The sequence below is a fragment of the Lissotriton vulgaris genome, chromosome 3_1, assembly GCF_964263255.1.
Source record: "Lissotriton vulgaris chromosome 3_1, aLisVul1.2, whole genome shotgun sequence".
NCBI lineage: Eukaryota > Metazoa > Chordata > Amphibia > Caudata > Salamandridae > Lissotriton > Lissotriton vulgaris.
This window is the reverse complement of record NC_141689.1, coordinates 1,333,886,928-1,333,948,739: the sequence shown is the minus strand read 5'-3', so window position 1 is coordinate 1,333,948,739 and position 61,812 is coordinate 1,333,886,928. Positions and strand designations below refer to the sequence as shown.

General features: G+C 48.7%; 1 pseudogene; it reads left to right on the top strand.

The window, feature by feature from the left end:
• The first annotated feature begins 30,649 nt into the window (after nt 1–30,649).
• Nucleotides 30,650–31,873, top strand: LOC147727836 (18S ribosomal RNA; annotated as a pseudogene).
• The last annotated feature ends 29,939 nt before the right edge of the window (nt 31,874–61,812 follow it).

Here is a 61,812-nt window from a genome sequence, read left to right as displayed (position 1 = left end):
AAAAGACTGTTGTTCTGCGACAAATTTGTCAAGGAGCTCGAAAAATACGTAGCTACCTTTTTGGCCCTTGACAAGGCCCAATCTTCACTCTAAAAAGTTTTCCACAGTGGGCTTTTTACCAGGGCCGGACGCTTCAGTGGTTGAATGACCGGCCGAGGATATAACCAGACGTCCAGAGGTTTCGAGGCCGTGGCGGCGCCACCCTCTCAAATTTCTGCCCCATCCGTAACAGAGGTGGCAGAGGCAAGCAAAACCAAGGTGGTTACAGAAGACCAAAAAATTCCAGCGACACCTTATTCAGGCTGGGGAGGGGTTGGTGGGAGGCCAAATTGGGTTGTTCCTTCACATGTGGGAGAGACCAACATAGGACCCTTGGTTTCCTCACAGTACGGAGCTTTTGAATAGAATTCTATTCCTTCCCACAGCAGAATCGCAGACCCCAACCTCTTTCTCTAACAGAGAGGTCTTTCATAAAGGAGGAAGGGAAGTCACTAATGGAATAAGGGGCATTTGTAGAGACTGTACCCCACCCTCACAATTTCGTCAGTACAATAATTTTGGTACCAAAGAAAAAACAGGGATTCTGACTAGCTTTGAATCTCAAGGAATTCAATTCCTGGGTGGTGGGAGAGATGGGTGAGACTCATCATTTATCTTGATGACGTTGCTCAGAGTGTGGAAACAGTCTTACTACTTTTAAAATAAATGAATGACCCAACTCCTGCAAGACTTGTGGTTTGTCATCAATTCGGACAAGTCCATACTGACCCCTGCCCAATCGATGGAATTTCTGGGGTTTCAGGTAGATTCAGTGCTGACACAGTTGTTGCTCCCACTAAAAAAGAGGATTTTGCTCTATAAAGAGTTGAGAAGGGCGCTTGCCTCTCCGAATATATCCTGAGGATTCTGGCTCGATTGGTGGGCCTGCTGGCTTCCTCTACTCAGACGATTTTCCCGTGTCCTCTCTACTACCGGGTACGTCAACGACTGAAGATCATGCATTTGCACAAGGACAGTGATATTCTGGTGGTTGGAACACATGGATGCGTGGAATGGCAAGGCCATTTTTGCGTCAGTCCCGGAGGTGGTAATAGAGTCAGATGCTAGGCGATGGGGCTGGGGAGCCTGGTTCGGTTCAGTGGAGACGGGGGGAAGATGGTCCGCGGAGGAACTGAAATTACACATTAATTGTCTGGAACTATTAGCGAGGTCCTTTGCTATCTGGACCCTTTCTCCACAAAAAGCGAGTTGTTGTATCCTTCTGTGGATAGACAATGTCTCAGCAGTGAGATACACCAACTGCCTGGGATGTACTAGGTTGCCACCGTTGGTGGAAATAGCCAAAGACTTTTAGCATTATTGCCTGCAACACCACATCTCAGTTACAGCGGAGTATATTTTGGGCAGCTCCAGTGTGGTGGCAGACTGGAACTCACAGGTATTTCTAGCGATTGGAGATTGCATCCCAGAGTGTTTCAGCAATTGAACCGGAAGTGGGGTCCATGCACAATAGATCTCTTTGCGTCCAGGCTGAACACTCAGCTTCCCCAGTTTTACAGTTGGCGACCGGACCCTCAAGCACTCAACTCGGACGCATTTCTTCAATCATAGACTAAGGGCACTCAATATGCCTTTCCCCCGTTCATCATGATCCAGAGAGTATTAGCACAGGCCACAGATAGAGTGCGGAATTAAAAATGATTTCCCCTTGCTGGAAAGCATAGGCATGGTTTCCGTTGGTGTTATTTTTGACGTGTGCTCCTCCAGTTCGGCTGCTCTCGTTCCAAGAGATACTTCTGGACCCGATGGGTCAACCTTATCCATTGGTAATTCGGGGTCATTATCCCTCATGGCATGGAGACTTTCAGGAGACGCTTACAAATGCCAGGAGTTTTGTGGGAGGCAATGTTTTTCCTGTCCCAGTCTTGGGCCCCTCTACCCACAAGCGATATGAGTCAGCTTGGCGTAGATGGGTTAGTTGGTGTTCTGAACGACAGGGGGATACAATGGGATCTGGTATACATTTGATTGTTAATTTCTTATCTGAAATTGCTAATCAAGGAATGGCTTACTGAACAGTTGATATTTTCCATTCCGCAATCTCGGCTGGTTATCCCCATGTGGATGGTAAACAAGTGGGGAAACACCCCTCTAATTCAGTGAGGTTGACAACAAAAGAGGTAGTCCCTTCCCATTGCAACCGCCGCCTGAAATGGCATAAGGTAGCTCATCAGGAGGACAAATTGAACAGTATAAGCGAGCTCATCGAGCAGAAGTCCAAAGAGCTAGAGTTAATCGGCGTCGCTGCAAGGGCTCTAGAGAACTCTCCCTTTCCTGAATTGTATCAGACGATGATAGACAAACTGGGAAAGTTTTTTACCATTCCGAACCCTAGCAATCAGAGTACCCAAAAAAAACAACTTCCCAGGCCTTCTAATCTGTGGTACTTAGACTTTTTCAGGGAACAGAGGCGTAGCCTTTCTGCGGCTCTACAAACTAATAACCCCCCTTTGGTTAGAATAGCGAGGAAAGAGTATGCAAGGCAGTAGAGCTAGCCAAGCGTAATTGGGAAGAACAACATTGTCAGGAACTTAAAGATGCTTCCCTTTTAAAAGATACTGCCGTGTTCTGGGAAATACTTAACAAAGGTATTCGGAAGGGTTCAGATCCGATCCCAAATCACATCACTGAACACGAATGGCACGCCCATTTTCTCGGTCTCTACTGTGACACTGGAAATAACTTGTTAGGTCACAGTGAAAATAATTCATTAACAACTGAGGGATTTAGAATAGATTACTCGCTAGAGGGCTCCAGCTCAGTTGAACCTTTTGAGTTAATTGAGGTCTCATCTGCAATAGCTGGACTAGCCGCAGGAAAGGCGGCTGGTCCCGACGGCCTCCCGGGTGATCTACTGTTACGGGATGTAAAACTGTGGGCTGATTTTATTTTGCTTGTAATGAATCTGGTAGCGAGAGGCCACCCCGTCCCTGACTCCTGGAAGGGCGCAGAGGTAGTTGCAATATATAACAAGCATTGGAAATGCAATAGGTCTCGCATTCGAAAAGTTGTAGCTATGGGTCTTGTAAATCCTAATAATTTTTTAAGTTATGTTTATGTTTTTATAATAGCAAATTTATTATTTTTGTTATTGTAAATGCCAATATTTATAGAATTTGCAAATGTGACACCTGTAGCATTATTTAACATTTTTTGGTGTCATTTGTAATAAAGCTTGAAACTTTGAGAGAACATATTTGAACAAGTGATGCTGTGGTTGCGCTGAGTGATGCTGTGGTTGCGCTGAGTGATGCTGTGGTTGCGCTGAGTGATGCTGTGGTTGCGCTGAGTGATGCTGTGGTTGCGCTGAGTGATGCTGTGGTTGCGCTGAGTGATGCTGTGGTTGCGCTGAGTGATGCTGTGGTTGCCCTGAGTGATGCTGTGGTTGCGCTGAGTGATGCTGTGGTTGCGCTGAGTGATGCTGTGGTTGCGCTGAGTGATGCTGTGGTTGCGCTGAGTGATGCTGTTGTTGCGCTGAGTGATGCTGTGGTTGCGCTGAGTGATGCTGTGGTTGCGCTGAGTGATGCTGTGGTTGCGCTGAGTGATGCTGTGGTTGCGCTGAGTGATGCTGAGTGGTGCTGTGGTGGCGCTGAGTGGTGCTGTGGTGGCGCTGAGTGGTGCTGTGGTGGCGCTGAGTGGTGCTGTGGTGGCGCTGAGTGGTGCTGTGGTGGCGCTGAGTGGTGCTGTGGTGGCGCTGAGTGGTGCTGTGGTGGCGCTGAGTGGTGCTGTGGTGGCGCTGAGTGGTGCTGTGGTAGTGCTGCGTGATGCTGTGGTGATGCTGAGTGATGCTGTGGTGATGCTGAGTGGGGCTGTGTGGGAGGGTAATTATCAGATGAAAAAAATACAGCATGAGGGCTGCAGGTGCCTGTGGAGGAAAAAGATGCTGGTATCGACAAGTTTTAGGTATGAGGTACGGCGAGCTAATGGCCAGGACTGGAGATAGGGCATTTAAAAAGAAGAGAAAAGGTGTGAGCTACTAGCCGGAGCGGGGTCTCTGATAAGCAATGCATACCAAGGGAAAAAACAATAAAAACCATATAAGGCTGCGGGTGTGAAAACCACCAGTGCACCAAGTACTCACGTAGGTATGAAGTTGTTGTCTCCATAGGCAGGTGTCCGGACCGGTACATGCAGTAAAGCATCCTGCAGTCTGTGTTAAATTGTTGCTGACCTGAAGGACACCAAGAGTGCTGGGAAATAAGGTCTAATCCCAAAGCGTGCTGGGAAAGGTAGTTCTGACACCCGGTGTGGTCAGAAACAGGTTACGGCTTGCCGAGGGCATGGAAGAAATACTGACCCTGTGAGCCCTGGAGACGTGAGTTTAGCTGCTGCCCGCAAACGGTGACCCATCAAATGATGGGAAGAGAACAGTGAAAAAATGCGAGACACGGTCGGCGGCCGTGAAAGAAGTGCCATGCCTGACGGAGGCCAACTAAGCCCGAGACCACGGTGCTGCCTTAGAGGGTAATTATCAGATGAAACAAGCAACACCATTTTCTGGTGGTCTATATAAGGTCATGTAAAAAAAGGGGCAGTTTGAATTGTATCTTAAGTTGTACAATATGCTAATAAGTGGAGGCCTGCTGTCTATATAAAACACTGGCATTGCTTTTCTTATATGGAACTGCTAACGCATACAATAAAAAGTAAAAAAACGTATACTGTTTCAAATCTGCAAACACGTGTATTTCACATGCACCCCAAAAAACTTGAAAAGCAGCACTGTGAAAGCGGCTGAAGGTAAGCCACCAAAACCAAGGAAGTGTAACTGTCTAGGTACACTTGCATGTTGATGGAACTTGCTTGTTAAAGTAAACAAGTAAAAAAAAAAAGTACACTGGGAGGGGGGAGGAGGAACGCGAGAGACGGCCTGGCGGCACTGGGAAGTAAAACAGAAAGGGAGAGAGTTGTACCGCGAGTGGAAACAAGGGAAACGGGGGTGAGAGAAGGGTAGGGAGAGACGGAGATAGGCAGTGAGATAGAAAATAGGAGAAGGATAGAATGGAAATCTCACCGGCTCCTCGGTTACTGCTAAATCCAGCATAAAAACAAAGAAAGGACACGGGAGGTAAGCAAGCAACCCCTGGAACATGGAAACAAAAAACAGACACACGTAGCTGTCCTACTATTAAAACAAACAAAAAAAAAAGACAGTTACGAGAAAAGTCTTGAATTAGCGCGGGGGGCGCACAGCAAAGAAGAAAGACGCACTTTGTAAACAACCAGAGGAGAGTGAAAACAAAAAAAAGTTTAAAACAAGTGTAACACCAGGCGAGGCTTTCAGAAGGGAAAGTTGCAAATGTGTTTTCAAGTAAACGCGAGACACGGCCTGGCGGCCGTGAAAGTACGGCCGGCCGTGAATAATTAGGGGAGGAGAAATGCCTGAGGCAGAGCGCACGCTGGGGGATGCCTGTGGGAGGGAGGCTGGTGGCTTTGATGCGTGCACCCGCTTTTCACGGGCACTGCATGAAATCGCCTGTTTGGTTAAGCTCTGGTTAAGCCCCTATATCTCTTGCCAGAAATGCGCAAGCGCATTAGCAGGCGAGACCTAAAAAGGGCAACAGGGAGGACCCTGCCAACTACAGGCCGAATAGTTTAATCAACGTAACACAAAAAGTGGTTGGCAGGGACCTCCTAATGAGGATAAGGTCATGGATGGATGACGAAAATGTCCTTTCGCACTTCCACGCTGGGTTTAGAAAGAAAGTAGGTACGATGGACCAAGTGTTTAGGTTTTGTATGCTACACTGGAAAGTAGTGACTATTGGGAAAGGTAGTTTATACCTGGCCTTTATAGACCTCAAGACCGCATTCGAGCTGATCCCACGAGCCAAGCTTTGGCAAGTACTGTCTGATCTGGGGATCCCACCGTTGATTCTCGATTTCACCAAATATCTCCATGAGGGGAATTATGCCAGAATCAGGTGGGGCAATCAAAGACAGTTAACTGAAAGGGTGGCGGTGAATAGGGGGGTTCGCCAGGGTTGTGTTTTGGCTCCGACTCTCTTCTCCCTCTTCGTTAACGGGGTGATAGACCATCTGAGAGAGGTTTCAGCAGATGCCCCAACCCTGGCTGGGGAGAAAACCCCCACCCTCCTATTCGCCAATGACACCCTATTGGTGTCAAAGACCCCCAGAGGCTTACAAAAGTTAATAGACAGGTTTAGTCAGTTTTGCGATCTAAGGGGTCTATCGATTTAATACCAGCAAAACGAAACTGATGACACTTTCTCCATCCAAACGTTTTAAGAATAGTATTAATCTAAATGGCGCCCCCTTGGAAGTCGTAAAGTCATTTGACTATTTGGGTATCAGGATGAACAATTTGATGAAATGGAATACCCATCTGGCCAAAATGCTTCTCAATCACAAGCGGGTGGCAGGAGCAATTTTAAGAGAGCAGCAGCGCTCAACTAGCAGACCAGTAGGCCCGGCCCTCTTGGTTCACGACGGTAAAGCACTGCCTCCAGCACTTTACGGGTTGGAAGTCTGGGGATTTGAGAATGTAAGCGACCTGGAAAGATCAGAGAATAAGTTCTATAGAGGGTTAGCCTCTCTCCCTCTTTCCACCCCCCTGATACCACTCCGCAAAGACCTTGGGAAGCACTCCATCACAAATATTGTAAGACTACGACGTTACTTTTCTGGGTGCGTTTAAGAAGGACCCCCGAACTGGCCAATTACGCTGCTGCACTGAGCGAGATCATTAGCCTAGACTCCGGGAACAAGATCAAATGGATCTGCAAATTAAGGCAGCTGGTTACGGAAATTGGGTTTGGAGAAACATGAGCAAGCCAGACCCCACCAGTCAAGCAAGTTGTAAAGAAGGCATACTGGGAATGGGTAAAAGGGGAGGAGGCCCAAAAATCCAACTGGGGGACCCTCACAGAACAGTTTCTAGAGCACAAGCCTAATGCTAAATTTGAACATTATCTCAATTACATACAATCTCCACGAGATAGAACGCTTTATATGAAGTTCAGGCTAGGAACTCTCCCCCTTAATGTGATGGTAGCGGGTTGGAGAAATCAGTGTTCAACCTCTGTGAGATGCCCTGGTTGCCAAGCGCCCTCAGAATCCATTCCCCACTTTCTCTTTGCGTGTCCCGCTTATAGGGCTGCCAGGAGGAAATGGCTGAAACCTACTTGCTTGAAAATGGGGTTTACGGATTACAGGGCAGCATTGCGTTCATTCAAAACGGACACTTCCTCCATTGGCACAACTTGTGCGGTAGCTAAATACTTGGCCTGGTGGACACGTACTAAGCTGCTAAAGGCCAGTATGAGCTAGTGTGCCAAAGGCCCAAAACGTTTACTATCTAACTTTCAGCTGATGATGTCTGTTTTTATTGTATATACTGTACTCTTTTTTTAGTGGATTTTTTTAGTCAATTTTTACATGCTCAATAGTTGTATGAAACAATGGACTTTTATTGTTAAATCCCCTTTGTTCATGCTTTTATGATATTTTTATATCGAATAAAGTACATACAACACCCCTTAATATGCAAAGCATTGAGAGGCATTAGATTGGTAAAGCCACCTAAACCCAGATTTTCCACTCTGTAGGACGTGGATGTGGTGCTTCACTTTATTAGGAACTTGCCAGCGAATGAGGGTCTTTCCTGCAAACAATTATCAGCAAAACTTACTCATGGATTTGGCAGGTAGAGTATTTACCCCTTTGAGGGTCTAGTTTACAGTTTCAAAAAGAACAAAGAATTACAGATGTGTGACATATACTGCTTTTCCACACCACAGCAAATTATGTGTGGTTCAATGTTTGAAGTGTTACGAAGATTGTACTTGTGAGTTTAGAAATTATGTAGCAGGACAATTGTTAATCGCATTGCAGAAACCTTTGCAGAAACCTTTCAGCCCAGACTCTTTAGTGACTTAAACCAGATGGATTACATGGTTGTTAAGTCAAGCTGGTGTTGATACATCTGTCTTTAGAACTCACTCTGTAAGGGAGCTATGGCTTCTAAAGCCCTTTTAACAGGTTCTCGATTGGAGGACATTATGACTGCGGCGTATTGGTCTTCTGATAAGACATTTAAAACGTTTTATCATAAACTAATTGTTGATGTAGCATCTCAGATAATTGCAAAACTTTAAACTAGCATAATCGGAAGCCTCCGTTTCCTGACATAGAATAAAACATTTTTTAGCTGACGCATCAAGAATTGCAGATTCTATTAAGGACACATAGGCGAGGATTATCCCACCCAGAGAAAGTTTACATACTAAATGTTAACGGTCATTAATGTTGATTTAATATTGTACAGTAAGATACCCTACCATTGTTGGAAATGTCTGGTTAGGCACAAGATATTATGGTTTGTGTTTCTTTCCGGGTACGGAGAACAAAACGACTTGAAGGATCCTAAATATAAAGATGTTTGAATGGTGTAAAGACGGGAGGTTTTACACTGTTGAAAGTTCTGGTGGCAAGGAACGGTTAGAAGAACAGAAGTTATGGAGTTCTAGTTCTGGTTATGAACTGTTCACAAAGAAAGAGGATGGACTTTGGTGTTATGATGTTATATACCCTGTGGGGGGGCTCTGTGATTGGTGCAGTGATATCATACTAGGCATCATGGGTTATGTAGTTTAAATTTTATTTGCTGCTGATTTGGTTTCAGTAAAGAAAGAGAAGTATAATCCTCGCCTCTGTGTCCTTAATAGAATTGAAAATTCTTGACACGTCAGCTAGATTTTTTAAAATTCAAACCGGGCTTTCCCTTACTAAAGTTGGCAGCTCTGGCAGTTACCCTTATCCTCTTGACGGCGCCCAGAATGCCATGTTGTATAGTGCATACGTGGGCCTGATGAGCTTATGCTGGTGGGCATTTGTGAGCTAAGTGAACCAATCCAAGAGTAAAAGCTGGAGGCTGATGTTGGTGTGTGTTAGGTGTGGATTACAGATTTCTTGGAATGTCTGAGAGAGTCTCACATTTTTAAGTTCTGCCTTAGTTTTGCAGAGCACTAAAAACATTTCTAGTTAACACGTCAAAAATGTTCAATTTTATTACCCAGGTCAAACTGGATGACTTTAAAAGCCATCTTTAAATCATCAGAGGATCATCTGTATTAGAATGTTCAGCATTATCGGACATCATTAACCTTTTGAAGTCATCGGCTGAGTTTAGAAACTCAGCTTGATGATTTCAGGATGACTTGAAAATGTTTGTCGGATTGCTTAACAGGATGTGATTGCTCTTGAGGATGATTTGAAAATGAGTATCTGATGATTTACAAGCACAGTTGTTTTCATTAAGATACAATTGTTCCTCATGAGTTACTAATTAGTTTAAGAGCATGCTCTTCATTCCTGTGCCATTTTCATCCAAAAGTTAAACCTGTTGTATGATTTTAGAATTATTTGCTCATTACTGTACAATGACACCATTTAAATATCACATTTAATTCTAATGTATGCAAATATGCACAAAAATTGTTTTAGAGATCCATCTGTAAAAAGAGTCACACGTGAATGTTTCTACTTTTCAGTATTTAAGTTTCTTGAAATGGGTAAAAGCAAGAATCCATTGTGATGAAGAGCAATACATAATATTAATAGTGGCCTAACGGCTAGGGCGGTCGACCTCGAAGGTGGGGAAGTGGGCTTGAGTCTTGGCAGGGACTCTCAACATCCTGGGATTCTGGGCAAATCACTTAATCTTCTCGTGCCTAACAAAAAAAAATTGAATGTGTACATGTGTAACGCAACTGGTGCTCACGGAAAATACTCTGATACCTTCCAGTCTAGCTCACGCTATATAAAACTTTAAAAAAAATTATGCAAATCTGGCACTAAAAGGAGGGATGCTGAAATTAAGCACCACTAGAGTAGCAACATTCGGTCTAAGTTATTCATCAGAGAAAGATGAATTATGGAACCATAAAAGATATGCTGCATAGCGTGGTTGCTGACCTGTTAACTAGTGAAATGTGAATTAGCAATTTTGGACAACCAAGCAAGTTTGGGGAAGAGTGATGCAAAAGCAGACTGGGAAAAGTGGTCCTTCATCACAGTTAGTAACAGTTGCAGATGCTATGAGGTTCTGTGGGTATAAGTGGAAGCTCTCCTTTGTCAGGGACCCTACCCCCCCACATCCCCTGATCAGACCCCAAATCCCACATCCTGCTCAGCAAAATTGCTTTCTCTGAGCCACCCACCCTCCTTATTACAGAGGTTGAGTCCCTATGTCACTCTATGCACAGACACCGACAATACCATGCACTGTCAAGGGTTGGGCATCCTGCAGCTCGGTGCAGGCTGCAGGGGGATTACACTCTCACTCTGCAAAGTAGGTTAAAGCCAGGTATTTTCACCCACTTTTCTGGAGGGGAATCTCTTAGGGCCAGATGTATCAAAGAATAGTTTTGAGATTCTCAAATACCGATTTTTAGAGAATCGCAATTGAGAATTCCAAAACTTTTCTTTACTTGGGTTGGAGCGCCATCTAGAGCATGTCGGTAGGGAAGTGTTAGACCTGGCACCATTAGCGTGGGTCTCCCTTCCATTTTTCGCTGTTGTCTCCTCTGTTTTTGTTGATATTAGATGCTCTGGGCGCTGTGCCACTGACGTTCAGTGCCACAGCACAAATGCTCCCTGTGTAAATATGGCTGTGAATTGGTATATCCCTGATTGGCTTATTTGGTTTACCTGTTAGTCCCTAGTAGTGTGGCCTGTGTGTGCCCGGGGCTGGTAAACCAAATGCTACTGGTGGGCCTGCAGCGTTGGCTTGTGCCACCCACAGAAGCAGCTTGTAAAGTGTTCCTCAAACCTGCCACTGCGGTGTCTGCGTGCAGTCCAGAACTGTCATCTTGGCTGTGAAGTGCCCACACTTACCAGCCCATGAACCTTCCCTTAGCATCATGTCAGTCTCCCCTATGGTAGGTGCATTGTGTGTGTGTAAGGTAGGACATGGCTTGATATGTGTAGCATGTCCTGGTAGTGAATCACCCCCCATTTTGTTCTTCACTGCTGCAAGGCTACCTGTTCTCCATAGGCTAGAATGGGCAGACTGGCTATTACATCTTATAGTCCTAACTGTCCCAAGGAACATAGTAGAAACTAGAGTGTTCAAAACAGGCCGTTCGCCTGAATACTTCAGCTAGGAATAATGGAATAGGACTCCGCTTCTAATCATTCTGCTTCAGTAATACTCAGACACTGAACTAGGTTTTGTACGCGTGCCAGATTGAATTGCTAGTACTGATTTGCTAGTACGCATAGAACTGCTAAATTGTGTTGAGCGCGCTGCCTGAATGAGTTGAGATTCAGAGTAGCATGCATCTATTTTAAAATATTGTTACCTGATGTGTTTTTAACTGCGCACAATTTTTGGGCTGTTGGTATCATCCCCCGCACAGTCGCCGCTTTGCTCCCCGGTCCACCACAGCTGGTGGTGTTTGCGTGGAGGGTGACAGCGCGGCACATAGGAAGCGAGTATCCTCACTTCCAGGGGCACATCACACGCGGCCACCTTGGCGGAGGTTGGCGGTCTAGTCTTGTACTAGGACCGAGCCTAGCCTACTACTTAGAGGGCTTCTGGCAACGACGCGAGCAGAATCATTCTGCTTCGGTAATACTCAGACACTGAACTAGGTTTTGTATGTGTGCCAGATTGAATTGCTAGTACTGATTTGCTAGTACGCATAGAACTGCTAAATTGTGTTGAGCGTGCTGCCTGAATGAGTTAAGATTCAGCGTAGCATGCGTCTATTTTAAAATATTGTTACCTGATGTGTTTTTAACTGCGCACAATTTTTAGGCTGTTGGTATCATCCACTGCACAGTCGCCGCTTTGCTCCCAGGTCCACCGCAGCTGGTGCGGTTTGTGTGGAGGGAGACAGTGCGGCACATAGGGAGCGAGTATCCTCACTTCCGGGGGCACATCACACGCGGCTATCTTGGCTGAGGTTGACGGTCTAGTCGTGTACTAGGACCGAGTCCAGCCTACTACTTAAAGCACCTATGGCGACGACGCGCAGCGGGCGCACCGATGGCGCGCCGAAGGTGCGCCAAAGGTAAGCCCGTCTGCGCCCATCCGGGCCTAGGGCCAGAGATGATGTCCGTTTGCAATCAACCATCCAATATTGCAGGGACTCTTCACTATCATGACATACCAACTCCTGTGCATGTCCTCACCTACTAGATTTATTATCTTGTGAGGGCCCAGTCAGCTGCCTGGACTGTAAAAAAATTATTTCCCTACGTGCAAATATCATCAATTACAGTCTCTAGTAGAGGGCTGCGTTGGGGACTCATAAATGCAAGATCAATGTCCAAACACGCGTTTCACATCTTTGATCTGATAACTGAAAGTGACCTGGACCTTCTCTTTATTACAGAGACTTGGCTTAAGTCATGGAGTAATCCAGATATAGTGCACGCCTTGCCCCCAGGTTATCTTATGCAAAGAGTGGACAGAATGGAACAACAGGGTGGAGGCCTGGCGATTATCCACCGTGATACCTGGAAATGCTCTATAAATGAGCTCCAAGAAATCAATGGCGCAGAATGCGCTGGTTTTTGCATTAAGGTCAATGACTCCTTTACATTTGCAGGAGCCCTGGTTTATCGCCCTCCAGGCATTCAGTACCTTGGCCCTTAGATTTTCCAATTTAACTCTACTAGGGTATTTTAATCTTCACTTGGACTCTCCTAAAGACCCAGCAACTATCTTGTTTAAAGATACAATGAGTTTATTAAGTCTATCAGTGCTTACACTGAACACAATGCATGGGGCAGGACACATCTTAGACTGCATTTGCTCTAACCTGGCTACGCTTGAAGTATATCACCCTATTGTCCAGACATGGTCGGATCACTTATTGGTCCCTTTTAACTTCTCACCAGACCGGGGAGCCGCGAGCAAACACTTAAGGAAAGTGTTGCACTCTAGAAATGGGGGTTGGAAATCGATCATTGGACATCCCGATCGATTACGATATCTAGTGAATGTAGACCTTCAATGACAGGAGATACTGTAACTGATAATAATCGCTTTGGGAAGTGGATGGCTACTCTTAAGGACAAAATTGGTCATGTTAATGACAGAAATAGGTCAAGTCTAAAAAGAGTATCTTCCCCCTGGTTTAATCACACACTAAAAGAAAAACAAGGAGAGGTGCGAGTATTTGAACGTAGGTGGCGAAGTAACTATCAAGATGGGGAACGCTGCAGATCTAAATTAGTACGAAAACAATATCATGCACTGTTAAGGAGGCCGAAACTAATTTTGATACGGCAGCGATAGAAGCGGCTAATAATAAACAAAGATCGATCTTTAAGATCGTGAATGGCTTTAATAACTCAAAAATATTGCTGCAGGAAATTCCCCCGTCTGAAAAACTCTGCATTACCATAGCGGACTTTTTCGAACAAAAAGTACAGGTACTTATCAGAGACTTTGACACCCCCGACATACTGACAACAGAAGAAGGAAGTGTGATAAGTTTACACTCGAACAGTATGGAGACCTTCCGACTTATTAGTCTGGAGGAAACTCGCCAGGCTATACTGACGATTAATTCAGGATCGCCGTTTGACCCGTGTCCCCCTACTCTCCTTCAAGCTCTGGTAGATACTGTTAACCCTGTTATGTTATGTTATGTTAAAAAATCTTTTATAGCGCAACTAACACCTTAAGGTTTCTTGGCGCTTATGCTGAGGGAACAGTGAAAAGAGCGTGAGGGCAGAGCTAATTGTAGGCCTCGGTGAACAGGAAAGTTTTAAGGAGGGATCTAAACCTGGTGTATGGGGAAGACAGCCTTAAAGGGAGGGGGAGTGCATTCCAGAAGGAGAGGGCTAAGAATGAGAACCTGAGATCACCATGTTTCTTCCTCTTGAATCTCGGAACTGATAGCAAAGCCATCTGAGACGAACGAAGATTGCGAAGAGGAACATATGGGTGAAGAAGGGAAGAAATGAAGGAGGGACCGTCACCTGCAAGGGATTTAAAGATGATGCAACCTAGCTTGAACTTACAACGTGCAGAGACTGGAAGCCAATGGAGACTTTTTAGAAGAGGACGAACATGTTGGTTTCTAGGTTGGTGGAAAATCAGGCGGGTGGCCTGATTTTGGATCAGCTGGAGTCTCTTAGTTTGGTAGTCAGGGATGCCTACATACAACGCATTTGCGTAGTCGAGTCTGGAAATGACTAACGCTAGCAGGGCCAGGGTAAGAGCCTCGGTGGTGAGTAGGCGGGAGATTTTGCGAATTTTCCTGAGCTGGAAATGGCTGGAGGACACTACCGCACTAATCTGGGGTGTCATAGAAAGATCACTACTAATTATAACCCCCAGACTTTTGGCTGAGTTCACTGGGCGAGGGGGGCTGCCCAAACTTGCCGGCCAAAAGGAAGGTTGCCAAGGGTTAGAGGACCCCCCGACAAGAACCAGCTCGGTCTTGTCGGGGTTGAGCTTCAGATGGTTTGAACTCATCCAGTTGCTGATGAAGCAGAGCGTGGTTTGAAAGGTGGAGATTGATTCGTCCGAGGGGTCGATGGTAAAGACCAGTTGAATGTCATCCGCGTAATTAAACGCGGTGACATTCAACCCACGGAGAGAACGAATCAGGGGGACCAGATATAAATTAAAAAGGAGGGGGGACAAAGAGGAACCCTGCGGGACACCACAGGTCAGCCCGACCTGGTCGGCAGAGAACTGGGACAGTCTGACTGCTTGTTGGCGTTTAGCCCTGGATGCCGGCCTCTCCAACACGGTCGACCAGAATACCATGGTCGACCGTGTCAAAGGCGGCCGACGAATCCAGGAGCACCAGGGCCTGACAGATGTTAGCGTCGGCCCCTCTGCGCAGTTCTTCCATCACAGAGAGAATGACCGCCTCTGTGGAGTGCGCAGGTCTGAACCCAGCCTGCTGAGAGTCCAAAAAACACGATTCCTCAATAAAAGAACTAAGAGTTTGGGTGACATGTGACTCCAAAACCTTACTGAGCAAAGGGAGAAGGGATATGGGGCGAAAGTTGCTCATGATGGAGGGGTCTGCCGAGGGTTTCTTTAAGATGGCAACCACCTCTGCCTGCTTAAAAAAGCAAGGAACCTCCCCCGTGGTGAGAGAGTTGTTCAGAAGGGCCAGGGGGGGTTCAGGGCAGACGGTGAAAGCTTCACGGAGAACTGAGGGAGGGCAACAGTCGCTAGGTGAACCAGAGGAGACTTTGTGCAGGAGGGCAAGAAAGCCTTCCTTCGAAATAGGGGGGATCTGGGTTAAGGTGTGAGTGTTGGGTGGAAAGCAAGAAGCAACGGACGGAGGAGGGACAGGCGTTGTTGTTGTTAATGGTGAGCTGGGAGATAAGGTCACCAAACTGGGCCGAGAAGCTGGGCATAGGTTGGGGGGGACGGTAAACCAGGGCACCTATAAGGGACGACCCTGGCTGCTCCAGTCTGAGCACCAGGCAGTCAGTCATAGGAATACTAGTAGTGACCACTGGGGAAAAACGGATTGGGTGCCTAATGATGGCTGCGACACCACCACCAACTTTACCAGAGGGGCGATTTGCCTGCAATGTATAGTAGCCCGGGGGGATAGCCGCCAGAATATCGGGGGATGAGTCATCCGTAAGCCAAGTCTCAGTGAGAAATAGGATGTCCGGCTGCTCAGACCCCAGAAGATGGAAAATATCTAACTGATGGCTAACCAGGGAACGAGTATTAAGGTATATCACTGATAATGTAGATTTGTGGGCCCTTACCGACGGGGGTGTGCAGGACTTGGGGCCCAAGGCTGGCGGCCTGGCAGCAACCGGAAAAGGTATAATCTCAGGAAAGGTTTTCCTGGCCGTAAGCAAGCCCAGTGAGGAGAGCCTGGATGAAGACTCAGGGCGAGGGAGCGCGTGGTCATGAAAGTTAATAAGGGAGGAACAGGAATATGTTAGGAAAGAGGCAGAGTGGCGTGCCCCGTGCCCCGGCCAGCCGCGGACGGGCGCAGACGGGCTTAACTCAGGCGCAACTCTGGCGCGCCTACGTCGCGCCCGCTGCGCTCGTCCGCTGCACTGACACATAATAGCCGTTTAAATAGAGGAGGGACGAGGGGGGTGTGCCAAGATCCTAATCGCCGGTCAACCCGACCCAAAATTGTGCCCGCGGCTGCTGAGAGCCCGCCCCAGCGATCAGCCCTCAGCCGGCTGCCGTGTGCCCCTGTAAAGAAAAGCAAGTAAGGACCTGTTAACTTTGAAATTAAGTTAGTTGCAGCGTGATATTAGGCATTTTAAAATTACAATGTCGATGAGCCGCCACTGCTCGCAATCAGCAGGGGGAGAAATAAAAGCAAACACTGCTCCTCAGCGAATGCGCGCTAGCCCACTGCCACCGGGTAGCGTCGCAATCGCTGGAATGAAGGGATGCACACTCCTAAATAGAGGAGGGACGAGGGGGGTGTGCCAAGATCCTAATCGCCGGTCAACCCGACCCAAAATGGCTCCCGCGGCTGCTGAGAGCCCGCCCCAGCGATCAGCCCTCAGCCGGCCGCCGTGTGCCCCTGTAAAGAAAAGCAAGTAAGGACCTGTTAACTTTGAAATGAAGTTAGTTGCAGCGTGATATTAGGCAGTTTAAAATTACAATCTCGATGAGCCGCCACTGCTCGCAATCAGCAGGGGGGAGAAATAAAAGCAAACACTGCTCCTCAGCTAATGCGCGCTAGCCCACTGCCACCGGGCAGCGTCGCAACCCTGTTATTAATAACATTGTAAATGCATCATTGGCCACTGCAACTATCCCTTTGGAATGGAAACTTGCAGCGATTAAGCCTTTGCAGAAAAAACGACTAGCAGATCCCACCACTTTGTCTAATCTCCGACCCATCTCACTACTTCCCGTGTTATGTAAACTAACAGAAACCTTTGTGAATAAACAACTCACAAAGTTTCTTGAGGAAAACGACGCCTGGCACCCGAATCAATCAGGTTTTAGAGCCCAACACTCCACAGAGTCAGCCCTCCTGTTTACCACTGATACTATTCGAACAGCTATGGATCAGGGTAAGAAGGCTGTCGGCAGCCTTCGACACGGTCTCACACACCATCTTGATTGACTGGCTAGTAACATCTGGCATAGCAGGAGACGTATTGGAGTGGATTAAGAACTTTATGAGTGACAGGCGGCAAGTGGTTACCCTCAGCGATTTCTGCTCGAGGGAGAAAACACTCACGTCAGGAGTTCCTCATGGATCTAGCCTGAGTCTGACGCTCTTTAATGTTTACACTACCCCCCTGATCAGGTTGATATCGTCCTTTAGAAAGGATGTTATTGCGTATACAGACGATACGCAGCTTATCCTAGTCCTGGATAAAGATACCAAGGACTGGGAAGAAAATCTGAAATGCTGCTTGACGGCCACTTTTGATTGGATGGGAAAGAATCATTTGAAGTGCAACACGGGAATAACGGAAATCCTGCCGCTGGGCCCGCAAAATGACTTCATTCCTAAATTACGGTGGCCTGACGATGCGAAGGTACCACCAAACACAACTAACGCGGCACGTAACTTAGGCATCAAGTTTGATGCCGATTTGTCGTTCAAACAACAGGCGCTGTCAGTAGCTGGTACCTGCTTCAATGTCATCAAAAGTCTAAGAAAATTCTTTGACCTACTCCCCTTATCAGCCAGGAAAATGGTAGCGGTCGCCCTTGTAACATCGAGACTTGACTATTGTAATAGTCTATATGCGGGAACCAACAAGATGGTTACTCATAAGTTGCAAATGGTGCCAGGCTGGTTCTGAAATGGCCAAAGAAATCCTCAGCATCTACTGCATTGAACACTCTTCACTGGCTACCAGTGATCAAACAAGTGTTGTTTAAAGTCCTAGTAATCACCTTCAGGGCCTTCCATTCTCAAGGACCAAAGCACATACAAAAAAGTTCACCCGATATTGTCCATGGCGCACCCTGAGATTCTCCAATGCCAACTTGTTCGCTATTCTGACTTTTAGACTCATGTCAAGAGGTGGTAAATCTCTGTAAGTCCTAGGATCCAAGGCATGGAACAAACTTCCCCCACATCTCCTTGCTACGGAACGGGAATATGAGTTCAGAAAGGCACTGAAGTCCTGGATCTTTAGTCTCCCTGACACGTGTGCACGAGCACTAGTATTGAGGTGCCGGGTTTTTAGGAACACGGTGGTGCCAGGGGATAACACCCAAAGACCTCTGAGTTCTCCCTGTTCCGGACCACAGAAACACGGAGTCTTCTAGGTGAAGTCAAAGATCGAGTTTTATTGGCTGCAACCAAGTAACAAGCGTCCTAGAAGTACAACAGCACGGTTTGTAAGTTCTCAGGAGACTGTTCGTTTTTACAGAACCAGCCTTCTCCTTTTATACAAAAATAACAGCTGCAGGCAAGTATTCTTCAGTTTACAATACAGTCATATACATATTTCCACAATAAAGCAAAAAGCAAAGTCATGTCGGCCAACCCATATTTTAGATGTCCAGTTTGTGATAGATGGCCCAGCCCGGCCCAGAACTACCATCAGATATCGATGAAACCCCAATAAAATCGGGCACCTCCTCATCGTAAAACCGTCCATAAACAAGAAACATGGACAGGTGTATGTGTGTGGATAACATGGTTTGTATGTAGTGAATGGTTTATGGCATGTTGTGCCTTGATGCTATCTCACTCGGCCACTGGGCGAGGAGCTGCCCAAACAGGTTTGGCTGGAGGCAGTGGAGTCAGCTCGGCCAGGTCATGGAGAAGTCAGCGAAAGGTGGACGTGTCCTTTGGATCAAATTCGGCCTTTAATCAATTGACTATATGAGGGCAAGCCATAAGATGGATGCCGTTCACAAAATGGAGTCCGAGGGTTCAGAACGGAAACCATGATTTAAGGGTGATAGCATCACTCAATCACAACGCAAATGCATGGGGATAATGTCCTAATCATTACCGGTCTGCCGATACCAAATTTGTCATGGTACGATGATATTTTGTGACATGAGTGTCGGGCCTCGGTACCATATTACAGCAGGGTCCCGAATTTCAGAACCACAGACCCTCCTTTTGCCCTCATATTAGGCAATAACTCATGCTAATCTGAGTCCAAATCTGTATTCATGAAGTCATGGAGATGCTGCTGTAGCATCATTCTGTTGCTCAATTCGTCCCTTGACACAGGCTTCCTTACACATGAAGTAGCGCAGAGGCCACATATTGCAGGAGCGCACTGCACGAACAGGCAGAACATAAACAGAATGGCTAAGATCATCCCAATGAATATCAGAGTTTTCCATCCCCAGGCAGATATCAGTTCCCAGAACCACCCTAGCAAGGACCAATCCCCTTTATCCACGTGAAGGGCGTTGGAGATTTTGTGCAGTTTGGAGATGGCCTGGTACACTGTCGGAGCATTATCAGGGATGAAAATGCAACAACTGGATTGGATCACTCTACATACACCACCACGGTCTGCAAGTATGACGTCTAGGGCAACCCTGTTCTGAAGAGTCATAAGGCGGTCAGCCTGGAGCTCAGCAGTCAAGTTACTAAGGGCACCAGCCGTCTCAATCACGGCGGATTCAACTACCCTTGTCAATTGGCGAATGTTCCTGCTGTTCACCATAGGCCCCCAAAATGGAAGAAAACCCTTTGCGAAGTCTCCAAACTCCTGTTCCGCAGTGTCGTCTTTACTCACGACACCCCTAACTGTCCTTGTCCGATGGTAATCTGCCTCGGCCGTGTAGGTGGGTGGCAGCAGAAACGAGGTAAAACATGTGCCCGAGAAGTCAGGGGGCAACCATGTATATGCTCGATCAATGCAGACGAAATATGTACCCTTGGCTGCTAAGAACGGGGGGAAAGTTTGAGATGCAAACACATATGTTTCCGTGCAGACACTCGTCCCCAACCGTGCTCTGGGATCCCTGCCAATACCTTGCAGACATAGGTGACCTCGGTGGGGTACTATCCAAACCGGGGAGGATTTCTTTGTTTTCTGGCTCTCACTCAAGGAAATCCCATACTTAGTGATGTTCCATCTACTGTACGGGGTAAACTCATCTTTGGGAATCGTTCGATACGTGTCGATATCCCTGCTCATATTCCTTATTCCTGCCACTAGTGCCTTGTTGCTGGAATTGCTTCCTATGGGACGCAGGGAATATGGTTCTATGGCAAACAGGAACATTGTCTGGAAAGCCCACAGAGAACCATAGTAACTGAATGGCAGGACGAAGTAAGGGATGCCCTTATCTGTTGTGTGCGGCATAAGTCCACATATCCAACAGTTCGATGTGTTCATTATAGACTGGTGCTGATGTAGGAGCTGGATGAATGTGTTATTTACAAATTCTACTCTTCTGGCAGACTCGTGTTCTGGTAGGGGGTGAAAGGAGTGCTGGGAAACAGTGGGCTGAGTGTTATTTACAAAGGTAGCTCGAAATGTGAATAAAGTATAGCCAATCAAGAACATCATTATGCTACACAACATTAAAATACATATTATCAAAAATCTTTTTCTGGCCATCACAGTGCATATTTTCTTTTTAAAGTTTGTGGATCTAGCAGGTCTCTCTACCCTTGGAAACTCCATCCTGTAGTTGCTGCCCGCGGTGGGAGATTGATTCTGCCAAGGAGTGCTTTCCGTTCAGCCCAAGGTGATTTCCCTTAGACCAACCAGAACCGTCGACCTAAGCGTCTCCAGCTGCACCCCCCAGACTGTCAACCGCGACCCTAGCAGCAGAACCGGATGGCGGTTCGAAAATCAAAAATGAGCAAGTTCCCTGGGCAAGAGAGCTGCACAATCAAAAATAGTTCTTGGGGGGAAAGAAGGACTTTATTAGATCGTTTTTACTAGTTCGTTTTTCTTGGCCTCAGATTATACCGTTGTTTTCCAGGTATGGCGTGATCTTCAAACAAGATTTCAGGTTCGGTAGTGTCCAACTGCATTGACGGTGGCACAGATCCTTGCAAGATATGGTCACTCTCCTTTTCTGTACCAGTTCCTTTCAAACGCGCATCACTGAAAGGCATAAAACGAGGCACGGATTCAGTTTCTGAGTCGGCGACACCCTCCTGGACCCACTGGTCATAGTGCAGAGGCAGAGGGATCCGTTTACAATGGATCCCGTGGATCCAGTTCTTCTTTCCTTCCACCCGAACGGCTGATCTCGTGGAAAGAAGGACGAGGTATGGGCCGGTCCACCTGGGCTGTTCGCTCTTTGTTCTCTGAAAGTTTTTCACCAATACCCAGGTGCCAGGTTCAATTGCGTGACCTAGATCATCAGATGCTGGCGGAGAGGAACTGTGAACCTGTTGGTGTAAAACACGCAATTTAGTTGTCAATTCGTGCAAATAGTCAAGCAGTTCAGGGTGCTCTATCTCGCTTAGTTTCTTGGGCCTTGGCACTCCCCATATGTTTGCTGGGCGCCCGCACACGATTTCGTGGGGGCTAAGTCCCAGTCTAGAATGGACAGTCATTCTGGTAGATAGGAGTGCTAAAGGCAAGGCGTCAGGTCATTTAAGACCTGTGCTGGCTTGTATATTGGCCAATTTTAACTTTAACGTGCTGTTGTAGCACTCTACTAATCCCGCTGATTGGGGGTGATTTGCAGCGTGGAACTTCTGGCGTATGCCTAGACATTCGCACACTCTCTTCATCACTCGTCCCACGAATTCACTTACATTATCACTCCAGACCATTCTAGGCATACCGAATCTAGGGAAGAATTCTTTGACAAGGGCTTTGGCTGTTTGGCAGGGCAGTATTGTCCTTAAGGGGATATGCTTCCACCCACCTGGAGAAGGCGCAAACAACAACAAGCACGTATTTCAGATTGTTGCACCTCTCCATGTGGATGAAATCTAGCTGCAAAACCTCGAACGGATACGTTGGAGGCGCAAAATGACCAGCTGGAGTTGGGGTTCCCCTACCGGGATTGTACTTTAAACACACCATACAGTTCCTGACCAAGTTCTCTGCACATTTTGGGATGCCATTGTTCTGCCATACTGGGGCCAACAACTTACAGATTCCTTTCGCACTAATGTGAGCCATTCCATGAGCCATTGTCACCACTGCAAACACATATGCATCGGGTAACAGCCATCTTTGATGCTCTGACAATTCGACCCAACAACCATTCGCATCCAATCTACCCTTGCTTTCTCTCCATTCATTCACCTCTTTTTCAGTGGCATCAGATTGTATAGACTTCACACTTTCAATAGTGTCCTCACACATACCCACATCAGCAATCCATCTTGCAGGACCTACAACATACATTCGACTCGTGTTCCTTGCAGTCTCTTTCGCAACTTCATCTGCAAATGCATTCCCACGACCAACATCATCTTGAATCTTTCTGTGTGCACTGCATTTCACAATCGCGACTTGTAGTGGCAAGGTCAGTGACTCGAGAAGCTCGTTCACTAGCTGACCATGTTGGATTCTTGCACCATGTGACGTCAGGAACCCACGTTCACGCCACAATCTTCCAAAACTGTGAGCCACGCCGAAGGCGTATTGGCTATCTGTATACACATTCACTCGCTTTCATTTTGCCAACACACATGCTCTTGTAAGTGCAACTGACTCTGCTGCTTGCGCAGAATTGTGCGGTATACGTGCAGTCTCTACAATTGTGTGCAATGTTGTTACAGCGTATGCTGCAGTCGTATCACCATTTGGCAACTTGAAGCATGAACCATCAACCCATAAAGTATCGTTACATTCAGGAAGGGGAGTGTCCTGCAAGTCTACTCTCCCTTTTGTCTCTTCTTCTGTCCTAAAGCAGCAATCATGTTTTTCAACCTCATCTGTCTCTGCCTGAATGGGCAATAACGTGGCTGGGTTGAGTGTATCGCACCTCTTTATGTGTATGTGACTCGCTAATAGTGTCAGCTCATAACTGGACAGTCGAGCACTAGTTAAATGCTGTGTCTTCGTTCTGTTTAGTAAAATGTCTACTGCATGTGGGACCATAACGATCAATGTGTTATTCATCACTAACCCAGCAGACTGTCGAATACAGACAGCTGCTGCAGCAGTGGCCCTCAAGCAACTTGGTAATGCCTTAGCTACAGGATCTAGAGTCTCTGAGAAATACGCGCATGGGTGCTGTTTGTCCCCAAAGTATTGTGTCAGGACTGATAATGCGCAACCTTCCTTCTCATGGACATATAATGTAAAAGGCTTACTGTAGTCGGGGTTGCCCAACACAGGAGCCGAACACAATGCATCACGCAACTCGTGGAAACTTGTCTGACAATCTTCAGACCAAGGCATAGGATCGGGTGTGTCTTTACAGATTAGTGCCAGCAAAGGTTTAGCGAACAGTGAAAAATTTGGTTTCCATTGTCTACAGTACGATGTAATGCCCAAGAAAGCACGCACTTCTCTTTGTGTCTTTGGGACACTCAATCCTGCAATTGCCTGTATTCTCTCTGGGGTCAGTTTCCTTCCCTCCTTCGATAAGATGTGACCTAAGTAGGTCACTTCTTGTCGACAAAATTGCAATTTAGAAAGAGAGACTTTGTGCTTCATGTCACATAAATGACGCAACAATGACAATGTGGCTTCCTTGCAAATCTTTTCAGCATCTGCTGCGATCAGCAGATCGTCTACATACTGAATCAGAGTCGCACCATCATGTAGAACAATCGTGTCAAGTTGTGATTTCAGAGCTTGACTGAATATAGATGGACTTTCACAGTAGCCCTGAGGAGCGCGTTTGAAGCGGAAGCTTCGTCCTCCTAAATTGAAGCCAAAAATATCTCTGCTCTCCTCAGCAATCGGGATGCTGAAGAAAGCATTCTTCAAGTCAATCACCGAGAACCAGGTGGCTGAAGCTGGAACCATAGTCAATAAGGCAGTAATATCAGGAACAACTGGAAACTGCGGCACAACAATCTTATTCACTTCTCTGAGATTAATCACAAATCTGTACACAGGGGGCTGTGAAGGATCAGTACGCTTTAAGACTGGCAAAACAGGACTGTTACAAATGTTGCCTGTTGTCTCTTCAATGACGTCTTTCTCAATCAGATCATAAATGATCGCTAAAAACGCCTTTTCACATTCGCTGGAGATCTTGTATTGGGGAATACGTGGCAACCTAACATTGGCTTTCAATGTTATGACATACGGGGCTATCTCCAAAAGACCCACATCATTAGAACCAGTAGCCCAAAGTACATCTGGAAGAGATGACAATTCTGTTGGAATATTTTCCCTTGACAGATACATCGGAGAAACCACTTTCTTACCAAGGGTAAGTTGTACTCCTGAAGGAGAACAGTACAAAGTCGCATATAGTCTCTTTAACAAATCCAAACCTAACAAGTTTTCACCACAACCTGTTGTAAGAATGAGGGGTGCTTCTAATTCACATGGCCCAACAGAGAGGGGCATAGGACTAGAAATCGGGGTTCTAACAGGGGCGCCAGAAAAACCTACTGAAACATTCATTTCGCCAGACAAAGGTGCGCCAGGAAGTTTTGAGTGCATAATAGAACTTTTCGTAGCACCAGTATCCAGAAGAAAAGGTTCTGACACTCCCGATGTAATCACCTCAACATAAGGTCCATTCTGATCTACTGGAACTGAAACAACTCCCTCTCTTTGTCCATGGCTGTCCTAGCAATCATTACCCTCATTCTCGTTCTCTGCATAGTAGTCATCAGTATAGTACTGAGCTGTCCTAGAAGACGCATTATTCTGTTGGTCAAAGCTGTTCATGGAATTCTGAGGTGGAAAAGAAGTAGTATTCTGGGGGAAATTTCCGCGGCCCCTACCCCTAGGAGCCTGTTGAACACCTCTACCTCTTGTACCAGAAACGCCATTTAAACGTCGCAATAAAGCTGGACAATTATTCTTGAAATGACCCTCTTCCTTGCAATACGCACACTGATTCGGACCATACGGTAAACGCTGATGAGAAAACTCGTTTCCTTGCGAGTTTCTCGAATACTGCTGTGGTTGCTGATAATTGGGCTGACTAGCAGTGCGAGGCAGAAAGGCCTGCTGGAGAAGGACTCTAGTTTTCAAATCTTTAGTCTTTTTGTCTACCTTATCTAACTCGTCTTTGCGCCTATTTTCGTAGTACTGGGCTGTGGCTAAAATCTGCTCTGACGTGGAAACAGCCCAAGCACTCTCTGAATCTTTCAATTTATTACACAGTTCGGGAAGCAGATTATGTACGAACTTATCTACAAACAATCTTTGGCCACCCTCGGTAGCCATATCCTGACCACTGTGGTCGACGAAAGTCTCTTCAAACCTTGTGAAAAAGTCAGACACATTCTCATCTTTCTTTTGCTTGCACGCAGACAACTTGTCCCAATTCACACGCAATTCAGGCATTAAAGTCTTCATATATGTTATAATTCTACCAGGAAGATCCGCTACCAAAGGCTCGGTTTAGAGCCACCAACTTGTCTAGCATCAGCAGCAGTAATATTAGCCCATGTGTCACCCAATTCTTGATCATGATCTGTATGACGAATCTTACTCCATAAGGGCTGTGGAACAACATTCCCAAACAACATGTCTACATCTGCTAAATTAATTATACATGAGCTGGCAGTCTGTGATAACTCTTTATAATACCCTGCAGGATTTTTATGAGGATCAGGTAATGTCTGCTTGAGTGCTAAAACTTCAGATCTTTTGCAGGGGACATTTACCCATACACGCTGGAAATGTGTCAGAATTGCTGGATTCGCATTTGCGTCACCTTCCCTCCAAACTGGAGGAACTTCTCTCATGGGGTACTGTTGCGCCTTTTTCCTACCTGACATGTCATCCTCATATTGTGATCTGGAAACGTTTCCCTTACTCCTATAAGATAACAACAAATCTATTGCTCGTTCAACATCGGCACCTACAATCATGCCTTCATAAAATTTGAATCGCATACGGAATAATTCCTGCATTTTGCGTTTAGGATCATTCGTCTCCAAATCTTCGCAAAGATATACACACATCTCTTCGAATACATATCTCTGAGTGGGTGCATCCCACTGTCGGAAGACTTCCATAACAGACTGAACATCGTATCTTACAGTATCAGTAACCCATTTGCGTGCTAACTCATTCAGCACTTCTCTTTCCTCATAATCAGGCAGTTGACTACGCAACTGTCTACGTCCTGTTGTAGGGGTCATTTTAGGCGACCCAAAGAAAGGTGAGAACAGACCAGTGACAGTATTTGCCACTCTCCGTCGAAAGGAAAGAGAAGCTTGTGGAGAGGCAGATGCGCCAGAAAAGACAGGCTGATGTAAAGAGGAAGTCGAGGCAACAGCAGAGGAAGTCGAGGCAGTGGCAGAAGTAGTATCATGAGAAACAGTTGGAGCCGTAGGTAAAGTCGTAGGAACAGTAGAGGTAGTATGTAGCAAAGGCGGCTGCCCTTGAGAGGGCTGCGCCGGAGAAGTTGGAACCAGCGGAAGAGGAGCTGATGTTTGTGCAAGAGCTGCATTTCGCGCACCGGGGCGCGGTATAACAAAGCGCTTCGGGGGTGCAGTAGCATCTAGCGCATATGGAGGTGGGGAACTCAGTAAATGGGACATTAATGGATCTTTCTCAGATGTCCCCTTTGAACCTTGTCCTTCATGGGGCAACATTGGGTAGCATTTATCTACCGCTAATTTCTTGCTTCTGAGCATTTGTTCACTTTCTTGCTCTTCCTCATTATCCCTGTATGCAATGGCAGCTTGTACCATTGACATACCTCTTTTATTTTTCTTTGCTAATTTCATTTATTTCTGTTTGGCTTCTTTGCGCCATAAGCGAAAAGAGTCAAACATCGCCGGCCGGGCTTTCTTCTTAAACAGTTTAACCTCTAAATTATCTAGTATTTCTGCGTCAAAGCTACCATATTGGGGCCATTTTAAAACACCATCCTTGCGGGTGTATCTGATCCATATTTCATTATACGTGATAGGGCCTACTCTGTGCTTCACATAGAGTTCATATGTTGGAGTTCCAATCGGAAGAACCGGACACAAATCCTCTAATCAGGAGTCCTTACTACAACCAAGACAAAACAAGTTTCCAAGTCTGCTAAGACCAGGCATCTTTGCTCACTAGTCTAGCTTCAAACTTCAAGGGATTATCGAATTACGATATTCTCATGAATACACGAATCCCTCGGTTTTGGCGCTTGCAAGTTCCAAACAAGGTGTATCTCAAGGATACCAAAACTAAGAACCAAACTAAGGACTGGGAGACGCTCCACTTATACTTAACTGAAGTATTGATGATCGATGACGTCACTAGAAGACTCGTCTATCGTTTCGCTCTACCAAGGATCACTGGGTCCAAAACAGGGCGATAGTCAGGGCAGCAGTCCTTCGTAGCCGTCGGGACGCGGGGAACCTCGCAGCAAAGACCTTCGGAACCACGTCGACATACAGGGGTCGCTGAAGTGGCTGGCCGTCCTCTGGAATTTTCACACGAAGCTCCTCACGAACATCTGGCTTGGACCGTCACCGCTTGAAACCGCCCCGAGTTGGGTGCCAACTGAGGTGCCGGGTTTTTAGGAACCCGGTGGTGCCAGGGGATAACACCCAAAGACCTCTGAGTTCTCCCTGTTCCGGACCACAGAAACACGGAGTCTTCTAGGTGAAGTCAAAGATCGAGTTTTATTGGCTGCAACCAAGTAACAAGCGTCCTAGAAGTACAACAGCACGGTTTGTAAGTTCTCAGGAGACTGTTCGTTTTTACAGAACCAGCCTTCTCCTTTTATACAAAAATAACAGCTGCAGGCAAGAATTCTTCATTTTACAATACAGTCATATACATATTTCCACAATAAAGCAAAAAGCAAAGTCATGTCGGCCAACCCATATTTTAGATGTCCAGTTTGTGATAGATGGCCCAGCCGGGCCCAGAACTACCATCAGATATCGATGAAACCCCAATAAAATCGGGCACCTCCTCATCGTAAAACCGGCCATAAACAAGAAACATGGACAGGTGTATGTGTGTGGATAACATGGTTTGTATGTAGTGAATGGTTTATGGCATGTTGTGCCTTGATGCTATCTCACTCGGCCACTGGGCGAGGAGCTGCCCAAACAGGTTTGGCTGGAGGCAGTGGAGTCAGCTCGGCCAGGTCATGGAGAAGTCAGCGAAAGGTGGACGTGTCCTTTGGATCAAATTCGGCCTTTAATCAATTGACTATATGAGGGCAAGCCATAAGATGGATGCCGTTCACAAAATGGAGTCCGAGGGTTCAGAACGGAAACCATGATTTAAGGGTGATAGCATCACTCAATCACGACGCAAATGCATGGGGATAATGTCCTAATCATTACCGGTCTGCCGATACCAAATTTGTCATGGTACGATGATATTTTGTGACACGAGTGTCGGGCCTCGGTACCATATTACAATTAAACAACAAGGGGTGGTGATGGACAGGGTTTCTGAATTAAGCAGAATACTCTCACCCAGTCAAGAGATCAGGGCTAGATCCAACACCGTTTTTTAGCTCACTGCACCATCCCAGCTCAGAACCTGGCTATATGCAAATTAGTCTGTTCCTGTCCCAGTGCATGATGGGAACAGGGCAAACCAAACTACAAAGCCAATTCTTTCACTGGGAAGGAAACAAGCTTCCGGGGACCAGTTTCTGGCATTACAGCCGTCTTCGGCCCGGCTTGCTTGAATCCTGATGGTGCAATGAGCAAGGGACTCACATCTGAGTATACCCTTCCACGCTTATGGTGGACAAAATAATTAAACAACAAGGGGTGGTGATGGACAGGGTTTCTGAATTAAGCAGAATACTCTCACCCAGTCAAGAGATCAGGGCTAGATCCAACACCGTTTTTTAGCTCACTGCACCATCCCAGCTCAGAACCTGGCTTATGCAAATTAGTCTGTTCCTGTCCCAGTGCATGATGGGAACAGGGCAAACCAAACTACAAAGCCAATTCTGTCACTGGGAAGGAAACAAGCTTCCGGGGACCGGTTTCTGGCATTACAGCCGTCTTCGGCCCGGCTTGTTTGAATCCTGATGGTGCAATGAGCAAGGGACTCACATCTGAGTATACCCTTCCACGCTTATGGTGGACAAAATAATTAAACAACAAGGGGTGGTGATGGACAGGGTTTCTGAATTAAGCAGAATACTCTCACCCAGTCAAGAGGTCAGGGCTAGATCAACACCGTTTCTTAGCTCACTGCACCATCCCAGCTCAGAACCTGGCTATATGCAAATTAGTCTGTTCCTGTCCCAGTGCATGATGGGAACAGGGCAAACCAAACTACAAAGCCAATTCTTTCACTGGGAAGGAAACAAGCTTCCGGGGACCCCCTTTTCTGAATCGTTTTTGGCCACTATAGGTGTGGCAGGGTATACTCAGACATGAGTCCCTTTCTCACTGCTCCATCAGGATTCAAGCAAGCCGGGCCGAAGACGGCTGAAATGCCAGAAACCGGTCCCCGGTAGCTTGTCTCCTTTATGGTGAAGAATTGGCTTGGTAGTTTAGTCTGCCCTGTTCCCATGATGCACTGGGCCGGCGACAGACTGATTTGCATATAGCCAGGTTCTGAGCTGGGATGGGGCAGTGAGATAAATAACGGTGATGGATCAAGCCCTGATCTTTGGACGGGGTAAGAGTGGTCTGCTTAATTCAGACACTCTGTTCATCACCACCCCCTTTTCTGAATCGTTTTTGGCCACTATAGGTGTGGCAGGGTATACTCAGACATGAGTCCCTTTCTCACTGCTCCATCAGGATTCAAGCAAGCCGGGCCGAAGACGGCTGAAATGCCAGAAACCGGTCCCCGGTAGCTTGTCTCCTTTATGGTGAAGAATTGGCTTGGTAGTTTAGTCTGCCCTGTTCCCATGATGCACTGGGCCGGCGACAGACTGATTTGCATATAGCCAGGTTCTGAGCTGGGATGGGGCAGTGAGATAAATAACGGTGATGGATCAAGCCCTGATCTTTGGACGGGGTAAGAGTGGTCTGCTTAATTCAGACACTCTGTTCATCACCACCCCCTTTTCTGAATCGTTTTTGGCCACTATAGGTGTGGCAGGGTATACTCAGACATGAGTCCCTTTCTCACTGCTCCATCAGGATTCAAGCAAGCCGGGCCGAAGACGGCTGAAATGCCAGAAACCGGTCCCCGGTAGCTTGTCTCCTTTCTGGTGAAGAATTGGCTTGGTAATTTAGTCTGCCCTGTTCCCATGATGTGCTGTGCCAGGGACAGACTGATTTGCATATAGCCAGGTTCTGAGCTGGGATGGGGCAGTGAGATAAATAACGGTGATGGATCAAGCCCTGATCTTTGGACGGGGTAAGAGTGGTCTGCTTAATTCAGACACTCTGTTCATCACCACCCCCTTTTCTGAATCGTTTTTGGCCACTATAGGTGTGGCAGGGTATACTCAGACATGAGTCCCTTTCTCACTGCTCCATCAGGATTCAAGCAAGCCGGGCCGAAGACGGCTGAAATGCCAGAAACCGGTCCCCGGTAGCTTGTCTCCTTTCTGGTGAAGAATTGGCTTGGTAGTTTAGTCTGCCCTGTTCCCATGATGCACTGGGCCAGGGACAGACTGATTTGCATATAGCCAGGTTCTGAGCTGGGATGGGGCAGTGAGATAAATAACGGTGATGGATCAAGCCCTGATCTTTGGACGGGGTAAGAGTGGTCTGCTTAATTCAGACACTCTGTTCATCACCACCCCCTTTTCTGAATCGGTACCATATTACAGCAGGGTCCAGAATTTCAGAACACAGTATGAGTACCCTGGCCGTATTACTGAAAGCAGCCGGACCAGACTTTAGATCCGTCTGCTCTGTGTAGGCACCAAGGTGCTCCTTGGAGTGATAGTCGCGCGGTATAAATACCAATTTACATTACATTTTGTTGGTTTTCGGAACTGGGGCCATGATTAAGAGTGACGGCCTGGGGCATTCATATTGTGCCGCTAGAGGTGAAATTCTTGGACCGGCGCAAGACGAACCAAAGCGAAAGCATATGTCAAGAATGTTTTCATTAATCAAGAACGAAAGTCGGACGTTCAAAGACGATCAGATACCATTGTTGTTCCGACCATAAACGATGCCAATTAGCGATCCGGAGGCGTTATTTCCATGACCCGCTGAGCAGTTTCCGGGAAACCAAAGTCTTTGGGTTCCGGGGGGAGTATGGTTGCAAAGCTGAAACTTAAAGGAATTGACGGAAGGGCACCACCAGGAGTGGAGCCTGCAGCTTAATTTGACTCAACACAGGAAACCTTGCCTGGACACTGAAAGGATTGACAGATTGATAGCTCCTTCTCGATTCTGTGGGTGGTGGTGCATGGCCGTTCTTAGTTGGTGGAGCGATTTTTCTGGTTAATTCCGATAACGAACGAGACTCCTCCATGCTAAGTAGTTACGCGACCCCCAGCGGTTTGCGTCCAACTTCTCAGAGGGACAAGTGACGTTCAGCCAAATGAGATCGAGCAATAACAGGTCTGTGATGCCCTTAGATGTCCGGGGCTGCACACGCGCTACACTAAAGGGATCAGCGTGTGTCTACCCTTCGCCGACAGGTGCGGGTAACCCGCTGATCCCCCGTTCGTGATAGGGATTGGGAATTGCAATTATTTCCCATGAACGAGGAATTCCCAGTAAGTGCGGGTCATAAGCTTGCGTTGATTAAGTCCCTGCCTTTTGTACACACCGCCCGTCGCTACTACCGATTGGATGGTTTAGTGAGGTCCTCGGATCGCCCCGCCAGGGTCGGCAACGGCCCTGGCGGAGCACAGAGAAGACGATCAAACTTGACTTTACAGAGGAAGTAAAAGTCGTAACAAGGTTTCCGTAGGTGAACCTGCTGAAGGATCATTAACTGCTGAGTGGCCCGAGTGACTGACGGCGCCAGCCTGAAGCCCTCGGCCGCCTCCTGATAGCACACACCGTTACGCACAGGGCCTGGCCCTGCCCTGGCATGCCCCGGCCAGTGGAGATGACCTTGTACATACACCAAGATAGAGGCTCGCACATACGTATCCAGCCTTGAAGAAGAATGGGATGTTCTTCCAGTTTTCTCCAGAGAATAGCAGAGTGAGATTTACATATCATTTACTTTCCCATGCTAGCGTAGAGTGGGATAGAGTTCTTATTGTCTTTTATTTTGTTGTGTACAGAATACGAACACCTTATTCTACCCACCAGCAATGTCCCAAGGTTCAGACGATTAGTTGTGGTATGTGATGTTCGTATGTATATATATACATGGTGTTATTATCAAGTATATGATAGTAATATATTCCTTCCCTTACAGCCTGCCTTCTCACCAAGTGTCCACTCCGAAGTCCACTGCCAAGACCTATTGTTTTCCCCAACCATTCCTTGTTTTGTTTCCCTGTTTTCCCCTAGCGAGCCATTCGATACTCTAGAGTCTGATAGTCGAGAGGCTGTAGGGGAAGGCTGAGGATTATTCTCCGGATTCCTGACGCTCCTGCGGAACCAGCCTGGAAATCATTACACGGGTGACCAGATGGCCCTGCAGGCCGGGTGACCAGATGGCCCTGCGGGCCGGGTGACCAGATGGCCCTGCGGGCCGGGTGACCAGATGGCCCTGCGGGCCGGGTGACCAGATGGCCTTGCGGGCCGGGTGACCAGATGGCCTTGCGGGCCGGATGACCAGATGGCCCTGCGGGCTGGCGGCCGGGCTAACTCCAACTTTTGTCCTTCCCCAAAGTTCTGTAAGCCCCTAGTCGAGAAAAATGGGCTCCCCGGATGGGCCGGCGGGTAGAGGACTTGGCCTGGGCCCAGAACTTCCATCAGATATCGACGGACCCCCAATAAAAACGGACACCTCCTCCTCGTAAAGCAGGTCATAAAGAAGAAACGGGGACAGGTGTGTGTAAGATTAGGCATGGTTTGTGTGCGATGAATGGTTTATGACATGATGTGCCTTGATGCTAATCTCATTCGGCCACTGAGAAAGGAACTTGTCGAACAGGTTTGGCTCCGGGCAGTGGAGTCAGCTTGCCCAGGTCACAGAGGAGTCAGCAAAGGTGTACGTGTCCTTCAGATCGAATTCGGCCTTAGTCATTTGGGTATGTGAGGGCAATCACAAAATGGCTGCCGCTCACAAAATGGAACCCGAGGGTTCAAGACGAAAACTTCGATTTAAGGGTGATTTCGTCACTCGAACGTGACGAAAATGTTTATGCATAGTGTTTAAACCATTACCGGTCTGCTAGTACCAAAATCATCATGATACGACGATGTTTATGACACGAGTCCAGAATTTCGGTACCACAGACACCCGGGTCCAGAATTTTCAGTACCACAGACCCTCCTTTTGCCCTTACATAGGCAATAACCTATACTCACGCTAATCTGAGTCCAGGTCTGTATTCATAAAGTCATTGAGATGTTGCTGTAGCATCATCCTATTACTTAGTTTGTCTCTTGATACAGGTTTCCTTACACATGATGTAGCACAGAGGCCACATATTGCAGGAGCGCACTGTACACACAGACAAAACAGGAAAAGAATGGCTAAGATCATCCCAATTACTATTAGAATCTTCCATCCCCAGGCAGATATCAGTTCCCAGAACCACCCCATCAAGGACCAGTCTCCTTCATCCATGTGAATGGATTCAGAGATCTTATGCAGTTTGGAGATGGCCTGGTATACTGTCCGAGCGTTGTCTGGGATGAAAATACAGCAACTCGATTGGATCACTTTACATACACCACCTCGGTCTGCAAGTATGACATCTAACGCGACCCTGTTCTGAAGAGTCATAAGGCGATCCGACTGGAGCTCAGCAGTCAAATTACTAAGGGCACCGGCAGTTTCAACTACAGTGGATTCAACCACCCTTGTCAATTGCCTTATGTTCCTGCTGTTCACCATAGGCCCCCAAAACGGCAGAAAACCTTTTGCAAAATCTCCGAATTCTTGTCCTGCAGTGTCTTCTTTATTGATGACACCTCTAACTATCCTTGTCCTATGGTAATCTGCCGCGGCCGTGTAGGTGGGAGGCAACAGGAACGAGACAAAACATGTGCCCGAGAAGTCAGGGGGCAACCATGTATAGGCCCTATCATGGCAGATGAAATAAGTACCCTTAGCTGCTAGGAATGAAGGGGAATTTTGAGATGCAAAAACATATGTTTCAGTGCAGACGCTCTTCCCCAACTGAGCTCTGGGATTTTTGCCATTACCTTACAGACATAGGTGACCCTGATGGGGTACAATCCAAATAGAGGAGGATCTCTTAGCTCGCTGGTTCTCACTCAAAGCAACTCCATATTTTGTCATATTCCATTTAACATAAGCTTGCAACTCATCTTTAGGAATCGTTCTGTACGAGTCAATTGTTCTGCTCATATTTGCAATCCCTACCACTAACGCTTTGTTGCTTGAGTTACTTTTCGTGGAACGTGGGGAATATGGTTCGATGGCAAATATGAACATCGTTTGAAATGCCCTCAAAGAACCATTGTAACTGAATGGTAAGACCAAGTATGGGATACTCTTGTCTGTCGTATGTGGCATAAGACCTCACACCCAGAAGTTAGTTGTGTTTACTACTAATTGGTGTTGGTGTAAAAGCTGAATGAAAGAGTTATTAATAAATTCTGATCTTCTAGAAGACTCGTGTTCAGGCAGGGGGTGAAGAGAGTGCGAGGAAACAGTAGGAGGAGGTATGAGTTGTGTAGTGGGTGCAAATGTCACTTGAAAGGTGTATAAAACATATCCCGTTAAAAACGTCATCACACCGAACAGCATGAAAATACAACATATCAACGATCTCTTCTTCGTCATTAATATACACATTTTGTCTTTAAAGTTCACTCGTTTGGCAGGTCTCTACATCTCAGAAAACTCCATCCTCTCTAATTTGCTGCCCGCGGTGGTAGGGTGTTTCTGCCGAAGAGTGCTTCTGTCAGTCCTCTGCAACTCCCTTAGACTGACCAGAACTGTCGACCTAACGTCTCCAGCTGCACTCCAAAGACTTGGGCAACAGCGACCCTAGCAGCAGAACCGGATGGCGGTTCGAAAAAACAAAAATGAGCAAGTTTCTCTGGTGAGGGAGCTGCACAATCAAAAAGTAAAAAGAAATATTTTATTTGTCCATAATCATAGGCCTTGGCCTTAAATTGTATAGGTTTCTGCCAGGTATTGTCTGGTCTTGGAATACGAGTTCAGGCTCTGTAGTGTTCAATCGAATTGACAGAGGCACAGCTTCTTGCAAGATGTTGTCACTTTCTTTTTCAGAAATTGTTCCTTATATACGTGCATCGCTAAAAGGTAGAAAGCGAGGCACGGTCTCAGTTTCAGAGTCAGCGATCCCCTCCTGGACCCACCGGTCGTACGGAAGAGGCAGTGGGACCCTCTTGCAATGGATGCCGTGGATCCAGTGTTTCTTTCCTTCCACTCGAACAGCTGATCTTGTTGAGCGAAGAACTAGATGAGGGCCGGTCCACCAGGGCTGGTCATTCTTTGTTCGCTGAAAGTTCTTTATTAGCACATAGGATCCAGGATCGATAGGTTGCCCTGGAGCTTCAGAGGCCTGTGGTAGAGTGTCGTGGACCTGTTGGTGTAAAACACGCAATTTAGCTGTCAATTCATACAGATAATCAAGCAGTACAGGGTATTCTATCTCGCTAAACCTGGTTGGCCTTGGCACTCCCCATATGTTGGCCGGGCGGCCGAACACAATCTCATAAGGACTAAATCCCACTCTAGAGTGAACAGTCATTCTTGTTGATAGGAGTGCCAAGGGCAGGGCGTCAGGCCATTTAAGACCTGTGCTCGCTTGAATCTTGGCCAGTTTCAGTTTTAACGTGCCATTATAGCACTCTACTAGTCCAGCTGATTGGGGGTGATTTGCAGCGTGGAATTTTTGCTGTATGCCTAGCCCCTCACACACTTTCTTCATCACTCGACCCACAAATTCACTCCCATTATCACTCCAAACCATTCTTGGCATTCCAAATCTGGGGAAGAATTCTTTAACAAGGGCTTTAGCTGTGGATAAGGCAGTATTGTCCTTAAGGGGATATGCTTCTACCCACCTTGAAAAGGCACAAACAACAACGAGTACGTATTTTAAATTGTTGCATCTTTCCATGTGGATGAAATCTAGCTGCAAAACCTCTAACGGATACGTTGGAGGCGCAAAATGACCAGCTGGAGTTGGGGCTCCCCTACCAGGATTGTATTTCAGAAACACCATATAATTCTTGACCACATTCTCTGCACACTTAGGAATTCTAGCATTTTGCCATACTGGAGCCAACAACTTGCAAATCCCTTTCACACTGATATGGGCCATTCCATGAGCCATTGTCACCACAGCAAGCACATACGCATCGGGTAGCAACCATCTCTGATGCTCTGACAATTCAACCCAACAACCATTTGCATCCAATTTACCCTTACTTTCTCTCCATTCATTCAACTCTTTCTCTGTGGCTTCAGCTTGAATGGACTTCACACTCTCAATCGTATCTTCACACATACCAACGTCACCAATCCATCTCGCAGGGCCTGCAACATACATTCGACTCATTACATTCCTTGCAGTTTCTTTCGCAACTTCATCCGCAAACGCATTTCCATGACCAACATCATCCGTAACCTTTTTGTGTCCACTGCATTTCACAATCGCAACCTGTAACGGCAAGGTCAGTGACTCGAGAAGCTCATTCACCAACTGACCATGCTGGATCTTAGCACCATGCGAAGTCAGGAACCCACGTTCTTTCCACAATCGTCCAAAACTGTGAGCCACACCAAATGCATACTGGCTGTCAGTGTACACATTCACTCATTTACCTTTTGCCAACACACACGCTCTTGTAAGTGCAATCAACTCTGCTGCTTGCTCTGAATTGTGTGGGATACGTGCAGCTTCAACAATCGTATGCAAAGTCGTCACAGCATATGCTGCAGTCGTATCACCATTCGGCAAGTTGAAACACGAACCATCAACCCACAAAGTACCATCACTTTCAGGAAGAAGAGTGTCTCTAAGATCTACTCTCCCTTTAGTCTCTTCTACAGTTCTCAGAAAACAGTCATGCTGATCTTTACTATCATCATCTGCCTCAACTGAAATCGGCAACAATGTGGCTGGGTTTAATGTATTGCACCTCTTTATATGTACGTGACTTGCCAACCGTGTCAGCTCATACCCTGACAATCGAGCACTAGTTAAGTGCTGTGTCTTTGTTCTGTTTAACAGAATGTCCACTGCATGCGGGACCATCACAATTAACATGTTATTCATTACTAACCCAGCAGACTGTCGGATAGAAACAGCTGCTGCCGCAGTGGCTCTTAAGCAACTCGGCAACGCCTTAGCTACCGGATCTAAAGTCGACGAAAAATACGCGCATGGACGTTGTTTGTCTCCAAACGACTGTGTCAACACTGACAATGCACAACCTTCTTTCTCATCGACATACAATGTAAAGGGCTTACTGTAGTTGGGGGTACCCAACACAGGAGCCGAACACAATGCACTCTTCAGACCACGGAATGGGATTCGGTGTATCTTTACAAGTTAATGCCACCAAAGGTTTGGCCAATAAGGAAAAATTCGGTATCCATTGTCTGCAGTATGATGTAATACCCAGGAAAGCATGCACTTCTCTCTATGTGGTTGGCACACTCAATTTTGCAATTGCCTGAATTCTTTCTGGGGTCAGTTTCCTTCCCTCCTTCGATAAGAGGTGACCTAAGTAGGTCACTTCTTGTCGACAATATTGCAACTTTGAAAGAGACTTTGTGATGCAGATCACACAAATGACGCAACAATGACAATGTGGCTGCTTTACAAATGTCCTCAGTAACTGCCGCGATTAACAAATCGTCGACGTACTGAATAAGGGTAGCGCCGTCAGGTAAAACAATCGTATCAAGCTGTGTTTTTAAAGCCTGACTGTAAATTGATGGACTTTCACAGTAGCCCTGAGGAGCGCGTTTGAAGCGGAAACTTCGGCCTAAACTGAAGCCAAAAATATCCCTGCTCTCCTCGGCAATCGGGATGCTGAAGAAAGCATTCTTCAAGTCAATCACCGAGAACCAAGTCGCGGAATCTGGAATCATAGTCAATAGGGCAGTGATATCAGGGACAACTGGAAACTGTGGCACAACTATTTTATTGACCTCCCTAAGATCAATCACAAACCTGTAAACAGGAGGCTGAGAAGGATCAGTACGCTTCAAAACAGGCAGGACGGGACTATTACAAACGTTGCCTCTTGTCTCTTCAATTACATCTTCCTCAATCAGATCATAAATGATCGCTAACAATGCCTTTTCACCTTCACTAGAGATCTTGTATTGGGGAATACGTGGCATTTTAACATTGGCTTTCACTGTTACAACATATGGCGCTATTTCCAAGAGACCTACATCGTTAGGACCAGTAGCCCAAAGAAGATCCGGGAGAGAAGACAATTCTGTTGGAAGTTTATCCCTCGACAAATACATTGGAGAAACCACTTTCTTACCTAGTGTAAGTTGTACTCCCGAAGGAGAACAGTACAAAGTCGCATATAATCTTTTCAACAGATCCAATCCCAATACATTTTCACCAAAACCTGTTGTAAGAATAAGGGGTGCTTCGAATTCACACGGTCCAACAGAAAGGGACATAGGACTAGAAATCGGGTTCCTAACCGGGGCGCCAGAAAAACCTACTGAAACGTTCATTTCGCCAGACAAAGGTGCGCCAGGGAGTTTTGAGTGCATAATAGAACTCTTTGTAGCACCAGTATCTAACAGAAAGAGCTCTGACACACCTAATGTAATCACCTCAACATAAGGCCCACTCTGATCTACTGGAACTGAAACGACTCCCTCTCTTTGTCCATGGCTGTCCTAGCAATCATCACCTTCCATATTCTCGTTTTCTGCATAGTAGTCATCAGCATAGTACTGAGCTGTCCTAGTAAATGCGTTATTCTGCTGGTCGAAACTATTCATCGAATTCTGAGGCGGGAAGGAACGAGCGTTCTGGGAGAAATGTCCACGTCCCCTACCTCTAGGAGCTTGTTGAACACCTCGACCTCTTGCACTAGAAGCACCATTCGTACGCTGTAACAAAACCGGGCAACTACTCTTGAAATGACCCTCTTCTTTACAATACGCACACTGATTGGGTCCATACGGTAAACGTTGTTGAGGAGCTCGTTTCTTTGCGAGTTCCTCGAATATTGCTGAGGTTGCTGATAATCGTGCTGACTATTAGTACGAGGTGGATAAGCTTGCTGTAGAAGGACTTTAGTTTTCAATTCCTTAGTCTTTTTATCCGCTTTCTCTAACTCATCTTTACGCCTATTCTCATAGTACTGGGCCGTAGCTAAAATCTGTGCTGACGTGGAAACAGCCCAAGCACTCTCAGAATCCTTCAACTTATTACATAGTTCAGGAAGCAAATTATGTACAAATTTGTCAACAAACAATCTCTGGCCACCCTCGGTAGCCATATCCTGACCACTATGATCGACGAAAGTCTCTTCAAGCCGTGTGAAAAAGTCAGACACAGTCTCATCTTTCTTCTGTTTGCACGCAGACAACTTGTCCCAATTAACACTCAATTCGGGCATTAAAGTCTTCATATACGTAATAATCCTACGAGGAAGTTCTGCTACTAAAGGCTCGGGCTTAGCACCACCAACTTGTCTAGCATCAGCAGCGGTAATATCAACCCATGTGGCGCCTAACTCTTGATCATGATCCGCATGACGAATTCTTCCCCATAAAGGCTGTGGAACAACATTTCCAAACAACATGGCTATATCGGCTAAATTCGTGATGCAGGAGCCTGCAGTCTGTGATAATTCTTTGTAATATCCTGCAGGATTTTTACGGGGATCAGGCAATGTCTGCTTAAGGGCCAAGACTTCAGCTCGCTACCATGGGACATGTACCCACACACGCTGAAAATGTGGCGGGATGACTGGAACGGCATTTGCGTCTCCTTCCCTCCAAACTGGGGGAACCTCTCTCATGGGATATTGTCTTGCCTTCTGCTTAACCTCAGAATCAAACAACGACTGAGAAACACTCTCACTTCTAAACGACAACAATGTCGCAACTGCTTTCTCAACATCAGAACCTACAATTATGCCTTTTGCAAACTCGAACCGTACACGGTACAACTCAGACATATTGGGTTCTAAATTATTCTCCTCCAATTCCTCGCGAAGGAAAACACACATTTTCTCAAACGTATCTCTGCTTCGATGCTTCCCACTGATAGAAGACATCCATAATAGATTCTAAGTCATAGCGTATCGGCTCTGTAACCCATTTATGTGCCAAACGATCCAATATCTCTTTCTCTCTAGAATCAGGCAACTGACTGCGTGACTGTCTACGCTCTGTAGCAGGGGACATACCCAATTGTCCCAACAACAGAGAAAAGAAACCTGAAACAGCAGCAGTCATTCACTGTCTAGTAGAAGGAGAAGAAGAAGGAATAAGAGAAGACAGAATAACAGTAGAAGAATCCAGAGTCGGAGCAGGAGGAGCATTAAGAACAGACGTAGAGGTAGCAGGCAAAGGCAAAGTTGGCTGCCCCTGAGGAGGCTGCGCCAAAGGAACGGTAACCAACGGAAAAGGAGCTGGTTGTGGAGGAATCACAGGAGGCATTACAATTGGAGGTTGTACGGCCACAACTGGTGGCGGCGGTGCCGTAGCATTTTGTGCATAAAGGGGTGGTGAACTCAAGAGATGTGACATTAAAGGATCTTTTTCAAGATCGTTCCATGCTTCCTGTTCTTTAGTTGGCAAAACTGGGTAGCATCTATCTACCGCTAACTTCTTTACTCGTTTCATTTGTTCACTTTCTTGCTCTTCTTCGTTATCCCTAAATGCAACAGCAGCTTGTACCATTGACATACCTCGTTCTCGTTTATTTTTCTTCGCTAATTTCATTTCTCTCTGTTTAGCTTCTTTGCGCCATAGGCGAAAAAAGTCAAACATCGCCAGCGGGGCTTTCTTCTTAAAAAGTTTAACCTCTAGATTATCCAAAATCTCTGTGTCAAAACTACCATATTGGGGCCATTTTAAAACACCATCCTTTCTGGTGTAACGGATCCATACTTCGTTATATGTGATAGGGCCTACGCCATGCTTCACATATAATTCTTAGGTCGGAGTTCCAATCGGAGGAACCGGACACGAGTCCTCCAATCGGGAGTCCCTACTACAACCAAGACAAAACAAATTTCCAAGTCTGCTAAGACCAGGCATCTTCGCTCTCTAGTCTAGCTTTAAACTTCAAACGATTATCGAATACGATAGTCTCGTGAATACACGAGTCCTTCGGCTTTGGCACTTGCAAGTTCCAAATCAAAGCGATCCCAAGGGGATACCAAACTAAGAACCAAACTAAGGACCGGGAGACGCTCCACTTATACTTAACTGAGGTATCGATGACCGATGACGTCACCAGAAGACTCGTCTATCGTTTCGCTCTACCAATCATCAAGGGTCCAAAACAGGGCGATAGTCAGGGCAGCAGTACTTCGTAGACGTCGGGACGCGGGGAACCTCGCTGCAAAGACTTTCGGACCACGTCGACATGCAGGGGTCGATGAAGTGGCTGGCCTTCCTTCAGAATTTTCACACGAAGCTCCTCACGAACCTCTGGCTTGAACCGGTACCACTGATACCGCCCTACGTTGGGCGCCAACTGAAGTACCGGGTTTTTAAGAACCCAGCTGTGCCAGGGAGAACACCCGAAGACTTCAAGTCCTTCCTGTTTCAGACTACAGATATACAGAGTCTTCTTGGTGAAGTCAAAGATCGTATTTATTGGCTGCAGCCAGTAACAGGTATCCTAGAAGTACAACAGCATGTATGTTCTCAGGAGACTGCTCAAAATTACAAAGCCAGCCTTCTCTTTTTATACAAAATAATATGCTTCAGGCAAACATTCCTTATTTTACAGTTGACCATACACATATTTTCACTACAAAGGAAAAGCAGAGTCATGATGAGAACCCCGCATTTCAGTTTGTCCAGTCCATAATGAATTACCCGGCAAGGCCCAGAACTTCCATCAGATATCGACGGACCCCCAATAAAAACGGGCACCTCCTCCTCGTAAAGCAGGTCATAAAGAAGAAACAGGGACAGGTGTGTGTAAGATAAGGCATGGTTTGTGTGCGGTGAATGGTTTATGACATGATGTGCCTTGATGCTAATCTCATTCGGCCACTGAGAAAGGAACTTGTCGAACAGGTTTGGCTCCGGGCAGTGGAGTCCGCTTGCCCAGGTCACAGAGGAGTCAGCAAAGGTGTACGTGTCTTTCAGATCGAATTCGGCCTTAGTCATTTGGCTATGTGAGGGCAATCACAAAATGGCTGCCGCTCACAAAATGGAACCCGAGGGTTCAAGACGAAAGGGTGATTGCGTCACTCGAACGTGACGAAAATGCTTATGCATAGTGTTTAAACCATTATCTGCTAGTACCAAAATCGTCATGATATGACGATGTTTATGCCACAAGTCCAGAATTTCTGTACCACAGACACCCGGGTCCAGAATTTTTAGTACCACAACGGTCTTTCCGCCAGACATCATAATGGTTCCCCTGCGGCCTGGAGATGGTCCTGGTGCCTGTGATGGGCTCCCTGAACCCGGGGCATATTACGATGGCGGGCGTACCGGGGAACGGGACCAACCGCCAGAGTGGTGGGCTGTGCTGCAAGTAGGGCTGGGCAGAGTTTTGTGTAATTCTACCATGCGTAATCATGGAAAAAATGTGTGGTAAACGGCCAGCGTCCTGCGGCCAGCCGAGGGTCAGTATGCCCGTGACAGGGGTCCCTCGTGCCCGGGCAGGCTCCCAGATCTCCCCGGGCTGGCTGTGTTGAGAAGCAGGGACCGGCCCCAGGGCCTGGGTTTTGGTCAGGGACTGGGTTGTGGGAGCCCCCGTCCTGAGGCCTGCCAAGTGTCTGTCTGCCCGGGACAAGGGTCTCTGGTGCAGAGCCCTGGAGCCCTGCAAAGGCAGGAGTGAGACCTTCCACTATGGCTCGTCTCGGGGCGGGCCGCTGGCAGTCCTTTTGGTCCCGGCCATCTAGTCGCACCTTTCCCCTCGGCCATCGGGCCGCACGCAATGCTTTCCAATGGGGCGACCAGATGGCCGGTTTTCCTTGGAAGTCCCGATGAGGTGCCATTCGCCTCCCCGATCTCAGTGAGGGCTCCAGGAGGTCGGGCACCAATGGGCCCTGGGTCCTCTCCGTCACTCTGTGCGCGCGGGTTTCCAGAAAGAAGGGTAGCCTTTCTCCAGAATAATAGGGGCAGGGTATGCTGGGACACCCCTCCCGGGCTGGCGGTTCTCAGCCGGGGACCAGATGGGCTAGGCCCAGGCACCACCTCCCCACCATCTGGGGCTCCCTCCTCCGGGCCGCCGCGTGGCAAACTGGCCGGGACGGGCCTCATCGGTCCTGGGCAGTCCTCCCCCGGGTGTCCGGGTCCAGTGAGCTCTGGTGGGCTTCCCGTGCCTGAAGCCCTGCTGGGGTCTCTGAGCCCCCGGGTCGCAGAGACCTCAACCCCTGCAAGGGCAGGCGGGACCCCTACTGTGAAGGTTCTGGGTGGGCAGATTGGTGTCCTTCTGACCTGGGCCGGGCTGCCCTAGAAGTCCCGATGAGGGCTCATTTGCGTCCCCGTTCCCAGCCAGTGCTTTAGGAGGTCGGGCGCCTCTGCGTCTAGGGTCCCCAGAGTCTCGCAGTGCACATGGGTTACCAGAAAAGGGGGTAGCCTTCCTCCAGATTACTAGGGACAGGGTACTCTGGAACCCCTCCTGGCCTAGCAGTCCTCAGCCAGCAGCCAGATGGACCAGGCCAGCCACTCCCAGCCTGGGCTCCGTTTTCGGTCCTGCCGCATGGCAGGGTGCCCGGGGCGGGATTCTGTTGGGCCTGGGGATCTTCCCCCTGCTTGGCTTGGTTCAGGGGTTTTGGGGAGGGTGGCCTTCCCACCCTGGGCTCCGTCCTCGGTTCCTGCCGTGTGGCAGGGTGCCCGGGACGGGGTTCCATCACACCTGGGGAGCCCTCTCTTGCTTGGCTGGGTTAAGCCTTTGAAGAGGGTGGCCTCCCCACCACTGGCTCTGTCCTTGGTCCTGCTGTGTGGCAGGGTGCCTCGGATATGGTTCCCGCAGACCCGGGGAGCTACACCTACGCCTCTGGGCCTGGGAGCCCTATCTGGGTCCAGGGGCCCCGGCCAGGCCCCGGGTTGGGTGTTCCATCCTTGGGCCCCTTCCCGCTCCCTGCCTGTCTGCCAAAGTCCGAGACGGGGTTCACTCCTGCCTAGGGAGCCTACCCTTTCTTGGCTTTGTTCAGGGGCTCCCAGGGGCCCCGGGGAGGGCGGGCTCCCCACCCCGAGCTCCGTCCTTAGTCCTGATGCGTGGCAGGGTGCCCAGGATGGGGTCCTGCGGGCCCAGAGAGGCTTCCCCTGTGCCTCTGGCCCCGGTAGCCCTGGCTGGGTCCAGGGCTGCGGCCGGGCCCCAGGTTGGGTGTTCCCTCCCTGGGCCCCTTCCTGCGCCCTGCCGGTCTGCCAAAGGCCCGAGATGGGGTTCCTTCATGTCCGGGGAGCATACCCGGTGCTTGGCATGGTTCAGGGGCTCCCAGAGGCCCGGGGAGGGCGGCCTCCCCACCCCAGGCTCCGTCCTCAGTCCTGCCACGTGGCAGGGTGCCCGGGACGGGTTCCTGCAGACCCAGGAAGGCTTCTCCTGTGCCTCTGGGCCCGGTAGCCCTGGCTGGGTCCAGGTGCCCCGGCCGGGCCTCGGGTTGGGTGCTCCATCTCTGGGTCCCTTCCCGCGTCCTGCTGGTTTGCAATAGGCCCGGGACGCAGTTCACTCACGCCCGGGGAACCCCCTCCTGCTTGGCTGGGTTCAGGGACTCCCAGAGGCCCGGGGGCTCCCAGGGGCCCTGGGGAGGGCAGCCTCTCCACCCCGGGCTCCATCCTCAGTTCTGCCGCGTGGCAGGGTGCCTGGGACAGGGTCCTGCGGGCCCAGAGAGGCTCCCCCTGTGCCTCTGGGCCCGGTAGCCCTGGCTGGGTCCAGGGCCCCCGGCTGGGTCTCCTGTTGGGTCCCTTTCCATGCCCTGCTGGTCTGCCAAAGTTCGGGATCGGGTTCATTCATGCCCGGGGAGCATCCCCCTGCTTGGCTTGGTTCAGGGGCTCCCAGGGGCCCCAGGGAGGGCAGCCTCCCCACCCTGGGCTCCGTCTTCGGTCCTGCCGCGTGGCAGAGTGCCCGGGACGGGGTCCTGCGGGCCCAGGGAGGCTTCCCCTGTGCCTCTGGGCCCGGTAGCCCTGGCTGGATCCGGGGGCCCGGGTTGGGTGCTCCATCCCTGGGTCCCTTCCCACGCCCTGCCGGTCTGCCAAAGGCCTGAGACGCGGTTTACTCACGCCCGGGGAGCCCCCTTCTGCTTGTCTGGGTTCAGGGGCTCCCAGTGGCCCTGGGGAGGGCGACTTCCCCACCGCTGGCTCTGTCCTTGGTCCTGCCGCGTGGCAGGGTGCCTAGGACGGGGTTCCCGTGGGCCTGGGGAGGCTTCTCCTGCACCTCTGGGCCTGGGAGCCCCGGCTGGGTCCAGGGGGCCATGCCCAGCACCGGGTCGGGTGCTCTGTCCCTGGGCCCCATCTCCCGGCCTTCTGCTCTTCCTTAAGGCCCGAGATGCGGTGCTGTCATGCCCAGGGAGCCTCCCCCTGCTAGGCTTGGTTCAGGGGCTCCTGGGGCACCAGGGAGGGCGGCCTCTCTATCCTGGGCGCTGTCCTTGATCCTGCTGGACCGATCACAGCTGCGTCCATTTCAACTTCAGGAAAACAACGACCCACCACCGCCCGCAACATGCCCCCGAAGATGCTAGAGCAAGATCACCACCGACCAGCTCACCACCTCCCTGAGCCAAAACCCTCCCACCAACACCACGGACCCCAACGAGGCAGCCCGCAACTTCACACAGGGGATCACCGATGCCCTTGCTCCAATGAAGAACCCTCCAAGCAACCACGACCGCAAGAAAGTCGCATGGTTCACCAAAGACCTCAAAGTCTCTAAGAAATCCTGCCGCGCCCTCGAGAAAGCCTGGCGCCACAACCAGTCAACGGAAAACAAGACAGCCCTCAAGCACGCCATCCGCGAACACCACCAGCTGATCCGCACCACCAAAAGGTCATCTTTCAGAGAACGCCTAGACGACAACACCCACAACAGCAAGGAACTCTTCAACATCGTGAAAGAGCTCTCCAACCCCAGCAACAACGACATTATGCCATCACAAGACCTCTACAACTCCCTCGCCACATTCTTCCACCGAAAGATCACCGACATCCACGACAGCTTCGGCGCTCAGAACACGTACCCGGCCACCGAACCGACGCCCCCCCACCACCACCCTACGCACCTGGACACCGGTCAGCATGACAGACACCATCCGCACGATGAACACCATCCACTCGGGCTCCCCAGCCGACCCCTGCCCACACCACATCTTCAACAAAGCCGACTCGATCATCGCACCCCAACTCCGGGACATCATCAACAACTCCTTCGCATCCGCCACCTTCCCGGAGAGCTGGAAACATGCGGAGATCAGCGCCCTCCTGAAGAAACCCACCACTGACCCTACGGACCTCAAGATCGTCCGCCCCATCTCGCTCCTCCCCTTCCCCGCTAATGTCATCGAAAAAACCGTCAACAAGCAGCTGACTGCCTTCCTCGAGACAAACGGCTCTCTCGACCCATCACAGTCCGGATTCTATTGCAGGACCGGAAGCTTCAGATTATGCTTCTCAATCTTTACTGAAGCTCACAGCAGCCAATGAAAATGCTTGCTTTTCATTACCTAAACGTTAAACAACTACATATCCCATCATGACCAGCACATAGAGACGCCCCCCTAGTCCATGCCTGCCGCCATCTTCCTCTTTCTTTGCTGCTCACAGCAACAGTTAAGTACACGTTGTTTCCTCCCTCTGTCAGTCAGTCAGTCAATTATCTTTATTCGATTATTAAAAATCATAAAAGAACGAGCATAGTTACATAGCAACATTTCATCAGAGCACCAAATTGATGCGTAATTAAAACAAACAATCATTGTTTTTAAAAACACTAAAATCACAGAGTACAATAAATCATACAAGGATGTTAAAAATGGTAAGAAAAGGGACTTATTAAAACACAAGGCATTTAGATAAATGAGATAAAAAGGGAAATCATTGTTCAGGAATAGGGTGCCTAAATCTTGTACGTTGCTTGTTTAAACGTGCTCCTGCAACTAAAAAACTAGCAACATGAAAAGCTACTCTTACATTAGGAAGGAGTTGCAAAAACATCAGGGCTGGTTTTACCTGAATAAAGCCTTGGTTACATAAGATTGGAAGCAAGTATCTTTTTCTAATCTCAGTATAATGTCCGCAAAACATGGTAAAGTGCATCGTGTCCTGTGTGGAGAAGTGGTCACAGTCACATGGTTCAGCATCATCGGGTCTATTCCAGGTTTTAAAATTGCCCAGAATGAAATGAATCAAATCAAAACGGAATCTCGTTAAAAGGAAACGATGGTAAGAATTTGTTACCAGGAATAGATATGGTTCCATTCCCGGAACAGATGACAACAAACAGTGTTTCCTTACCATGGTTTTTTTTTAGCTCTATAGCTTCCCTCTCCAGTACATATAGGTTTATCAGGATATTTTTTACTAATTTAAGATCTTCCTGTCTTATCAAATCTGGAGATGAAAAGAGCTCCGGTCGTCCAGCTAAAGTTAGCTGCGTTTTGTACGTATCTTACCCACGGAATGTTATGAGCTCTATCCAGGGCTAAACAATCTTTTAAAATAATGTGGTTTAAAGTAAGCTCCTGGTTAAGCCAAGTTTTCATCCAACCAATCACTGGGGCTAGTTTTAAAATGTCAGTTATATAGCCCAATCCTAGCTCTGTGTGTAATGCATAAGTGGAAGTCGATTGGGGGACTGAAAGCAGAGATCTCAGGAATTTATTTTCTACTTTCTGTATTTTGTCAGGACTAGTATACCCCCAAATAACAGAGCCATACTGGGCAACAGACAGGCATTTTGCTTTATAGACCTTAATAATGCTCTCCATGGGACGGGCACCTAATTTCTTAGCAAAACCAAGCAACCCTGCTGCCGCTCTTGCAACAGCGATGCTTTTAATGGAATGCTGGGGGCCCCAGGTGCCCTTTTCATCGAAGGTCACCCCTAAATATGGAAAAGAAGGGACTCTCTTGATTTCTTTCCCAGCACAGAAAAATGTTTTCGACTTTCTTTTCCTGCCTGCGGCTCCAGCAATCATTACATGAGATTTCTCAGTGTTGATTTTCATATCCAACGAGGACATAAAATCTCCAAAAGATAAAAGGAGTTTATTTAACGCCACTCCGGAGCGTACCAGAAGAACTGCATCGTCCGCGTACAAGAGGACAGATATCTTTGTCTCACCTGCACGCGGAATGTCAATATGGGATGTTGTCATGACTGCCTCCAGATCATTTATATAAAGAGTAAAGAGGAGGGGGGCAAGGATACACCCTTGCCTAACCCCCCTCTCTGACTTAAAGTGACAAGTGCATCTTCCTTCCCTAGTTACTCTGACCGAGGTCATGAGGTCCTTATGTAGCTCAGCTAGGTATCCAACCAATGGGGGGTCGAAGCCCATGGCCAGAAGAATCCTCCACAGCTTTGCCCTGTTGACCAGGTCAAAAGCTGATGAGAGGTCCATAAAGGCCATGTACAGGGAACCCCCCCTTGGCGATTACGTATTTGTTTAAAATTAGTTCTAGATTTAGGCACTGATCTAAGGTTCCTCTTTTGGCTCTAAAGCCATATTGTGCGTTGGATAGGACACCCTTCCTTTCTAAAATCTGGGTCAGTCTTCCTAAAAGGACTCTTCCCAAGATTTTGACACTAGAATCGATAAGTGAAATTGGCCTATAACAGGCCGGGTCTGTCCTCTGTCCTTTTTTAAAAATTGGTACTATCGTCGACCTGGCCCAGCTAGTGGGAACAATGAGATCCCTTGTGGCGTTAAAAATATTAGTGAGAATCTTGGTGCTTAGTTCAGGAGCACTCTTAAAAAAGTCTGCGGGAACCCCATCGGGCCCTGGTGCCTTTTTACAGAGTGTATTGTTAATTGCTTTTTTCACCTCATCTTGGCTAAAAGGGGAGATGGAAATTGTCGGTTGTGTGGGTGGCATTTCACATTCTGAGGTAGTATTAGTACAACTATAGATGTTACTGAAATGTGTCACCCACTGTTCATCTGGTATAATGCAATCTGCTCTGTGATTGTCTAATCCCGCGAAGTATGGATGATTTATAATTGCCCAAAATTTGGCACTATCTCTCTGTGTTTCAGGCACCCTGATAGCTTGATTGTATTGTTTTCTCAATGACGCTATCAGCTCTCTGTCTCTGGGTTTATTTTTTAGAGCCTTTAGGAGGATTGAGTGGGCCTTGGAGCAGTTTGAGTCAAACCATCTGGGGCCCCTAAACTTATTTGGCTTTACCTTTACAGTCGGGTCTAAATTGACCCGGCGGCAAATAACATTGAAAGCCTCGATCATAGTGGCACCAGAGTTCTTATTATCCAGACAAATGGCGACCTCCCCCTCAACTTTAGCCAAGGTTTCCTGTAAGAAGGTGATTGGGGTTACTTGGTCCCATTTCAGCCTCCGATTCTGATCTTTCAAAACTAATTCTGTCACGCATAAAGCGTCGATCTTCCTTTTTCCCAAGACTCCCTGAGCTATAATCTCTAAAATCACGGGGTTGTGATCGCTAAAAACTGTAGTTTCTACCTTATAATTAATAACTTCAGGTAGAATACTTGAAGATAAAAAGATATAATCTATAATTGTGCCTGAGTCATTGCCCACATATGTCGGTAACCTCGGGCCTGTAGGGCACTACATGATTCATAAAGGTTAAAAGTAGCGAAGAGAAATTCCAGAGCCTCAGCGCGTGGTGTATGTTCGAAATGCGGTGGGGAGGAATAGGGGGGAAATTCCTCATATTCCCCGTGGCAATCCATATGGCATGGGTGAATATTAAAGTCTCCCATAAGAATCACCTCATACCCATGGGCACTGTTCTCACTGTGGGTGGACAGGAATTCCTCAAGGGTTACCAGATGCTCACTTGGGGTTTGACTGACGGGAGAATTATAAAAGTTGACAAATAATATGGGATGGGAGTTTGATGTGGTTAGTTCAACCGCTAAACAATTTTTTGAGTTGGACTTAATATGTCTAGGTTTTCCTTGAACATCTAATGAAATGTATATAGCCAAGCCCCCCTTTGCCCTTCCTGCTTTACTAGGGTCTGCGGGTACATTAAAGTGGGAAAAGCCGTCCAGCGCCAATCCGTCTGACGTTTCCCATGTTTCTTGAAATACAAGAATGTCATAGGATCTAATTATGTCCAGCTAGTTCTTTTCGTTAAATTTGGCTCTGAGACCAGCAATATTCCAGCTCATAATTCTACAGAGCCTAACACCTGCAGAATTCTGAGCTAATGGACTAAGAGTAGGCTGAGGGCCCTCTCCATCATTATCTTGTCTTGAAGAAAGTCAATCGTTTTGATCCATGAAAGATAACGGCGCATAACGATTGAACAATTCAAGGGGTTGTGTGACTGGATTAAGCAGTACTGAGTGATGACGATGAGCTGCTACATTATGCCTTAAATCCTGTCCCCATCTGAAATTCGAGTCCCAATTGCTGTCCCACCCTGGGGCAGGGGTCCTTGGGTAAGTAACATTCTGCTGTTCCCCATAAAAGAACTTTAAAGTTAAGGGAACAACAGTACCCCGTCTGCGTTGGGGAGGGAATAGGTTCGCAAGAATATTGGGAAGAACATCTTGATTCGAGAAGCTCACTGCCACACAGTCCCCTTTGAACTTTTTCGGCCGGTTGCCCAGCCAGGGAACCCTGGTTGCTGACTTAATTACACTTGCCAGATGATGCTTTCCCCCTGGTGCTAGCCGCATGTTACTGGTTAGCCAGTGTAAGGCTTTGCTACAAAGAGAAGTAGGGCTTTCCACTGTTCCCCCTTCCAGCGGGGGGACGTTTGCGAGGACTAAAACCACAGGTGTGGCTTCAACTATGAATTGCAGGGGGTCCGTTGAATGAGCTTGTGCTTGTGCTGGGGGGATATTGACCGAAGGGGTTAAGTCTGTTGGGATATTAACTGATATAGAACCCTCATTGTTAGTAGTCAAGGTTGGTGGATGTAGTGATGAGTTCTCCCCGGGCAGTTGGTTTCCCACTCCATCGCCCACATCACCTCCAACAACATTCCCCCCTGCATTATTACTCAAATGTGTAACTATAGTAGTTATATTTTCAACACCACCTGCAACCAAATTATGAAGTCCACCCAGCTTCTTAACCTCCGCTTGCAGTTTATCAATTTTGGATATTAGAGGTTTGATAATAGTGTTGATTTTTATCTCGAGGAAATCTGCAATTTTTTCGAAAAAAGCCTCCTCAAAAGTGTAATTTGTTTTATCCTCAGCACTATTCGCTTGTTTGGATTTTGGGGTAGTAGCCCTCTTCCGTCTTGTCCCTGAGCGTAACCCACCCCGCTTTGGTGGATTCTTAGTGCATAGTCGTTTTGGCCTGGCGGCATGCCCTGTAGGAGACTGCTCATCCGCAGAAACACGAGTCTGTTTCTCTTGTTCAAATTCAGTGTCAATATCTGTGTCGCCCTCAGCCTCTGCATTGGGTCCCTCAGAGGCCGGGGCTGCGTTATCCGGTGTACCAGGTATTCCTTGGGGAGTAGTATCACTAGTAGTGGCCACGCAATGCGCTTCTTGCAGTTAGGTGTCATCAATCAAGATAGAAGCAGAAGGGGTCAGACATCGTAAATCAGGGGATTGACTCAACCCCAAAGACTCCCTCCTCTGCATGTTTATCTTTTTAACGGTCTGAACAAGGTAATTGTCAATAGTGTTTAGCGGGACTTCATCAAGTTTTTTAGGCATAATTGCGAGTAAAATCAAACTCAATGTTGTGCAAACGAGAAAAGGCAGTTAACACAGTCTTGCAACAGCAAGTCTTACTTGAGTGATGAGTCACGAAAGGAATTTCCTGAGCGTTTCTGGCCCTGTCCCTGCCTCCTCCTGCCGATGAGGGCCGTAGAGGGCCCGCCCTTTGCCCGGGCTTAGCTCCGCGCGTCCCGCGAAACGGGTTCCTGTGGCGCTTATGTGCGCCTCCTGGCGCCCTCGCGGTGTCACAAGGCGCGCCGCCGCGTAGGCTGCCGGGAATTGTGGTCCCGGAGCGGCGGCGCGTGTAGTCTGCTGCAAAGTGACTCTTGGCAGTGGCGGCGTGCTTTCGGAGTGCCTGGCTGCCTTGCGATGACTCCTGGCGGTGGCGGCGTCTGGCAGGTAAGTTTGTGTTCGTCTCACCCGCTCCGCCGGTTCCTGTGGTGCTTATGTGCGCCTCCTGGCGCCCTCGCGGTGTCACAAGGTGCGCCGCCGCGTTGGCTGCCGGGAATTGTGGTCCCGGAGCGGCGACGCGTGTAGTCTGCTGCAAAGTGACTCTTGGCGGTGGCGGCGTGCTTTCGCAGTGCCTGGCTGCCTTGCGATGACTCCTGGCGGTGGCGGCGTCTGGCAGGTAAGTTTGTGTTCGGCTCCTCCCTCTGCTACTTAGCAAATGTTAATTGATAACTACTTATGTTCAATGATAATTCATTGATATTTACTTAATTTGTGCTGATTAGATATGTCCCTGGTTGGGCAATGGACAAAGGATTGTTCAGGGTAATTACCTGTCTTCGGGATTGATCAGCATATCGAGGGGTTTGTGCACGAGCGCTAGCGTCTCAGCGGCGCTTAGCGACTTAATATCCATTCCTCGGTGGCTTTCATAGTGCCTAGCGGTGCGAGGTAGCAGCGGTCGCTGACCGGGGGCAGACGGACTCCGCGTTGTTCAATTGTGAGCCTTTGTTGTTGGCCCGGCTTTTCCAGTTTCAGCGCATCTCGCGCATGCGCATACGGCACCCCTTGTAGGCCGATGACGCGAGTAGGGTCCGGGTGGCTCTCGGCCGCAACGTGCGCCTAAACGCGCTGAAATTGGGCTACTTTTAGTAGCGTTTGGGCTGCACGTCGCGACGCGAATCCCTGACTGACTTTATAGCTGTTTTTAGAGTGATTGCATACCGGTGGTCCCTCTGCTCTGTTGAATCACCTGAAAAGGTTGTAAAATATATTTAGCCAGTGGTTTGAGTGTGCACACGCTCTCTGTATTTTTTGTTTGGCCTGGGTCTCTGACCCCTGTGACTACAGCTTTGCTGAGGGGGTTGAACTTATTTGAATTAAGTGTGCTATCAGGGCTGACCCCCCCCTTGACCCTCCTTGTGGCTGGACAGTGTTCAGACGACCTTTGAGTGCAAACTTCCCTGAAGTGCATTTTGATAAGCCACCCCTGCAATGTCGGAGTTGGAGCAATACAATGAGGAGTATGCTGAGGAGGAGGTATATGATGGACGGCAGGGAGCTGTCCTGGAAGACAATTTGGTCAACGCTTTGGAAGCCTCTGTCCAGTCTTCAGTCAATAGGGCTATGGAGACTACGGTCCCACAGACAGTGCAGCAAGCCCTAGCTACAGCCCTTCGCCCTATCAGAAAACAATTAGAGGGCTTCGCCAAGAGGCATGGCTATGACAAGCCACAAAAGAAAAAAGCTGAAGCACCCACATCTGGTCAACCTTTGGTTGATACTGCCACATGGCCTCATGCTCAGGCCCTAGCTACCTTAACAGACACGGCGGAACACTCTTATTCCCGCGGCAAGGCCAAAGCAAAGCGTAAGGTCCATGCAGACACGGACACTGACACTGACACAGACACTACCACAGGCACAGACACGGATACTTCAGAGGAGCCTCCTCCAAAGAAGGCGAAGAAGGCGCAGGCAGAAATTACTCCGGTTAATACACCTTTTACCTTCGATCCGTCTGAAATCATGCACCCCAGGTCACAGGACTGGGTACCACCTCCGGCGGTGGAGGCATATATCCATGAGAACCTTAGACGGAGCTTCCCCAGGGAAGTGAGGAACCGTCTTAAGTCCGAATGCCCTCGCCCTGACATCCCGGACAAGGTAGCGGAAACACCAGAGATTGACGCACGTCTCTTGACCTTCCTGAAGAAATTCTCGAAGGACCCCAAACGAGGTTTGGATAGGGCATGGAAAGGATGCCAAGACAAAATGTTGGACGCAATCGGACCTGTGGCCAAAATTCTGGAGATGGCTCTAGCGGCCAAGGAGGCTTCCTCTCCTATGGACCCGGACGTGCTGGCCGGATGGACCCAGCGAGCCATCTGCTTGCTGGGCAACACGAATTGTGCCATTTCATTGGAAAGGAGAAAATCACTACTCCTGAAGATGGATAGTAATTTGACCGAGCTAGCGGACGCTGAGCCAGGACCCCTAGCAGCGGGTCAATTGTTTGGGGACAAATTTGTGAAGGACGTCTCCAAATATGTGGGGACTTTTACGGCTCTGGACAAAGCGCAGTCAGGCATCAAGAGAGCTCTCAACCAAGGAGTTTTTAACAGGGCCGGACGAGGTGGGGGTCGCTCTTCGGGCCGTGGAGGTCCACAAGGCTCCCAAAGAGGCGACTTCGGCAGGGGCAGGAACGAGTACGATTCCACCCGCGGTGGGACCTTCTACCCCTCCCGTAGGAGGTTCAACAGGAACCGTTATCAATCGAATAACAACAGGGAGAACTTCAAACACCAGCAGAACTCAGGTGAGAGTAGCAGATGTTTATCTTCTTCCATTGGGGGGGACGGACACAACACTGCCTGGCGCAGTGGCGGGAGCTTACACAGGACGCCTCGGTGTTACAAACAGTTCAAGGTTTTCACTTGGAGTTTTATTCTCGTCCTGTTCAATCAGGTCTTCCTACAGGTCTCCATTTATCCCAACAAGATCTCAGTTTTATAGACGAGGAGATCGGGTTGCTGCAGAAACACGCGATAGCACCGGTTCATCAGGGTCCTCACGGTTTCTGCAGCAATATCTTTGTTATTCAGAAGAAGGGAGGCTGAAACTGACTGGTTCTGAACCTCAGGGATTTCAACCAGTTTCTCACATACAATCACTTCAAGATGGAGGGCATCCATCTTTTGACAGATCTACTCCAGGTAGGAGACTGGATGGTCCGGCTGGACCTGAAGGACTCTTATCTCTCCGTTCCAATTTTCCCCAGCATCGTAGATATCTCCAATTCCGGTGGAAAGACCAATGGTACGAATATTTGGTTCTGCCTTTCGGGCCCTCCTCGGCTCCTTGGTGCTTCACCAAGGTGATGAAGCCAGTGGTGGCATGCCTCCCTGAACGGGGTATACGCCTCATAATCTATCTGAACGACATCCTAATAGTGGATCAGTGTCAGCAGACCCTCTTGCGGCACCTCTCTCTGACGACAACGTTGCTTCAGAATCTGTGCTTCGTAATCAACACCAGGAAATCGGTCATGGTACCCACTCAAGTGAAAGACTTCCTAGGTTTCACGATCGATTCCATGACAGCGCAGCTATGCCTCCCGAAGGACAAGCTGAAGGACCTGAAGAAGGAGATCAGGAGACTGCTGAACAGTCAGACAGTTTCACTCAGGGCGATTGCCAGAGTGGTAGGAATATTGGCGTCATCTGTACAAGCGATATTCCCAGGCCCTCTGCATTACAGGGCCCTACAACAGTTAAAGATCAGACATCTTCAAAAGGGACTGTCGTATTCGGACAGTATCCCTCTCACGCAAGAGGTGAGAACCGAACTACAATGGTGGCTGGGTCACGTAGATGCCTGGAACGGCCGAGCTATCTTCGACTACCTCCCATAAATAACAATAGAGTCGGACGCCAGCCGTTGGGGCTGGGGAGCTCGCTGCGGAGACATCTCCACAGGAGGCAGATGGTCTCTGGAGGAGCTTTCGCTTCATATAAATTGTCTAGAACTGCTCGCGGGGTCGTTCGCGGTGCGGACGTTGTCCCCGAGGCAGACATCTTGTTGTATCCTCCTGCGCTTGGACAATGTGTCAGCAGTGAGATACATCAACAAGTTGGGCGGCACGAGGTCGCCGATGCTTGTGCAAATAGCCAATGACTTTTGGCATTACTGTCTACAGAATCAGATATCGATAATTGCGGAATATCTACCGGGTCAGTCCAATCATGTGGCGGACTGGAACTCGAGATACCTCAGGGACTACAGCGACTGGAAGTTGCTCCCGAAGGTATACCAATGGCTGCAGAAAATTTGGGGTCAGTTCAGGACGGACTTATTTGCCTCCAGACTAACGTATCAGGTACCCCGGTTCTTCAGCTGGAGACCGGATCAGGTGGCGCAAGCAACGGATGCATTTCTCCAGAATTGGTCAGAGTGGATGCAGTATGCCTTCCCCCCTTCATGCTGATCCCCAGAGCGATGTCTCAAGTGATCAGGCAACGGGCGGAAGTAGTCATGGTGACCCCATGGTGGACGTCACAATCATGGTTTCCCAAACTAATGCAGTGGAGTTGCGATCGCCCTAGACTCCTCCCGGAATCGGAGACGCTATTGCTGGGCCCTCATCAGGAACAGCATCCCTTGATAATGGAAGGCAGACTTCAGCTGATGGCTTGGAGGCTTTCAGGGAACAGTGGCAGTTGCCAGGCATTTCGAGCAGGCCTGGGCACCATCCACGCGGAAAAGATACTCCTCGGCCTGGAATAATTGGGTGGATTGGTGCATGGAATGACATCTGGATCCCGTGGGGGCAGACTTACCCCACGTGCTGAATTTCTTATCGGATAAGGCTTCCGAGGGTTTGGCTTATAGATCGGTCAATCATTTTAGGTCAGCCATATCAGCAGGCCATGCTCAGCTGGATGGAAAACCAATAGGAATGCACCCAGTGGTGTGCAAATTGCTTAAAGGAATTAGGGTGACTAACCCACCAAAACCCAAATACACCGGGTTGTGGGATGTGTCTTTGGTTTTGGAGTTATTTAACAAATGGCTGGTAAACTCTCTTTTATCCAGGAAGCAGTTGTCAGCTAAGTTAGCCATGTTACTCTGCCTTTCGGCATGCAGGAGGTCGTCGGACGTGCGGGCACTGGAGGTTACAGGTAGAGTATTTACTCCGGAAGGAGTTTCTTTTACCATTTCAGGACGCACCAAGACATTATCTCGTCATATTTCGTATAATGCTTTTCAAGAGAATGACAAGTTACGTGTTGTTAAATGTTTGAAAACTTATGAGGAATGTACAGCGGCTAATTGGCCGCAGGGCTGTTCTCAATTATTGATTGCCATACAAAAGCCTTTTAAAGTGGTGGCAGCTGCCACCATTGCCAGATGGCTTTGTTATGTCATGAAGGAAGCTGGTGTTGATGTCACCATTTTTGGTGCTCATTCAGTTAGAGGAGCCATGGCGTCAAAGTCATTTATGTTGGGTTCCAGTGTACAAGATATCATGCGTAGCGCAGATTGGTCATCAGAATCGACTTTCACAACGTATTATTATAAGCCGGTGGGGGATTTTACCTCTGTTGTTTTAAATAAGCGTTAAAGAAGCATAATCTGAAGCCTCCGGTCCTGCAATAGAATCACAAATTTGCTAGCATTCGCGCCAAGAATTTGCAATTCTATTAAGGACACGGAGGCGAGGATTATCCCACCCGGCATGTTATGTATAAATGCTTGCCCACCCAGTGGTTATGGTGGTTACGGTCTCATATCCTTTATTGCAGGTTCAGATAAGAAAAACGACTGAACGTCGACGACTGCCAGGATTTTACGCCTGAGAAGTTTATGTTCTTCCACGTTGGAGGAGTTACAAGGTTATCCAAGTTGTTGTTGGAGCTGTTCCCCTTAAAGAAAGAGGAAGATGGCGGCAAGCAGAGGCCTCTTATGGACTAGGGGGGCTTGACTATGTGCTGGTCATGATGGGATATGTAGTTGTTTAACGTTTATGTAATGAAAAGCAAGCATTTTCATTGGCTGCTGTGAGCTTCAGTAAAGATTGAGAAGCATAATCCTCGCCTCCGTGTCCTTAATAGAATTGCAAATTCTTGGCGCGAATGCTAGCAAATTTGTGATTCCGAGTGAACCATAGCACCAAGACCGCCCTCATCGCAGCCACCGATGACATCAGGACCCTGCTGGACAACGGGGAAACTGCTGCCCTCATCCTCCTGGACCTATCGGCCGTATTCGACACGGTCTACCACCGCACGCTGACCACCCGCCTCCACCATGCCAGGATCCAAGGAAAGGCCCTGGAATGGATCACCTCCTTCCTCTCCGACAGAACCCAAAGATTCCGTCTCCCGCCCTTCCGCGCAGAAGCCACCAAGATCATCTGTGGCGTACCCCAATGCTCCTTGCTCAGCCCCACCCTCTTCAATGTCTGCATGAGCCCCCTCGCAGCCATCGCACGCAAGCACAACCTCAATATCATCTCCTACGCAGACGACACCCAACTGATCCTCTCCCTCACCAACGACCCCGCCACGCCAAAGCAGCTTCCAGGACGGAATGAAAGATGTCGCGGAATGAATGAAGCTCAGCCGTCTGAAACTGAACTCAGACAAGACGGAAGTCCTCATCCTCGGCCCATCCATCTCCGCCTGGGACGACTCCTGGTGGCCCCAGGCTCTGTGCACCCCCCCCCCCCAAACCCACGAACCACGCAGGCAACCTGGGCTTCATCCTTGACTCCTTCCTCACGATTACCAGGCAAGTTTACGCCGTTACATCCTCCTGCTTCAACACCCTCCGCATGCTTCGCAAGATCTTCCGCTGGATCCCCACCTGAACCAGGAAGACGGTCACCCAGGCCCTCGTCACCAGCCGCCTGGACTACGGTAACGCCCTCTACGTTGGGACCACGGCCAAACTACAAAAAGACTCCAGCGCATACAGAACGCATCTGCACGACTCGTCCTGGGCGTCCCACGAAACAGTCACATCTCCACCCACCTGAAGGACCTGCACTGGCTCCCCGTCAGCAAGAGGATCACGTTCAGACTCCTAACCCACGCTCACAAAGCTCTCCATGACCTGGGCCCCGAATACCCCAACAACAGCCTCACGTTCTACACGCCTACGAGCCAGCTCTGCTCCGCCAGCCATGCCCTTGCCACCGTCCCACGGATCCGCAGATCCACCACCGGAGGAAGATCCTTCACCTACCTAGCGGCCAAGACTTGGAACACCCTCCCCACCCACCTACGACTAACCAAGGACCATCTCTCCTTCAGGAAGCACCGAAAGACCTAGCTCTTCGAGCAGTAACGCCCCCCACCTCCCAGGGCCTCAGGACCCTCACGGGTGAGTAGCATGCTCTATAAATGTTCTGATTGATTGGTTCTGATTGATTGCTGCGTGGCTGGGTGCCACGGGAGGGCATCCTGCAGGCCTGTTGAGGCTTCCCCTTTGCCCCCAGGCCAAGGAACCCCAGCTGGGTCCAGGGGCCCACGTTGGGTGCCCCAGCTCTGGACCCTGTCCTCTGGCCTGCCGGTGTGCCAAAGGCCCGAGACGGAGTTCCATCGTGCCCTGTGACGGGGTCCTGCTGGCCCAGGGAGACTTCCCCTGTGCCTCTGGGCCCGGTAGCCCTGGCTGGATCCATGGGCCCGGGCGGGCCCCAGGTTGAATGCTCCATCCCTGGGTCCCTCCCAAGCCCTGCTAGTCTGCCAAAGGCCCGGGATGGGGTTCCTTCATGCCCGGGAGCATCCCCCTGCTTGGCTTGGTTCAGGGGCTCCGAGGGGCCCCCTGGGAGGGCGGCCTCCCCACCCCGGGCTCCGTCCTCTGGCCTGCCTTGTGGCAAGGTGCCCAGGGAGGCTCCCTCCCAGAGTGTTCGGGCCTGTGAGCCCCGGCTGGGCGCAAGGGCCCTGCTGGGCCGCGGATCTTTTGCTGCAGCCCTGGGCCCCGTCCCTTGGCCTGCTGCTCTACCAAAGGCCTGAGACGGGGTTCCATTGTGCCCAGGGAGCCTCCCTCTGCTTGGCCTATTCCCTTGGCCATCTGGTCGCGCCTATTTGGTCGCACGCAATGCTTTCCAATGGGGCGACCAGATGGCCGGGCTTCCCTGAAAGTCCCTATGAGGGCTCATTTGCCTCCCTGAACTCATCCAGGGCTTCAGTAGGTCGGGCACATCCGTGCCTTGGGTCCCCTTAGTCTTGCGGTATGCACGGGTTACAAGGAAAGGTACCCTTCCTCCGGATTGCTAGGGTCAGGGTACTGCGGAACTCCTCTCGGCCAGGCGGTCCTCATCCGCATCTGTATGGGCCAGGATATCCCCCGGGTCGGGGCACCTTGGGCAAACGTGTGGTATGGCACCCGGGATGGGCCTGCAGGCACGAGGAGGCATCTCTTGTGGCCAGGAGCCCCGACAGGGTCCAGGCCATGGGCCCCGGGCTCAGTCACTCAGCCTGCCGCTCCACCAGTGGGGCATGCAACGGGGTTCCGCCAGGCCTAGGGAGACTTCCCCCTCCTAATGTCCCCATGGAGGGCGGTCGCCCCACCCCGTGCTCCGTCCTGCCGCATGGGAGGGTGCCCGGGACGGGGTCCCGCAGGCCCATTCAGGCTTCCATAGAGCCAGCTTCTCTGCTGATTTATTGAGAATTCTCGAACCCTATTTTGGAAAGCCCTGTCTTACCATATTGGGCGACCTCAATTTCCATCTTGACGAGGCTGACTCAAAGGATACCCTGTCATTGGTTGAGTCACTCGGAGCCTGTGACCTTGTTCAGCTTGCGAACAGTCCCACACACCAGGCGGGTCACATCCTCGACTGGGTATTTTCTAGTGACTCGAGACTCTCTATCGGCCCCCCTCTGCCGTTGGTCTGGACAGATCACTTTGCAGTACCATTGGAACTTGCTCTTCCTGCCTCAGATCTAACTAAACAGGCTACTACTTCACTTACTCTTAGAAGAAACCTCAAACATCACGGATGAGGCTTTTGCCTCTCTTGTTTTAGCTCCCGAGTTCCTCTCCCTGAAAGACGCGGATGAGGCAGCTCAGGATCTGATGGACTCCATCACTAACGCAGTGGAAAAGCTTGCCCCCGCATCCCTGCGTTATGTAGCCCGGCGGAAGCCTACAGCACCGTGGTTCTCTGACCATTTGAGATCCTTAAGGCAGGGCTGTAGGAGCAGTGAGAGAAGATGGAGGAAATCCTGGGACCTTAAGGACCGGGAGGCCCATAAGTCTGCTCTGCGGGAGTATAAACAGAAAGTGATATGGGAAAAGCAGGAGTACTTTTCCAACCTTACTAGCTCTCTCACTTCATCTAGGGAACTCTTTAAAATCGCCGATTCGCTATGCTCCCTTCAACTCCCAGATTCCGTAGTCCGTTCTCAGGATCTTTGCAATGACATCTTAGACTTTTTTCACAATAAAATTCTGGACATCCATGCCTCTTTAGAAGTACAACGCCACTCCCTGGACGAGAATATCCCTCCTGCTATAAGTAATTTGGATTCTTTGGATGAAGCTCCTTCCAGATCATTTACGGAATTTCCATCTCTGTCTCTGGAAGGACTGAACCTTCTACTTGACAGGACTAAATCCTCCTCCCCAATGGACCCTCTACCTCTCAAAAAACTCAAAGAGTGTAGAAGCAGTCTTCTTCCCTCTATGTTGGAGGTTATGAACAAGGCTATTGTCCAGGGTTCCTTTCCATCGGTATGGAAGAAGGCTATTGTGAGGCCCCTCCTTAAAAAACCATCACTTGACCCCGACCTTCTTAAAAACTTTAGGCCTATTTCCCTACTCCCTG